General features: G+C 44.8%; 10 protein-coding genes and 1 pseudogene across 11 annotated transcripts; 6 read left to right on the top strand and 5 right to left on the bottom strand.

Annotated features, from left to right (window-relative positions):
• Positions 1-6,144: 6,144 nt before the first annotated feature.
• On the bottom strand, positions 6,145-10,381 carry LOC131262751 (programmed cell death protein 10). Of its 2 annotated transcripts, none has more exons than XM_058264819.1 (5): positions 9,903-10,381; positions 8,947-9,124; positions 8,735-8,867; positions 7,000-7,164; positions 6,145-6,893 (listed from the first exon to the last, which is right to left on the bottom strand). In XM_058264819.1, exons 1-5 carry the CDS (start codon positions 9,975-9,977, stop codon positions 6,809-6,811), a joined length of 636 nt encoding a protein of 211 aa, XP_058120802.1. In that variant the 5' UTR covers positions 9,978-10,381; the 3' UTR covers positions 6,145-6,808. The 2 variants fall into 2 exon arrangements, with proteins under 2 accessions (XP_058120802.1, XP_058120803.1); XM_058264820.1 differs by having other exon boundaries at positions 8,947-9,133; positions 9,912-10,381.
• A 1,543-nt stretch (positions 10,382-11,924) lies between these two features.
• Positions 11,925-12,527, bottom strand: LOC131264289 (tubulin beta-1 chain-like; annotated as a pseudogene).
• A 378-nt stretch (positions 12,528-12,905) lies between these two features.
• On the top strand, positions 12,906-15,027 carry LOC131262725 (WD repeat-containing protein 55 homolog). The gene is made up of 3 exons (XM_058264788.1): positions 12,906-13,068; positions 13,196-14,233; positions 14,297-15,027. Coding segments are annotated over exons 1-3 (1,536 nt in total). The 5' UTR covers positions 12,906-13,066; the 3' UTR covers positions 14,793-15,027.
• Positions 15,028-15,185: 158 nt separating this feature from the next.
• On the top strand, positions 15,186-17,942 carry LOC131262680 (beta-1,4-galactosyltransferase 2). The gene has a single exon (XM_058264735.1). The coding sequence runs from the start codon at positions 15,832-15,834 to the stop codon at positions 16,783-16,785; it is 954 nt and encodes a 317-aa protein (XP_058120718.1). The 5' UTR covers positions 15,186-15,831; the 3' UTR covers positions 16,786-17,942.
• Positions 17,943-30,187: 12,245 nt separating this feature from the next.
• LOC131263429 (37 kDa salivary gland allergen Aed a 2-like) lies at positions 30,188-30,924 on the top strand. Its single transcript, XM_058265629.1, has 3 exons — positions 30,188-30,254; positions 30,327-30,500; positions 30,569-30,924. Exons 1-3 carry the CDS (start codon positions 30,204-30,206, stop codon positions 30,845-30,847), a joined length of 504 nt encoding a protein of 167 aa, XP_058121612.1. The 5' UTR covers positions 30,188-30,203; the 3' UTR covers positions 30,848-30,924.
• A 599-nt stretch (positions 30,925-31,523) lies between these two features.
• Positions 31,524-32,193, top strand: LOC131263963 (37 kDa salivary gland allergen Aed a 2-like). The gene is made up of 3 exons (XM_058266252.1): positions 31,524-31,592; positions 31,670-31,834; positions 31,909-32,193. The coding sequence occupies exons 1-3, from the start codon at positions 31,533-31,535 to the stop codon at positions 32,185-32,187; spliced, it is 504 nt and encodes a 167-aa protein (XP_058122235.1). The 5' UTR covers positions 31,524-31,532; the 3' UTR covers positions 32,188-32,193.
• A 735-nt stretch (positions 32,194-32,928) lies between these two features.
• Positions 32,929-33,699, top strand: LOC131263196 (uncharacterized). The gene is made up of 3 exons (XM_058265363.1): positions 32,929-33,028; positions 33,096-33,266; positions 33,346-33,699. Exons 1-3 carry the CDS (start codon positions 32,969-32,971, stop codon positions 33,625-33,627), a joined length of 513 nt encoding a protein of 170 aa, XP_058121346.1. The 5' UTR covers positions 32,929-32,968; the 3' UTR covers positions 33,628-33,699.
• A 272-nt stretch (positions 33,700-33,971) lies between these two features.
• LOC131264288 (uncharacterized) lies at positions 33,972-34,583 on the top strand. The gene is made up of 2 exons (XM_058266571.1): positions 33,972-34,221; positions 34,299-34,583. Exons 1-2 carry the CDS (start codon positions 33,979-33,981, stop codon positions 34,581-34,583), a joined length of 528 nt encoding a protein of 175 aa, XP_058122554.1. The 5' UTR covers positions 33,972-33,978.
• Positions 34,584-36,366: 1,783 nt separating this feature from the next.
• On the bottom strand, positions 36,367-37,618 carry LOC131264287 (37 kDa salivary gland allergen Aed a 2-like). Its single transcript, XM_058266570.1, has 4 exons — positions 37,280-37,618; positions 36,995-37,219; positions 36,749-36,937; positions 36,367-36,693 (listed from the first exon to the last, which is right to left on the bottom strand). Exons 1-4 carry the CDS (start codon positions 37,616-37,618, stop codon positions 36,367-36,369), a joined length of 1,080 nt encoding a protein of 359 aa, XP_058122553.1.
• A 9,638-nt stretch (positions 37,619-47,256) lies between these two features.
• LOC131262914 (37 kDa salivary gland allergen Aed a 2-like) lies at positions 47,257-48,535 on the bottom strand. The gene is made up of 4 exons (XM_058265011.1): positions 48,431-48,535; positions 48,161-48,376; positions 47,698-48,105; positions 47,257-47,617 (listed from the first exon to the last, which is right to left on the bottom strand). The coding sequence occupies exons 1-4, from the start codon at positions 48,479-48,481 to the stop codon at positions 47,351-47,353; spliced, it is 942 nt and encodes a 313-aa protein (XP_058120994.1). The 5' UTR covers positions 48,482-48,535; the 3' UTR covers positions 47,257-47,350.
• Positions 48,536-50,025: 1,490 nt separating this feature from the next.
• Positions 50,026-51,329, bottom strand: LOC131263907 (37 kDa salivary gland allergen Aed a 2-like). Its single transcript, XM_058266187.1, has 4 exons — positions 51,205-51,329; positions 50,922-51,137; positions 50,449-50,856; positions 50,026-50,381 (listed from the first exon to the last, which is right to left on the bottom strand). The coding sequence occupies exons 1-4, from the start codon at positions 51,259-51,261 to the stop codon at positions 50,115-50,117; spliced, it is 948 nt and encodes a 315-aa protein (XP_058122170.1). The 5' UTR covers positions 51,262-51,329; the 3' UTR covers positions 50,026-50,114.
• Positions 51,330-59,667: the final 8,338 nt, after the last annotated feature.

Below are 59,667 nucleotides of genomic sequence, written 5' to 3'. Positions count from 1 at the left end.
TATTCTCCGACCGTCGCCTTTGTGTTATAGCTGTTTGCGTCCTGCTACCCTTACTCCGCTGGCCGATGACGTTAGAACCGTTTGTGTTCACTACTTTTCACTAAGCACAAGCGACGGCAGTCTATTGCGCCCTATCTATTTTCCCAAGGGAAAGGAAAACTGGCCGACCAAGGGGGAGGAGGACGGTCGCTGCGTCCACGCACTGGTGCACGTTTTGTTTGCCGTCGAGACTTGATAAGGTTTCACCGTTGCCGTCGGATGATCGATTGTGAGCGCGTTCGAACGTAACCGTCGTCGTCGGAACGACTAACTGTGGAACTGCTAGTGTACACTCCTCCGTGGACATACAGACACACACAGTGTGCAACGTGATTCCACACCACCTCCACTGTCACCTCGCACTTCTCGTTGACCCCGTTGAGTGATTTGATCTAACCGATCTTTTCGCTCGCTTCCACGACTATCTCGTGGTGGACGTAGTGGATTTGATAATCCCACTTTGTTTTTTTTTTCTTATTGTGTGTTAGTAGCTGCACGAGATGCCGTCGGCGTAAAGCGATTCATTAGAACTGCACCGCACGCATATGCATATAACGATGCGCTCAAGGTGAAATGCACCGCACAAACACAATCACTTGCATCTACGATGGTTGAGGGGAGCTCTGCTACTACGACGCACTTCAAATGCACTTTCGTATTAAACTATTTGCCTCGGTTGCCAGCGCACACAACACTTGCTGAGCCCGGTTCGCCGAAGGGCGTGTATCGTTATTGCACTTTCCGTGTATAAATTGAAACAGCATTTTTCAAACGGGTTTATCCCCCGGATTAACGTTCACTTGAAAATTATCTTTATATTATTAAATCTCAAAATCACCCCTAGAACACTGTTCTCAAACAAGCCTTAACCTTGCCGTGTGTTTCTGCTTCCGCTTCGGACGACGTGCGATGCGCAACTGACGGCCTAGTGAAGCAACCGGATACGGCAAACAAGTCAACTGCTGGAGTGCTGGAGAAATTCTACACGCAACCGTCAGCGATGGTCGGTTGAAATTGAATGACGACCGTTCGGGTACGGGATCCCGAACGGTTCGAGCGTTTCCGGCCGGAGGATAATGTACACGGAACCAAGGATTGTGTGCGAGAGAGTGCGACAGCTTATGGAAAACCAAGCAACACTAGAGGCGCGCGGGCATCCGCCAGCCAGCCAGCCAGCCGGAAGCCTAACCAAAGGTTTGAGCGAGAGAGCGCCATACAGGACGCAATAGGAATAATCCGGTGGCCTATTTACGTATCGCCCTAGAGAGTTCTTGATCGGTTAAACAATATGTTTTAATGAGAAAATATGAAATATTTTAAAAAATAATTCCATAAACCAATTTTACAGAAGGATTTGTTTTTACAATCTTTATATTGCAGTTAAATATCATATTCACTGAAAAGTATTCTACCGCCACGGAGACAACAATTAACATTAGGACATTTTGGAAACTATCCTTTAATAATTTCTTCCGGTTTAGGTTAATGCTGTGCCTGTCTCATCGTTACTTATAAAAAGTAACAAGAACTGATAAATTCAAAATAAATAACTTACTAAAAAAATTACTACGATATTTACGACTGACATTGTTATTAAAAATACCTTTTTTTGATTTTAAGCGCCTTCGTGTATGAAAGTACACTCATTAAAATAATAAAAATATGTTTTACTCAAACTGTTGGTTACGTAAAAAAACATTTCAAATGTGAAAACCGAAAGAGTGGGGTAAGAAGCTCAGAGCTTTAGCTATTCCGAAATTCTTTACCAACACTCATTACTTTCTTTCTTCATCCGCTCATTTGTGCATCGTAATGTTTGCATAATTTGGACAATCCGTAATGTTTTATTCAGTCGTCGGACTGCGGTTTAAAATTCCAGTACCTTCGATACTTGGTCTGGAGATCAACTTTATTCTACTACTATTAGCAAATGCAAATACAGGCACAATGGGATTGCTACCGTTTTGAGCCTCGTATCCTACGATGGCAGAGGACAGTAACGGCACCAACCCGCAAGCCGTATGGCCAGCATCCGATGTACGATGTACATAACCCGATGCGTATACAAAACATAACGCCCAACACACCGAACACGGTCCGCACCAATACCGCCCCAACGCCGGCCTGTGTTCGAATGAAGCACGTGGGCCGGCAACGTGCGATCGGGCAAGTTCATGTTTCTGATCGCCATACCCCAACCGCGTCTGCCCCCTTGCCAACCGGTTCCTACGACTCGAGCGATACGAAACCCGAGCCGAAGATTGTATACATGGGCGTAAAGTTGGCTGGGAAACTTACCCACTGTCATTGTACACAGCCAGAGTGGGTGGCGGGTGTTGCTGGGATCCTGGCGGGTGGTTGCCGCCAGTAGGCTCCATCACGCACACACATTTGCACGTGCGGGCCGAGCCAAAAGAAAATGAAAACAACCTGAGCGACGGCAACTTTTAGACCGCAACCGGGAAAAACCATGCTGCCATGGCACATGGCAGTGACAACAGCAGAGCTTCAGGAACGACCGACCGACGGGCGAGACGGAACCCAGTGCAACACCCCTCCCTGTTGCAACACGGACCGTATCTTGCGGAGTAACGCCCAAGATAACAATCCCTCCCCAGACATTTCCCGGCAACGTGGGACACGTTTCTCCAAAGTAATCCTGTAAATGTAAACATCTCGAGCGAGGTCTATCCCAACTCGCACGACGGGGCGCTGAAGGAGTTCCGTTGGCTTCACCGCATGGCATCAACCCCACACGGGAGGGATGGGTTACATCACCGTAAGGAACTTCCGAAACAGACACTGCCGGCGGTCACCGCGGTCCTGTTACGTGGAAAACCACTTCTCCGACGACCACGCGTAAACTTGTCACACGTAGTCGTTTTTACACTTTTTAACTTCTGGAATATAATGAAAACAAACAATTAAATAAAGTAACCAAGGGGAGGGTCGATGGAAAATTGTTGCCTTAAAAAAAACGTGGTGCGCACGTTTCTGCCAAAGGTCGGTTAAACTTTGCGCAAGCTTGGAAAGTCCGTATTTAGTCCTGAAGTAAAATTATCAACTAACCACGTGTTCAACGGGACCTGTTTGATCCATGAAAGTTCCTCAGCACGATGCGGCCATGAGTTGGTAAATTAAGAGGTCGAATATAGTTTTACCAGCTTTCAAAGGATCCACACGAAGCATGGAAAAACTCCCTCACGACATGCGATACTGAGAAGAATCCGTTGGGGCGCAGGGAAACAACAATCTTGGAGAGTTGACAGTGAAGATGTCGAAACAGTATCAGCATTTGTGGAAAATGAAATGCAAGCGTTAGCATGAACAAACCGATTCTGTTAGATTGTTTACAGAAATATTTCGAGGAGAAAAGAACCGGAAAAAAACCCGCCATTCAGTCAACATCTGCATACCGAACGGAGACGGCCCTCAGGAGTCCTGTCTGCGATAGACACACATCGGATGGGGCCGGATGTTTGTTCGCACATTTGTTTGTTCGTGGAACCCATCGTAATCATAACAAATCGGTTTCGAGAGGGATCAATCCCGGGGTCGGTGCGCACCAATAGCCAATTCTCAGTTCGTTCGGAAAAGATATCGGCAATCGGAGACGAATGGCATAATCGAATCTCGGCACTGTGGGTCAACAATAAGAACAATAGAACAGGGAAAAAAAAAACAAATTGAAGAACATACTCCTCGTGGAAACCGTGGTTGTTGTTGGAAGCGATTTTAATCCCTCACCCAAACAGTTCGGTTTGCAAAGAGCGGTAATGGAAAAAAGGAAAATTCAAACAAGTTTTCCATTTTCATACACCTCCGCGATGCCGATAAAAGGTCAACATGGTAGGACAACTCTGATGGGGATGGGGTTTGTGCGATGTTTGATTTCAAAAGAGCGCGAGAACCGATTTTCTAAAGATTGATTCAGCGGAAATTGTATTTACGGACTATTTGTGGGACGTGATATTGAACCCTTGAACCCTGTCCGAGGCGAAGCTGGAAGTTGAGTTGTATCTTATGAATCTTTCGACTAGATACATGCAAAGAGATTGACAATAAAACCAGATACCGCCTCTATTTTGTGCACCATTTTTTTGCAATATTTAAATCCTCCATCTCATGTTCGACTGTTATGACTTTTAAGACTAAATTTTATAAATCAATCAACGAAAAGAAGTATGAAAATGTTTAAAAAAGTTTATCGATAAAATTTCTAATATTTTATTTATTGATTATTTTTATGTAATTTTACTATTAAGAAAGATGATACTCCATTCAAAAAGGTAATACTTTTAAAATATTAAATGATCGTTTATCTGGCCCGCGCTTTCGGATTCCTTTTAATAATTTGACCCTTGTTTAGGACATGTATGCCGACCCCTGCTCTTCTGCGTTAAATCATATTCATAAGTGAGTAAACAATTGGTGTCATGCCGTTTTTTTTATCAAAAACTGCCTTACGGACAGCACTTTGTGGGCAGGTGCGCTGTCGTGGTGGAAGAACCAGTCCCCTATGCGCCACAGATCCGTCGTTTTCGTCCGGAAATTTTTCCTTAACATCTTCAAATCTCCCGGGTACAAGTTGCAGTTCACCGTCCATCCTGGAAGAACAAACTCTGAACAAGATTGTTGGCGCCCAGGACGAGGTTGGTCTTCAATGGCACTCGCTCATGTAACTTTTTCTCCGATTCGGAAAAAATCGTTACACTGAAAAAATTCTCGTGGTCGAGCGGATGCACTCACAGCGACAAAACTTTCAATACTGATCAAGGAAAGGCTAGGGTTCAAAAATCAAAAATTAAACCCGAACCCATATTCCGCCTCCCCTCTCTGCTACCCAATTCCCGTTACTTTTGGGTCTCTCCTCGTATGCGAATTAACCATGCTGATGAGGGTTAAAAAGAATTTACGAAACTCTGGGACATATGAAAAACTGAATCAAACAGAAAATTAAATGGTATTTGTTGTGGTTGTTTCGGAATTCATTGTAATTTGATTGTCTTCCTATTTCAACGTTTTCACAAACATTCGACAAAGGGATAAGCAGCATAAAACATTTCATTGCTGAAAAATACCGCCTCCCCATTCGATCCATCGTTCATGTGCGCCCACTGCGCTTGGATACTGTTCGATTCGCGTGCTCGTGCGCGATTCCTGCTGCGATATCCAATCAGCGATTTACTTGCACTTGAGCTCTTCTCGTCAAGCATCGGTGCACCAAACTCCCATCGCACGGCATCCCACGCTAGACCTTACTTTAGTTTACTTGAACTCAACGAACGACAAAAAGTTCATTAATACAATTTCATGGCGAGGGCGCGTCTGCTAGTTGAACGGTAGGAATGATTGGATTTTTGCAAAATAATATAAAGCAAAGTCCCGACAACCGTTGCCAACTGCTACCATCCCAAAACGGAGGTAGAATCAGTGAACGGAAACTGCAGGGAGTAGTGTGGGATTCTTTGGAACGATTTTCTGCAGGAATTTTCACGTACGTGGGGGATGTCAGTGTTTATTCTTTTCTGGAGAAATATTGGAAAACACCGATAACGATTGGCGCTGCGTGGGAGCTGTTCGGGAAACTGCTGGAAAGAAATTAGAACGTAATTTACACTTCGCTTCCCCCACGAAGATTAATTCCCCTAAGGCGTTATCATGCGAAGAAATGTACCTTTTTCCTATTAATCTATGTACTAACGGTGAGCTTTTCCGATTTAGTAAAATCTTCCATATAGTCTCCAACCGATCGTAGTGAGTGACCGAAAAAAAGAGGGAAAAAGGAAAACCATTTCTTGAAACCCCATAATTAATGACCATTAGACCTCAACCAGCGCTCAGTTGGCGAGAGCGACTCATTGGATAGCTTTCCCAAATTGGTCACATCGAAGGGCTGAAGATTCATTAAAAAACTGCCAACCCGATTCGTCGAAGGAAATCATTCGATTCGTTTCACGCGAAGCACACTTCATCAACTTCTTCCGCCCGAGAGTAGAACAATATCGAGTGCAATAAAATTTAATTACTAGAACGTCGACACAATAATTACGGCCGTCATCCGGGACAAGCAATCATCAAGAGGCTCAAGAGTGAATGTAAAACTACAGTGTTGTTCTTTTTTTATTCAGTTTTGTTCGTCGTATCTTGTTCAGTTAGGTTGCAAGGTAGAAAGAAATAATAACTTTATAGTTTTACACGTGTGACTTTCTCTATCAGATGCCAACATTGAATGTATATATATATATATAGACGTTTTCCGTTTCTATTTCTCTATGCTCGATACTAATACATGATTTCTTTCTCACTCCTTCCATGCTGTATTCCATCACGTTTTCTTTTGCGATCTCTCTTTAGAGAAGTAATAATAATTATATAATAGTAATCGTAATAGTATCAATAATTCTATCGTTTTTCTAAAGTCTCTCTTGAAATTGCTCCATTTAACTTTTCGCATCTGTCGAATGTCTTGGAATCTATTGCAATGTAAATATTCATATCCCTTTATAGCGAAACCCTCCGAACAGAAACACGCGTCTCGGGCACATTCATGCGCGTGTGCTCTTCCTACTCTCTGTAACCAAGCAAGTTTAAGCAAGTCTGTAACCAACCAAGTTTAAAAGGGTAGAACAGAAAAATAGAGTTTTTTATGCGAAAATTAAAGAAGAAAAATAGGAAAACAAAATAACAAAAAAAACTACGCTTAAATACTCATACAGTTTTCAGCGTCACCTTCAACAACTGGCAACCGGGAACGCCTATCCGGCTCCTATTCGCATTTGTTCTTTACCGTGATCATGATCTGGTTCGTTTGGTGGATCAGGTACAGGGCACTTACGAAAACGGCATTAGCCCTACTCGCGATGCAGATGGGAAGAAAAGAGAGGAAAATAGTTGTTTTCAAACAATATGGTACACATTAAGATGCACAATTTTTCAACTCGGTTGTGATATACTTACTCGCCTTCCTTGAAGTATTCCTTCAAGGTGGTACTGAACTTTTTGGAATACTTCACAAACTCCTTCTTTCGCTGCTCAACCGCCTGCTTCCCGGACGATCCGGGTATGAAGCCGACCACCTCATTGACCGCATCGAGCAGCTTTTTAATGGCACTAGCTATTTCTCTGTTTGTAAGAAAAAAAATTGACGGAAAAAGGGTGTATGTTATCAAGTTCCATTCGCTCCCAACTGCCAGGATTTATATCATAACATTTTGATCAAGAATGACTACCTAGTGTAGATGTTTTATGCCATCTGTTTGGGAAACGTTTGTTGAATTGTTACTGAATACGAGATACTAATCGCCGGGAAAGAGATTTATGAAATAGAAAACATAATTCATCTTGGGCATGTGAATGAACTTTTTGGATATCCATCTTAAGTTTAAATTTTCACTCATCTCAATCAAATATAGGGCGCCGGATGACAGATTTTACATTAAATTTGAAGCAGATTGTTTCTCTTTTTTGCTTACCAAAGTTAGGATAAATAACTAACCAGTTAATTGTGTAAGGTATCAGAAAAAAAAGCATTTCTAGATGCGACGATGTTGAACTAAGAGAGCAAGCGGATGGAGTGTTTTGCAGTTCGGTATTTTTTATGAAGAGTTGAAAAGCAATTCGACACCCTTGAACTTAAAAAAAACAGGTCTTTATCCACATTATCGGTACAGTTACAACCATCAGGGCATTGTAAACTTTGAATTGAATTTAATATTGATACCGAATTGAAAACTATGGTTGGGTATCTTTAAACATCATTAGAAAAATGGTTGGACAGGAGGACAGTTTGTTTCGTTTTTTGATACGTAATCTGCATCTATGAAAATCAAAGTAAACTGGATTCTGTATAGTTCTTATAATTTGCTTATAACATTCAAAATGCCCTATCAGAATTTATAGATTTTGCAAAGAGGTTTAACAATGCCCTGATGGATTTAACAGTGACCTAATCAGGCTACAAGGATACACTCAATTTGCTTAAGCTTCAATTGAAAAATCCTGCAAACTACTAGCCGAGTGCTCGCTTAGCACTTAGCGCTTAGCTCAATATCGTTGCATTTAGTAAAACCTGGGTATGTTTTTCCGATACTTAATACAATAAACTTTCCAGTGCTATCACGTTTAATATGAATATTGTGACACAAAGATAGGAAAAAACTTAATAATTTTGCGGCAAAAATTCTTCACGCCCTCTATATAAAAAAAATAGAAAATAATATGTCGCACACATTTCATTTCCGGTAATTTTCAAATTACATATCTGTATGGTTTAACAGCAAAAACCGAAATCGACATTACGTTTATATATTCACAATTGTTACCGTCCCTTTCGAGCAGTTATTCTAGTTTTAGATTCAACTTTTGTTCATATTTAAGAAAATTTGCAGAGAAATTTTACATTTCATGAGCCACGTTTGATTAATTGGCATTGTAAAACAATAATTTTTGCATACTTTACTGCTCTTTGATCGTCCAAAAAGGGCATTTTAAAAATATTTGTGTTTGTTTGATTCGAAATGCTTTCGCAATATGATCGTGCGCCGCTGATAAATATTTTATAAGTCAACAAACCACCTTCATAATGAAAACACGCAACACAATTAGCAGCGCGCAGTGTTTGCGGTTTAATTAATCGGCAGCTCGGACACCCCTCGATACCGAGAGGTGACGCTTCCTTTCACTTATTACTCACTTTATTGTTTCCAGGAATGTTTTCCGATCCGCTATCTCGTCCGGAATTCGGCTCAGGATTCGTTTGAGAGCCGCGGACTTTTTGTTCAGCTCCTGGAATGCATCTTCCGTCCGGTTCAGTCGATATTCGATTACTGTTGGGGGGACGGGACATTGAGGGAATTATACTCAGTATAGTTTGCTTTTTTACTTTTCCACTACACATTGCCTTACAATCCGTATCTGTGGCCGCACCCTGCAGTCTGAGGATGCTCTCGTTCATGTTGACATTGATGTCGCCCTTCTTGATGATGCCCATGACCAGATCGTACGTCAAACCCGGATGGCTCTGTTCTGCTTTGGTCAGGGCGGCCCGCAACGTCTGCGAAGCGACAACATCGCGCCGTTCCAGCTGAAAAAGGTAAAATCCAACAATCAAACAGAGAAACCATTATGCAACGGTTGTGACCGCTTGTGGCCATCAAACGAACGGTTACAGGCGGATGAATCCGCGATCGTTCCATCCACATCCAGCCATTTAACAGCCCATAAACTATCTACAAATAGGGGTCCATTAGTGTCGCAAACCAACCGGTAGCGGTCCGGTCGAAATGATTCGTTCGTACGGACGGAAATCGATAAAACGTACTGGATTTCAAATGCCCCCCATGCAACAGTGCATTTTATCTCGCCGAGTGTTGGGACAAGCTTTCATCAACACAGCGCACCTCAAGCTTCCTCCTGCTTCGCCAATCGATTAGCGATGAAAAGTGAATCGTAAACACTACCACATCCTGGTAATGGGGCTCCATGCCAAGCTTCCGAGCCGCAATAGGAAACCTGTTCCGACCTGCAGTCGGTCGCGCGCTTCGGAAGGAAAGCAGGAAGGAAAAAAGTGGTTTATGCAAAATGTACATCGAGCGCGATCGATGGCGATCGCGGACGCCGAGGCGACGACTTTGGCGTTAGAGGCTCTAAAACAAGAAAGACGGCTTTCCCTGCGTCGTGGTTTCCCCTTTTCTGCTTGATCAGTACCGTGGCCAATCGCGCAGCGCGTCCGCTTCCAATGCGCGAGACCACGGCACCCTGGAGGAAGTAACCTGGTGGGAAATGTGTTACGATCGTGTTGACATTTCAGTGTACCGTCCCGTTTTTTTCCCCCTTCCGCACTCCCGCAGCCCAGCGCTTACCTGCGACAGTATTGGCCGTATCAGAATCGGAAGCACCAGGGATGTTACGACTGGCGCATCATCTCCCATTGTCATTGCTTGTGGTTTTACACGATGCTGAAATTCGGTCGATCGGTTTGACGGGTGAATATCGGATCTCGTGCGTGGAAGATACCCACGTCGCTCTGCCGGACACTATGAATCACCACCAACCCCTTTTGCCCGGAACCGTGAGGAACACACAATTTTCCACACTGCCTTGACGAGGCCAAACTGCACACAAGAAAAACTAAAATGATGTTTCACTTATCGCAACATACGATGGCAGCCTACGGTTGGGCATTTAGGAAATATAGCGCAAATTCGGCACATTTAACACAGATAACCACATCCACGCCACTTCCCACATGCACAGCGCTTGCACGGACTTCACACGATCTTTGTTTTACACACCAATTTTTCACTGTAAAATGTTTTCTGTTTCTCGAAACCTGCACGTAAATATATTAGGAATATCTGACACATCGACAACAAAGAGACCTCTCGTAGAGGTGGTTTCCGTTTTTGTTTTGACAACCCACCTTACTGTCAATCCCGATAAAGTGTCAAAATTTCAAACTTGTTTGAAAATTGTTATGCTCAAACTTTTTTGAAAATTGTTCAGCCACAGCCGTTCGATCGAATGAAGGTTGATAAATGTTTTTTAGGTTTACAAATTTATTGCCATTTATAGGAATATTGTATTTGTATGTATAACATAAAATACATCGGACAGCGGGTTTTGATTCATTTTCGAATATCAAGATAAACACAAGAAGCTGTGATGATCCAACCTCTTGAAGCAATCTCTGTAATCTTGGGTTTAACGGGCAAGCAAATATCGTCAATATTCTTTGACTACAAAAGCGTGTGATTTCTTGCGATTTGACCATAAGCTGTTAGCAGGTGAACAAATCAAGACGAAACTGTTACCACTTGATTCCATAGAACAGGTGTTTAGGAATCGTTTCTCATACATGACCCCTTGTTACATGTGAACACGTGTTGAATCTTGAACTATAAATCACATCGTGAATAAGAATCGTTTGTGCAAGTACACCATAGCGACACAATGGTTGATGAAACAGTCGAGTTTCTTTCGGTGTTTCTTGAAGAGATGAAACGCTGGGAGTGCTTGTGGGTTCCAGAAGAATTCTATACAGCCGAAGAACACCGGGACGCATGGAATGCCATGATTGGAGTTTATGAAAAGTTTGATGTAGATGCGACAGAAGAAATGGTGCTGGAGAAAGTAGAATGTATAAAACAGTTGTACTGGCATGAACGCCAAAAAGTGCTTAAATCAGAACAATTTGGTGATGGCAAAATTTACAAACCCAGCTTGTGGTATTACAACCAATTAAAGGTTTTTGAAAAAGAAATAGATCTTCCTATGATAGATTTCACTGAATCGATGGATACGGAGTGAACGAAACGATGGATGGTATATAGCCTAAAGAGACCAGGTATGGCCTTATAATATGAACTATGGCGTATTAGCCATTTGTTGAAGTGATATTAAAAATGAATACTACGAAACAATCCATTTTTTGTTTATCCAGGGATGTATGTGTAACATTATGTGTATTAACAGTTTCCAACATAAAATATAAGCTATAAAACTTGAACTATGAATATGTTTTAATAAAACAATAAATTGTTTCTGCAACTGTGTATAACGCTTTTTTATATTCTGCACGGATTAAATGTAAATTGATGCTTTATTTAAATTAGTTTACTGGATGAAATTGAACAAAACTCCGTAACACTTTCGTTAGAGAATAAAACAAACTAGCAATTGAATATTACCTTTTTACAGATACGTAATTTATTGATTTTATCGATAAAATTACGAACAGATAAATGAATGAAAAATGGTTAAGTTAAGAATAGACACAATAGTTACAAATATCTATATCCTCTGCCGCTTCTTTGTCCTCCTCGAACTTCCCTTCTTCTGGAAACAAGATCGTTCATGGTACTTTCAGCCTCCGTATACTCCATTTAGTCTATTCCGCTGGCCACGGAAATGGCCAGATGGTTCAAATCAACGTACGTTGGTATGATCAGCTGCAGAACTCTGAACGCAGATATCGTAGAGGACCTCGATATCGATGCAGAAGGTTTCATCCGTATATTCGTATTTTTTATCCGTATCCGACAGTATCGGAAACCTTCGTGTGTAAAATGTATTCATTGTAAGGTCCGGATATTCGGAATTAGCTGGAAACCTTGCGAACAATTGCAACCTTCGGCCCCCTTGCAAACGATATCCAACACGGAGTCGACCAGCTCGGCATATCCTTTAGCTAAGTTGTTACCGGCACCGGACTAACCGAACGCAAAGTTCTCCGGACCGAATACTTGCCCATATGGACTAGCACGTATGGAATCCTTCGTGCCCGGCTCGAGATGAACCAGTATGGCGCACGGAAATTGTTTTCCGGACGACGATTCGTTATATTTAATTCCCTCCAACTGCATGTCCGTATTTCCAATAGATAGTGAGCATGGATCAATGCCGTGCTAGTTGGAAATCACCTTCCAAAACATGGCCTCATCCTGGTTGCCACATTGTCCGGCCTGAAGGTGAACTATTTCGTACATCTTTCCAAACTACATGCATAGAAATCAAAATTGCATTCTCTGTTTAATCTCACTTCATCGCTTTTGAAGCTAAAACTTATCTACTTACCAAGTTCTTTCCACCTGGAAAAGAGAGCAGATAAAGAAAAAAAATGTGAATGTGACCAATTTGCTGATTTATTTCAAGATTATATGAAAGACGGTATAACCTTACTGTACCTTTTATAAATTCAACTTTCCGCGAACCACCGAAACCAGCGAACAAGATCAGGGGTTTTTCAATCGATTTGTAACGATTGCATTCTTGACAAATCATGTTGAACAATTCCAAAAACGTGCAACGCAGCGGCGAAGAAATCAACCCAGTGTTATATATTGTTAGTTCAGTTGTCACAACAAAGCACCCGAGAAAGGCGAACGATAATCGCACATTTCGGCTTGAAGAATAGAAAATGCGTTGTTGTTTTCCCATCGTAGGTGTTTAAGCGTAAAAGTTTTATTGTTATCCGAGTATAAGTTCACTTGATTTAGAATCGATACTCTTCCCTGCTCGCAGTGGCATGTAAGTGTGATGGGAAAAGTCAACGTTGCCCAAATCAAAACATAACCTTAAATCATGCAGAATGTTGACCTCTGAAGCGCAAATGTGTGTTCTACAAATTGTTCCTACACGGTTCCTTCGATTTTAGGAGGAATTTCCGTTCGCCTCAGTTCCGCGACTCTATCAGCGATAGCGAAGAGGAAGATCTTGGCCTGCTGGCGGAGCCGTACGTGGAAACGGATCCCGACATAGTGGAGCTATTCGACGGAGATATACAGTTGGTCATAGGAAACGTGTACGACATGGCAAACGACGCTTATACCTCCGATTCCGAGCCGCAAGCTCCGCATTACTCGCCCGACATGAGCGAAAGTGATAACGACAGTAGCGATATCGTCAGCGATAGTCAATTCGTACAAAGCACACCTTCCAGTTCGGACGACGAAGATGAAGACGACGATGACGACGACGATGATGATGACGACGATGATGGTAGAGGTGGTGCGGGTGGGATGGCGGGTGAGTCGAGTAGACCAAAAACACGATCTACAGATGAAACGAAAGGTGCTGGTACATCAGAAGAGCAACCTCTCCGTCGAGCAATAGACGATTACGATGAAGAGATGGAGGAGGATGAAGTGGTGAAAGCTATCATTGCCGAAATCAAGAAACCACGGTCCAAACCACCGGACATAAAGACGGACGACTATGTGGTAGATCTTTCGTTCCATCCGCTCGAAGATATACTGGCCATCGGAACGTCGGTAGGTGATGTACTGATATACAAGTATACGAACGAGGAAAACACACTAGCCGCTACGCACGAGCTGCACACGAAAGCGATTCGTGGGGTAGAATTTACCCGCGATGGCAGTGGCCTCATCTCAACCGGCCGGGAACGTTCGATCCTGCTGTCGGATATTGAAACGGGCAAGCTGAAGTGGTTCGTCGATGATGCTCATGAAGAACCCGTCTATTCAATGTGCATTACCGGGGAGCATACGTTTGCAACCGGTGATGAAGATGGCTCGCTAAAGCTGTGGGATGTGCGCCAAAAGGATGCCGTATTTTTGGTGAGACCGGTCGAAGATTTCATTTCTTCCATCCTAACGAGTCAACAGCAACAGAAGTACCTGCTGTTGACAAGCGGGGACGGTTATCTCACAACGCTCAACATTGCGCAGAGGTTAGCCATGGTGGATGGAATTGCTATGTGAACATTTGGTGATTTTATGTTACTTCATTTTAGGAAGCTGTACGTCCAATCGGAACCGTATGAAGAAGAGATGAACTGCATGGCTACGTTTAAGCGCGATACTAAGCTAGTGGTCGGCACCTCAAAAGGCAACTTCTACACGTACAATTGGGGTCAGTTTGCGTACCACTGTGACGCTTTCGTTGGTCCACTGGCATGTGCCAATCGGATGGTGCCCGTTACGGAACAGATTGCCGTTACGGCCGGTGAGGATGGTATCATTCGCGCGATGCATGTCGTTCCCGGGCGAGTGCTCGGCATTGTCGGCCAGCACTCAATGGCCATCGAGACGCTGGACATTAGCGGATCCGGAGAGTTGATCGCCACCAGCTCGCATGACAACGACGTGCGATTTTGGAACATCAAATACTTTGAAGACTTCGACGATATCAAGTACAACAGCAAGCCGGACAAGCGGGCACTCAAACACAATCTGCCATCGTCGCAGCGTACCAATGCGAAGGATTTCTTCGCGGATCTAGATGCGTAAACTGTGTGGTGCCCTTAAGTCAGAGCCAATATGGTAATTCTTTTAAAAAGGCCGACATAAGCTAAAAGTTTAGCTGCGGCAACCGCACTACTTCTTCTCTCCAGGGCTGGAAGTTACTCGTTATGTTTATGTAAAATATTGCGATTATTTAAAGTGTAATAAACTTAAACATATTGTCATTAAGAATATTATTTTAGATAATTTCGTTGTCGGTTAATAAACTACAATAATTTAAAACTACAGCACAATCAAGGTCGATACAAAGAGCCGATGTGACATTCTTTTTCTAAAAACCTTGAACCTGGTGGACGTCAAAAAAAGCACCTGCATTCTCGTGTTTATTTTGACGTCGGCATCCATTGTATGTCCCAAACAGCAAGGAAAAAGGACGAATAACAACAAGAACCACACCGCAAATAGCAATAACAACACCTATCCTTCCGTTCTCCAACTAAAGCGTATCCTCAACCACATCCAAATTGCGACAGTGAAGTTTTGTTCGGTCGACTCTTTCGCGCTTCCGGTGAGAAAAAATCTTGCAACTCGGCACAAGCAGGACAACCGGTGACGCTCGCGGCTGTGCGGATGTAGTGTGAATTATCGTCTGCCGAAAGAAAACCGATGCCTGCTGCGTTGAAATATGCAAAAGTGCACCTGCACTCGCGTGCCGAACGCGTGCAATCCAGACCAACGCATCTAGTATCCTTCTTCTGCCGCAGCGGTTCGATGTAGTGTGGACGACTGCTGCTCTGTCTCTGCGCACTACACCCGCTTTCCACACGCTCCTGGTCCTGGTTTATTTTTCCTGCAATATTTTGTTTTCCCATTGGCACCGGTTGTGTCGTCGTTGCACTCTGGAGTGTGGAAAACAGTCCAGGGTGTCCATTGTTCCTTATAGCAATCCGTTCCCTTCTGCCGGTCAAATTCTCTTCTCCATTTCCTTTCCCCACTAGACTGTCCAGTGAAAGTGGCCTTTAATCAAAGGGTGGTGAGCGGTGGAAAAAGTTTTTCTTTTAAAGCAAGGAAGAAAACTAGCACTATGATAACTTTCCGCCTGTCTAGCAGCGTGTACGCGTATGCGGCGTACCTGGCGCTAATGGTGTGGTTCCTGTGGCCCGGTCGGTTTGCCAGCCTGTACGAGTACATCGAGGGCGAAAATATCTACGATCAGCTGATACGGAAGACGACCAAAAACATCTCCCTAATGCGTAATGGCCTCCGGTGTGATTACAGTGAGGTGATTGAGGAAAATCTCGCCCTCTTCCGGCCACCGTTTACGGAGGATATCATCAACAATAACGTGCGGATCGGGGGCGAGTACTATCCGGAAGATTGCCTTCCGAGTTTTAGCACGGCCATCATCGTACCCTACCGGCAGCGCGAGCGGCAGCTGAATCAGTTTCTGATCTACATGCACAACTACTTGCGCCGGCAGCGGATCCACTATCGCATATTTATCATCGAGCAGTACGACCCTAAACCGTTCAACCGGGCCAAACTGTTCAACATCGGTGCCCTAATCGCAATGGGTATGGACTACCCGTGCCTGGTACTGCACGACGTCGACCTTATGCCGATGAGTCTCGGCAATATGTACGCCTGCTCGCGTAAACCGCGCCACATGAGCTCGAGCCTCGACGAGTTCCGGTACAATCTACCCTACCGTGGACTGTTCGGCGGTGCGGTGGCCATTGAGTCCAGCGTGTTCCTGAACGTGAACGGCATGTCGAATATGTTCAGTGGCTGGGGCGGTGAGGACGACGATCTGTACGCGCGGCTGCAGAACAAGCAGATTGAAATTTGCCGTTTCAGCCCGGCGTACAGTCAGTACACGATGCTGCCGCACCGCAAGGAAACACCGAACAAGGACCGGGTGGTATTCCTAAAGAATGGCAAGCTGCGCTACCATACCGATGGACTCAACTCGCTGGTCTACAAACAGGTCGGGTTTAAACTGCACAACCTTTTCACACACGTGTTGGTTGAGACATAAGGTTGAACAATTCAATCCGATCTCCCGGGGATGGAAGGATGAGGATCATTGAAGATCTTTTTTTTATCTATTTAGCTTCGTTGTTTGTATTGATACCCTTTCTAAGCGGTCACTATCGAGGGTTTGTTTCAACGCAGCAAAGGTGCTTTTCTTCATAAGCTATTTAGAGTACATTTATTCCGTCAAACTTATTACGTAAGCATTTAATATTTAAACTTGTTAAATCAAAGTTGAAATTTTCATCTAGGAAAAAATAACACGCGTTTCCTTATGCAAGCCATATGCTTTTTATTACGTTGCAATCTTTTTTTTGTACGAGCTAAGGTTAAGGTATACGTTGAATGCTGCTGGTGATCGATTCGTCCCAAGTCAGGGTTTTATGAAGTAAATAAGTAAATATTGCCTTAAAAGATAAAAGAGACATTAACAAAAGCAACAACAACAACAACAACAACAACACAATGTTACATCGCAAACTTTACGATTAAACTCACTTTGCCGATAGATAGATAAAGCGTCATATGTGTGCGTGTGTATTTGCAGAGGGAAAAGTACGTAAAACAATACCAAAAAAGGAACATCGCATTAGGTGCGCTGCATAAGTCATCCGTTTTAAGTGCATGCATGTTGCCGCAAGTATAATGTTATGTTATTAATTTTTTAACCTTCCATTTCTACGCGAGCATTGCAACACATACCGTTTACTATTTATTCCCACTAGGGGTAGACGATCCAACGGGCGGTGCGAAAGATAGAAGCTAGTTGAAGACTCCTTCAAGAATAGATTTTAAGTAGGTACTATTACAATTCCAGCTAGATGCCTGTGGTGAAGAGAAGGGCGGGTTCGCATTGGTCCAGAGCGAGTGGGAGCGTGGGGGAGCAATTTTGGGAAGTGTGAATCATCCGGCCGATTAAGAATCTTCCCGGGCTGTGGGAGCGAGTGAATAAGAAGTACACATACAAAATTATTTGCGTGATAATACAATATGACGGCGGGGTGGGGTGAATATGAGCAATTTTAGAACGAAATTAGGCTACATTTCCGAATTACAAATAACCTTCAATACAAGGAGAGCGTGCCGAGCGAACTTGTGCATGTGATTTGCAATAAAATTTAGCATTGTACTTAGTGAATTTAATAAATCAAATTTAATCTATTCAAATTAATCTATGCGTTTAAACGTCTATTGTTAAACCGTATTGTTAAACGGCCAGCTGTTGAAAGAATAACGTATTTTCGCTTTTGTAACATTTAAGTCTTAAATCACAAATATTGCATGGAAAATAAGCGACGGTTTTATACTCGGAAATTAGTTTTACTACTTCTTTTCCACAACCCCTGGATTAACATGAAGTTAAAATTGTCTTCTGGTACGGGATACTTATTTATTGAGTTTTGCTGAGAGTCAAAACAACAAACTTAACTGTGTGTAACACCAACAAGCTAAAACGAGTTGCAAAAATATTGCTAAAAATATAAGAAAATGAATTTTATAAGCTTTAAGGAACCGAAGTAGGTTTTTAAAAATCAAAATTAGCCTAATATTCTTTCAGTTCATCAAACCGGATACGGTACTTTTTTTGGTTTTCGTTTAATCACAAATTTGTTGGCTAGCAGTTTTTAGCTAAAATGTTGTATTTACAAGATTTATTACCGAACTTTGATCGACGGAAACAGCACCACGTCGTGCCGGTCCTCAGTGGATAAACGTCGTGATAAAGTGTAAAATTCTAAACATAGTCACTCTTACAACCCGTTCACCTCCGTCGTTTCGATATTCTTTATCGCCTAGTGTCGTGGCATGCAGCGGTCCATTCACGAAATGATGTAGTGACGAACTATCGGAACCACGTCCCCCAACCCGATTCCTATAAATCACACCACCCGTGTCCTAGGTGTCAACGAAGACTATCACGTGCTTTTCTGCGCGCGCGCGCGCAAGTAGCTGGTGGTGTACCTTGGACCGGGATGAGTTTTCTCTCGTGCTTTTTTCCGGCTTCACGGCGAAAGGCGAGAGATTTTCCATAATTCACTCCGTTTCGGCATCGGCCGGCGAAGGGAGAGATGCCACTTAACGATGCAGCGACGATGCACGTCGCTGCCAGAAGAAGTCGTCCGTGCGCAATCGACGCGCCAAGACACGTTCCGGTTGGCGCACGACGCGTGAGTGCATGTTAAGGGTGCACGAAACGGTTTGTTGAGGATACGCGATAGAAACACACAAGGCGGTGTGACCGTGTCCTGGATGTGTTTGGAAGAATCAAGGAACTCCGGCGTGAATTATCGCACCAGGGTAATTAATTTTTATTAATCGCTTTCCAGTTAGTGGCGTGATTTATGAATCGTGCCGTCGTGGTCGACCAGCGAGAGTAGCCCATTCGGGACGGTTCCTTCCCCCCTTGGACTCCGGGACTGCGTGTGCGCTACTGCACGGTTTCCTTCCGACGATCGTCGGACTCATTTAGAACGATGACTGATGAGGAGGTATTTGCTTTGATGCTCGGTGTAACACCTTTGCCACGTGTGAGATCGTGAGAACGTTATCCGCTCAACGCTCATTTGGGGCTTTTCCGGAAGATGAGGATCACTTTAACGGTGCATCAATTTGTTAATCCTTACAAAGGTAATTAAATGTTTTACCCGCATAAATGCGATACCTCTGGCGCGTGTTCATTAGTCGGAGTTGGCCATGGAACGTTGCGTGTAACGTATCAATCTCTGTCCGTGCCGATCGGAATCGGAATGATTTGTTCGCAGTTTTATTGCCGTATTACACGGTAAGGTGCATTCCAGGGAACCGGTGCCCGAAGAGAGCGAGAATTGAATACAAACCCAGTCCTCCAATGATGTGGCCAGCCTCGGTTGCACGCGTTATCCGGTGAATTATGAGCTTATGATTGATGCGGTTCGGCGTGGTCATGGTTGTCCCGGTGGGGCCAAAACCAACCTTCCCTTCTCCCTGGACTCCTGGTCCTGTGGTGCCTTATTGGATGAAATAAATGGACCAGTTTGCTGTGGCAAAACATACGATAATGTACCGGGCGCTGCAGGGGATTATGTTCTTTGTGCAGTCATTTGAAAATTTTATGGCAATCAGATTACGATTCACCAACACTCTCGCGCGGGTTCACCGCGCCATCCAATTGGGAGACCAATAATTTTTCTGTTTTGCCACCCTCAAGCCAACGAACCATTTGTAATCTTGGAGTACGCACCACCCCGCCTCATAAGTGAGATACTTCAACGCAGCGATCGAGTAGACAACTTTATTACCCGCCGGGGATTACGATGAGGAATAGGTCGTCTGCGTGGCCTCTGGTGGTACATTCCTTACGCTGAGACATAGAGCTATCAAAATTTTACCAAACGTTACCCCGCTGCCCCGATCCATCCCGCGGGTGTCTGGATTCCCTCTCCGAGAAGAAAGGGAATATGTTAAAGTCCCCAAACCCCGTGCACCAGTGGAGGATAAAGAACATGCATTACCATAACTAAAGGCATCAAACAGACGCAAACAACGGTCGGGAGGGGAAAAGGCAATGCACACAGCGGTGAGCGGCGACCAACGAGCATGTTCGCGTCTGGCGTATGGTGGTCAAGATTTTGAAGGGCATCCATCCCGGAGCGCCATTTTAACCGATTGTGCACCCACGCGCCATCGCAATGTCTGGATGTCCACGCTGTGTGTGTCATGGTTCGCCACCATTCCGCCACCATTTCTCCTCGTAAATATGGTGTCCGGGACGTCGGTTCCAGATATCCCGGTCCTCGAGAAAGTCACCGCGCCCGGAGGTGGAGGGTAAAATTGAATCATCGACCAGTTCTACGGGAACCGGGTGTGTTGTTGCGGTGGTTTCCAGATTAAAGTCGCCATTGTGGAAACGGGAAACTGGAAGCGTGTCCCGCGCAAAGAGCCCAGGACCTCAGGGCCAGACAACAATGAATAGAGGGAAGCAGATAGGACACGTCCAAAGCCTGCTAGACCAGCGAAACCGGTCGGCAGGGGCTTATGACTAGTGTACCGTGTTATTGTTACGGTTACGATCTTGTTTATTTGTTAATTTATTTATGAAGAAATCGCTCTCCTACGGTGGACGAGCCGCCGAAGGGGCGATCGTCGGCGCGCTGGTTAGTTTCCCGCTGGCCAAGCGTATCGGTACGGGATGGGTTCTTGATTGTGGTTTGTGCTACCGCAGCTCCCGTCGATCACGTCGAGTGTTTGCTGCGGTAGTAAAATCCATATTTTAGTAGCAGTATGATAATCGCGAGCCGGGGAGGGGGAGCGACTCCTCGCGAACGGGCCGACGACATTCGATCGACGGTTCGATGTTCCAACCATTCGGACATGCTGCCACCGGATATTACACCGGGTGAACCTCTCCTCCGCACATTTCCTCTTCTCTCTACAGACCGTAGGAAACGTGATTGGAATACATCGGATTTAAATCTGTTTCTAGTTACAAGCGAACCCAAGGGGTGGAAGCTGTGCTACGATCATAAATTAGTAGGGTAGCCAACGTCGTCGTTTGCATACGTTACTACTCATTGACAAATCATTCGATCGTATGCAGTATAGGGTAAAGGAGGGAAGGGCGGAGTGTTGTGACTCGACAGACGGTTTACATATACGAGTTTCATTCAAGGATGTGCTCAGGATGGAGTTTGTATTGCACAAGTACTGGTCTAGAGTTTTCATCAAGTGTACTTCGCTATATGAAATGGATGAGGACGCTGTTAAGGCCTGTAGGAGTATTGAGACAAATCAGAAGACATTTTAGTTTTCAATATGACAAACTTTAACGGGTTAATCTAGCAAAGCTTACTGCTCTACATTAAAAACACTAAACTAGTTAAAAATAAAAGTCAAATTTACAATATGTATTGAAAATTAAGAAATATCGACCTACTTTAAAAAAATAAATCAGGATTTAAGTGTGTTGGGAGATCAAATTACAGTAAAACTCTTCTGCATTATGTAAGAGCTCCTTGGATTTGATCGAAAAACTCAATCTTTGATAATTTTGAATACATTTTCCTGAAAGTTCCAAATTTCTTATTTTCGTTCAATTTATTATTTTAAGTAATTTTGGTGTTAAGCTTCAATAAAAATGAAAAATCGTGTTAGGACCTCGGATGGGTAATTTAAGCAATATTAGACGTCGGCTTAAAACTGCTTTGCGGGGTATTTCTGATGGAAATTCCCGTTCGAAGACGGTATTTAGCACTAACCAACCTACCAACAGGTTGATGCAATGAAATTCGTAACCTTTTGGCTGGCTTTTTGCAAGGTTTCGACGGTCCTGTCATTAGCCCAGTCCCCAATCTCTACCCTAGGGTCGGACACCGCTGAACCAATAAACAGGCGTTGATAATTTATAATTGATCAATTGATCGTACAAAGTGTCGAAAACGGTGCCATAGGGCTGGAATCGAAGCTGTGACGGTGCCGTATAGACAATGGCACGGCAAAATGTCGGATCGCATTAATTTCGTCATCGATTTGCCGCTACACCCTCCCTCCGTTTGAAGTGCATTCGATCCCCGCTGCTTGAGATGAAATGGAATTTCATTATCACACGGCAGCCAGCAAAACCCGTGGCCGAAGGTTATGGGCTGTGTTGACTTTGTCCCCCTTCGGTTGGCGCTCGTGCAGTTGAGAGGTTGCAGGGTTTACTCAGGCGGCGCCAATGGCACTCGGAGGCCCGCGAACCTTCCCAACCCGGCCGGGAGATGCGTAGGTGTTTCGGAACGGATCGAATCGTTTTATGTTTTTATTTAGCGATCGGTCGCCGTAGCGAAGTGTTTTTTTTATTCTGTCTTCCCCACTCTGCAGAGTAATATTTTTTGCAACGATCACCGCAGAACCGGAGTTACTGGTTTACTACGATGTCAAAACCACGGGCCGGGTGAATAATAACTACTAAAACACCTCCAGAACAATGGTCCATCTGTCAAAGTGTTTTGTTGCACTCCAAGCGCCACGGCGCACCTTTCCAGTTGCAGTTGCGACTCACCTGTTGGGAGTTTGCCTATCTTTTTTTTATTCCTTCCCTCCAACCGGCTTCAACATCTCTGTTCCGGGCATGGGAATGTTTCCTTTTTTAATGTCCCAGACAGGCCAGCGTACCGACCAAACCTGGTGTTTACGGCAATCGATCGTCTATCGATCGACGGATGGGAGGAATTGTTAAGCGCGGCTCAGGTTGAAGTTGGACACAAAGTTAATAATAAACCGAAACGCCGAAACGCGCATCGAGGAAGGTTGAAACCTGAGAACACCTCGTGTGTTGTCACACGGCAGGGAGTCTGCAGACGACTCCTCGTCAATGTTTCTGGTACCTAAGTGTTGAGGACTGGCCGATTCTCGAACCAACGCACCACGGGGTAGGTGCGCACTGCGTTGGCTTTAATGTGTACTACAAAGTGCGGCTTACGTACATGACTCAGCGTTCAGCCCTGGTATAACCCCGTGGACGAGTGCTCAAGAAAACGCTGGTGTGGAATTGACGGGCTCCAGAATTCTAATCGACAATCGAGGCGACGGCATCGCGGCGACGGCTGTCATACAGTCTGCGCACCGTGAGTCGAATCTCTGCGCCAAAACGTGTCACTGTCAGCGAAAAACCGCAACCCTGGCTCCCATTAGCAGCCGGGAGCGGATCAACCTTTCTGCGCTCCATTGACAATTATTCAAATTCAAACCGTAATTGAAAAATAATTGTCTCGTCTCGATCGACCCCGCGATCGATCGCTTTTTATGAGTCACCCCCGGGAGGGGTTGCTTGCGAGGACCTGTCAGATGGTGAGAGTTTTTGGAGGACCCCGTGAACCGATCGTCCGGAGTCTTCTACGATCCCCTCGGGTGCACTCGCTTCGCTTTGATTTATGCTCTAATTAAAACGCGTACGCATCATTAATTCGAGCACGCCTTGTTGATCGGTCCGCGGGGTTTCAGTTCCCGGCAGGAAGATCCCAGCCAGCGATGCTCTTTCCCGCTCCTCGTCGTCTGGTAACGTTTAGTGCGGGTGACGTTTTTAAACGAACGACTCGACGGAGTGATCTATGGTTCGCCGGTGTCGACGCGCGCAACACGCACTGTCGTTCCCCGCCGTTTGGCCCCGGAATAAATGAATCGAAAATAAAAGTGATGGAAGTTTGCCACCCGCTCCGCCATGGTGCGTTCCCTTTTTGGGCAACTGCAACTTCTACGGCACGGTGGTCCGTCCGTGAGCCTGACGTCGGTGTGTCGGCTTGGTCGGCCGCCCAAGACTGTGGGGCTAAGGAAATAGACAACAAAATACTTATTTGTCGGCACCACCCGCTGCGTTTGCAGTTAAGTTGTCGACCGATGTGCGTCCCCGGCAGAAACACCGTTGCCTTCCTGTTCGAAACCAAATTAAATCAATTAGCAAATGGCTCTGAAGATGATGAATTTTAATAAACGAATGGTTCTTTTCGATTGCTTGCGCTTTTATCGATTGTTGGAGGAATATTAGAACGCCCATTAGATAAATATATAAATAAATGGAAATCCTCCCATTTGTGCATTATAAAAATCAATTTTTCGATTTGGAGGCACATTTAAAATATTGGATCCAATATAGACAACATTTTCAAAGCGATTTCTGTTGAGCCGAAGCCTTTCAAAATGAATAAAAAACCCATTACACCATATAAACCTAATTCCAAGATAAGGCGCCCGTTGGGAAAACTAACTAGCAGAAAAAAACGAACCAACAAATAAAACAAAATGTGATACTAATTTCGCAACACTCCACGTTTGGCGCTGCACGAATCAACCCCCCTCCCGCCTGCACCACCCTACGATCGGGCTCACCAATTAACATAATGAAAATAATGGTCGCGATTATTAGTCATAATAAATCGGCCTTAAAGACCTAATGCGCGCGCACCCAAGAGCGATTTTTATTCGTCGTCGCGATTTCGTCGCGTTGAGCTGTTAACGATTTTTGCATCGCACCCCGGCAAAACAGCCATCGCACAAACAAACAAACAAACCGGCCCCGAACAACGGACGGGCGCAGAAAATCAGATTTATGAAAATCTGTCCCGTCGCCAAATTGACGAGACACCTTGCCCCAAAACTGCGCCTTTGGAGCGCTTAGCGGTAGTGGAAGGCGACTCGCGATCGCCAGCGCGCTGCCTTTTTGCGCCATTTGCTAAGCGCATGAAATATGAATGAATATTCTTGTGCACGCGTGTGTGTGTGTGTGGGGATGGATGGTTGGGGAGGGCTTTGGAGTCAAATGGAACGGGACGTGTCCCGGTACGGACGGCGTAAACCCGTACGGCACGGCCTCCCATCCTCGTTAGCTGATCGGCGGGACCATAATAATAATTTAGAGGCGATTTGGAGGCGAAATTAAACGGAAAGAAATCAATGTCAGCGGGTGCGAAGGGTAAGCGGAGTGCAAAGCACAAAGACGAGGGAGAAGAAAAAATAATAATAGATAGACCCCGTTAAGAAAACGTCCATTCAGTCCACGCGCGCGTCGCACCGACGATCTGTCAGCAACCTGTTAATGTTTTCGGACAGTCGCGCATTTGGCGCCACTTGACTGCTGCGATGGCAGACCGTTTTGATCAGGTTTGACATATGCGCCGGTCCATGCACACCGGGCCTGGCACGAGTCATTCATTTTTTTCCCCCTACCCCACCAGATCCCTTACCATCGACCACGAAAGACCAAGACGTTGTTCAGCGCGAGGCACATGTATCCATTGGTCGGTTGGGCCGATTGTTTCATTCGTTCGGTACGGCCGGTAGTCGCCCGGAGGTCATAGCGTGGGCGTAGCTGCATTCAGTCTATGTACATGGTTCTTGCCCGCCCCGCTAAGACCAACGCTGGACCCGTTTGATGTTGCGTATTTCGACACGTACTGGACTGGATAAACGGGAGGCGTATTTTTGCGTCCAATTTTTACTAAATCTGTCTTCTTTTGTTGTAGAGTATCTCAAACCTGTCATCGCTAGACAGCGCAGGGCCTAGGAGCGTCTTTCGTAGAAGAATCACACCTTGTCGGGTGAATTCAAGTGAGTCTGGGATTTAAGGAATATTTTTCGACGAGTTACCTCCACATGGCATATTTGAATTCCAAATAAGACGTTCGGAATAATGGATCTAGTTGACCAGAGGAGGGCGAATGGGCCTTTTGCATTACTATTTCCGGTGTTCCAGAATGTACAGCTGGTAACGTCTCTGTATACATCTGCGAGTTTGACTTCCTGCTCGTGAACAAGTAATCTTGAATTATTCATCAATTTAAAGTTCTTCACCGATTTCATTTGTGAAGGACGTGCGGATTTGTTGGAGAACAGGGATAATTTATTTCTTTATATTCTCTTCATGTGTTTGGCATATAATAAAATTCCAAAATACCAAAGACACACTAGCTTCGTGACCTCCGACCGAAGTAATCCCAAAATAGGATCTTACTCTCAAAGCCTTGCAAATCCCAACGAACCTGTCACGATGGGAACCAGTCTTCGCAGGAAATGACGCAACACGCCATATAGGCTCGTAATCTTTATTAGATTCACCATGTAACTGCACCGGTTGGTGGTCGTAAAACCAATGGCCATCAACCTTATCGCACGTACACGCGTTTTGATGTACTTCCAGCTCCGGACCAGGACTCGCGTTCGATCTGCGTGAGCTCGTCCTTCGTCAAAAACCTGTCCCAAAGCCAATGTGATCAGTTGCCACCTTGCAGGCCCACACGGGCGATGGCACGGATACCTTCACCGAGGGGCACATTGGAGCCTCCGCAGCTCCGGGTTCGGTGAGTGTGTGAACATGTTTACAACCTTTGGGGAACCGGAGGGTAAAAAATCTCACATTCCCAGCTGACTGAGCAAACTGAACGATCGCGTCGTAAAACGATCGCATCACCGACGCATTAAATGGCCTCTCGTTCACCGTGTTTCATTGATCATTACTGAGGTATCGGGAGGCGGCAGGCGTGCGCACGCGCGCGCCCGTGTTGCAGAACAAGGTTTAAGAAGCGGGCAAATAAAAGCACGCTGAAGCGACGGCCCCAAACCGCGTGATTCGCGTGGCCCATCGACGCCGGTGGTCCCCATTCGGTGGACCATTTGGCGGGGCCATTTGTTTCGGTTTTACGAGTTATTATATTTCGTACAACTATTAGCGTTATGGCCGTTACACCCAGCCGAGCCAGCGAACTGGCACTCCTCGCTTCGTCGGTGCCGAAGGTCATCATCACTTGACGCCTTCCCGATCATTCCTCGAAATCCCCAGCCCATCTTTCGACTCTCCCCATTCCACCCCTTTCCATTTCCTTGACTCGTTGGTCAATTCGGAAATCACGCACGCCTCTCGGAAGATGCGTTCGTGGGCCAACCCGCTTGCGGTGGTTAGGTGGGGTCTTTTACTTTGCGCTCTTCCCATCCCTCTCGATTGACTCCGAATTCAGCTTCGAGTGCCAAGCACGGTAGCATAATGACGGCATCCCATTTTTCTGGCGGGCGTGTGTTTGGGTTTTGGTGTGAAGCGGCCTGGCGAACGGCGAACGCACTTGAGCCCACGTTCGAGGAGGGCCTCTTCAGGTGGCACCTTCAGGATGATGCCAGCAGCTACCGAGTGGTTCGATCGGATTCGAGTGTCACCGTGACGATCATGTTTCAATTTTGATACAACAGTCGTATGTGTTGTTTTTTTACTTCATGTGCCTTTTCATAAGTCAATTAATATGTGTCGAAACGGTGGATCGAATGATCGATCGTTGTCGGAATGTATGCATTTAGGTCGCAAAGGGAATTAAGTTATCCTCTCCCATTGGGCATATCATTTATGGGTGGTGTTGCTTTTTAATTGTGGCGCAATTGATTTTCACTTTCAAAGGCTTGTTTTTCTCTTTAAAATAATTAGTTATAAAGCTCGTTGCATTTTGTTAAACACAAAAACATTTTATTATCATTTCTTTAGTTTCCACTTATTTCTCTTCACTTTGTTCAGACCAATGAACTTTGAGTTTTTTGTCAGCATCTTCCCCAAAACCCACAAACACATGTTTTTCGCATTATATACATCCTTAATAAACTCATTTATTACAACACTTCCCGTGGTTCGGTGCAAAGAGTCCCCACTGCTTGTAGCAAGTGTATAAAAATCCGTGTCTTCACGGCACGAAAACAATTCATTTGCTGCAGACAACACTGTAAAAACACCTCCATCGTTCCGCGCGGCACGAGGCGGAACCGCAAGATGGCTGACAAAATAAAAAACGAAGTAAACAAATTAAAAACAAATAAGAAAATCAATCCAGCAAGGTAAAAGATAACGATAAACCGCCAGAAATGTGGTTGAAAATCGGAAAGAAAAGATCCCTCAAGCTCAACTACCAAATTGGTCGCGCTTAATGATGACATAAATAAGCGACACCATTTGCCCATAAGCGACCGATACGAAAGCGGGCCTGCCCGATTAGTATGCACCCCCGAGCGGACAATGGCGGTCCCGAAAGGTTATTTAGGCAAACAGATGTCATGATAAATCTTCCGGACAGTGCTTCCAAATGGGTGCCGTGGAGTATCAGGCAGGTCGCTTGTTTTGGAAGTGTTGGTGTTTTGGCTTTGGGGCGAACGTTCGGCAGAAATTTGGCAGTAACAAGTGACTTCATCAGATGACAAGTGTCGTCGTCGTCTTTGGACCTTTCCGATGCAGCATTTGCATATTCCCACCTGCAACGACGCGCCCGCATGGGAAACGGCGTGACCGGGCGACACATGTATTCATCGTCATTCGTCTGCCTGTTTGGACATCGATCTGTAGCGTCGGACTGCGGAGACTGGGAAATACCTGCTGCAACTCAAGACCTATCAATAACTCATCCGGGGCGACCAGTGTTTTCTTGGACAACCCGCTACGAGCGGAATGGACGCGTGGGCGCTTCTGGCGACGTACGACTTATTGTGGATCGCGCTCGACGAGTCGACGATCGAAACCTGTTGCCACGACCGCTCACGGAGAATTTGTTCTAGTGGACCTGCCCAAGGTAACCGTAGAGTCTGTGGAAGATACGGGACAGGAAGCTCCCATTTCAACACACCACCAACAGTCGTTCTAATGTCGTGTCCAGGCCATGTTTTGCGTGAAAGTCACGACCACCGTCGGATGACTCGTCGAACGAGCGCTCGACATAAAAATCGCTAATTTATCGAGACGGAATAAATAATGAGTGTAGATTTGAAATTAAATAATATTTTATTTCACTTTAATTGATACTATAAATGAATTTACGATACCACCGGATTGTGCTGCGTGGAATAAATTAGTTGTTCCATTTCTCAAGGGTCTGTTACATTGTGGGCGCCGTAGGACCTTGTAGGTAGAGAATCGACGTGGATCACTTTCATTTACCATTAATGATGCAAACGATTTCCTTCACGATGCTGTTTCCCGATCACGGCGCAAGGTTGTTGATGCGTTTTACACTTGTCGTAAATTCGTTTTCCACGGAACGCTCCTTCGCAGTCGTTCGTTCACCTGACCATCCGGTGGTGGGTGGCTCCGGTCAAGTGCAGTCCTGGGCGACAAATTTCCTTCCATTAAGACCACTATCACGGTTCCCGGACCGGCGGGAAACGAGCTGCATGAGATCACCAACGTGCGCACGCCATGGCACCTTGGCATTTCGGGGTCTGCCGCCTGCCGCCGGTCGGGAATGTAACCTAATCTCCGCCTCGGCCACGGGCCGGGTTGTTAATGCGTGCCTTCGGGGGGCTCCCACAAGGCTCGTCGATTTCGGGCTCGATCGTTTTGGGCTGGGCCGGTGCCTGATTTTATTACGCCCGCAGTAAGCGTCCGATCGGTGGTCGATTGGTGTTGGTTGGTTTTTTTTTCCGTGGGTTCCACCCGCTTATGAGTTTTATGTGCCCCACTCGTCAATTTACAGCTCATCGTCACCCTCGCGCGCTAATGGCGTTGTCCGGTCGGGCCGGATCGAGTTGCGATCTAATGGGACGCGATAAGATGGAAGAACGCGCGTTTTAATTAAGCTTGTTCGGAGGTCGTACTGCCTTTGACTGAAGCGCTTAATTTTGTCTAGGAGGGAAAACCTACTGGTGAGGGAATAATAGAGCACGGCACAGGCCCGGAACAACAGCAGCAAGTTGCAAATTACCTGACCGATGCAAAGGAAAACCATTTTCTTACTGACCTAATGGTGAAGAGTTTCGATACTTCGACAGCTACGTTACAAGATGAGTCAACAGAACGGGCCATGTTTGGTCAGTAGAATCAAACATTGCACAAATGAAGCACTCAACGATTTAAGATCAAACAACTCGTACGAACATCTTTTCCCGAGGCAGTATATAAACGCACGCGATGCCTGTTTCGAATCAGTTCAGATCGAACACCTGATAAAGAAAATGATCAGCAAAGTTGTCATATCTTTCTTCGCGATAATCGCCTTAGTGCAGGTAATTGAAAGTCTACTGAAGGCGCGGAAAACCGCATCAAACATTAATTGAAAACTTCTTTTCTTAAAAAAGCTGGCTGAGGCCGCGAAGACGGTCGCTGAATGCGAAAAGCAGATGCCATCATCGTTGAAAGGGCGGCTGTGTGAACTTCGTCAGTACAAAATCATCGATGGCCAGGATATGGATAAGCACATGGACTGCGTCATGAAAACCATAGGATTTGTCGACAAGGATGGTCGCGGAGATGTACGTGGTCTACGCAAAGTCCGTTCCGCAAAGGATATTATGTTTCGAATTCTCCCCTTATTTTTCAGTACCACAAGCTGATCAAGCCTCTAAATGCCATCGAGAAGCATAAGAAGCACGACTTCAACCTGGAGACTTGTATGGGAAAAACGTTTCGACTACCGAACGCAGGCAGCCGAGCGAACGCATTCTACAAGTGCATGCTGCAGTCCGATTCGGCGGAGTCGTTCAAGAAGGTGTTCGATCTGACCGAGCTGATCCTGGCGGGCAAACTTTCGGCAGGTGCTCAGTACGACAACAAAGCGGCCAACATGATGAAGAAAATTGATGCGAAAATTTGCAAGTAATTTAGAGCAGCAATGTTTGATGGAAGTCAGTCGTCAGACTAATAAATTGCATAATGGTGGTGGATACTAAAAATGGATGTGATGGTTTGAAATGATTTTTTGAAAGAATTTAAGATACAAACACATCATAGATAGAAAAAGAAGAATTCGAAGCATGTTAACGTTTAACAGTTTTGCTCTAAGGAGTTGAGAAGGTTTCTTATTTGAACCTTAAATGACATAGGATGAAATCATTTGCTTTGGTTTTTCATGTGGTATTTTTCCCACGCCCAAGTGTTTTTGTTTCATATCAAGGTGATAATGTATTTTTTTATATGTGTTTCTCCAGTTTTTGTATTTATTCATTATTCATAAAATGCACATTTGAATTGGACAATTAACAAAAGTACAGGTTTAAATGTATCAATTGATACATCTTACTATTTTTGCTTTAAAATAGCTTAAAGATATTTCTATTGATGAGAATTGATTTATAGTAGTTGACTTTTATTTGCTTTGAAATGTAGATAAAGGTTTGATAAAATATTTGTTCAGCTTTCTCTCGGGATGAATACCATCTGCTAAATACCTTGCGTCAGTGTATTCATTCAACACAAGCTGTACAAACAACAATTACAGTTTTATTTATACAAAAAGCTATAAAAACCTGTCTTCTTTCCAACAAGTAGCCAGTATAACTACAACCATGTTTCATAAGGTTTTTTTCATCTTTCTGTTAGCGTTTTGCTGTATTATTATTGCTGAGGTAGTTTATAGTGTTACGATTAATAGTCTTTTATATGATGATTACAAAAAACTTTTCAATTCTATTCCAATTTATAGTCTGCAAGAACAGTGAAACAATGCGAGAAACAGATGCCAGCTTCTTTGAAAGGACGGTTATGTGAAATTCGTCAGTATAAAATCTTCGATGGTTTGGATATGGAAAAACACATTGAGTGTGTGATGAACGCATTAGGATTTCTTGATGAAGAAGGTTTCGGAGACGTACGGTTTGATCATTTCAGTTAGTTTTCAGATTGTCTCTTATTTTGATTATTTCTATCATACTTTTTCTTCAGTATCACTCGTTGTATGAGCCTCTGAACGCGATCAAAGAGGACGCTCGACATGGATTTAACCTGGAGAACTGCGTAGCATCAACGCTTGAGCTATCGAACACGGCAAAACGGGCGCATGGTTTCTACAAGTGCATGCTGACATCAACATCCTCGGATGGGTTTAAGAAGGTGTTTGATTTGACTGAACTTATAAAAGCTGGGAAGCTGCCCCAGGGTTCTAAGTACAGCAAGAAAGTAGACACAATGATGAAAAATATCGATAAGAAAGTATGTCAATAATGTCAATGTACATAGAAAATAATAAACATCTTGAATTCAAATCTGGGCCTTATCTTATCTGAATTAATAAAAAATATGATATCCAAAAAATATAATACTTGCAATTGCATTCAACTCAAGCGATTTTTCAACGGTGGGCAAAAAATTTGGAGATCACCATACGTGTTCATACATGTTTCATATCGTTCTAGCCGATGATTTTCTAGGTTTTTTTTTTCCTTGAAAGATAAGAATACGCAAATATCAAATGTCTGGTTTTGACCCTTTAGTATAAACAACCTGGAAAAACCAATAGTTACCTCCATTTCCCGTGAAATTTGCAAAATGTTTGAGGTTGCTTTCAAAAAAAGACTGTTTGGCATGATATGGAAAATGGTCGGTTTGCTGACTTTCATGGACAAACAGAAAAAAGCCCATCGATCAATAGTTATCTAGCTAATGTTGGAATTGACCATTTTGAATTTATTATATGCGATATGCATGAGTCATACTTTTTTTATTGTTGTTTATTAAACATTACAGCTTATTGTAGCAACACCACGATCACCACGAATATCACGAAAAGAACAACGGACATAACTGCACTAGAGATACTTCAAGTTCAAGTCTAATTGTGTTATGAAAACTTGAATAAATAAATAATATCCTTGTAGCAGCTAGCTAAATATTTTTGCAACGCTACAAGACCAGTTGGTTTTGTTATCGATGATGCATATAAAACACCTTCGCGTAACGTTCGATGGCATAAGGTGAAACATCTTGAAGGTGAAGTGAAATCAAAATGATGAAAAATATCTTCATAGCGTTCGGTCTAGTCTGGTGCATGGTTTTACTAGTACAGGTAATTTTTTATAAATCTTTCACAACGATATAGCAAAAAACTTATCAACTCCTGCTACCGTCCGTAGGCGGGAAAGCCCAAAACTGTAGAAGAATGTGAGAAAAATATTCCGGCTTCGTTGAAGAATCGCATCTGCGAGCTGCGCCAGTATCAGACGGACAGCTCGCCGGACATGGACAAGCATATGCAGTGCGTCCTGGAGGTGGTTGGTTTCGTGGACGAAATGGGCAATGTTGAGGTTTGTAGTTCTTCCTTGAAGTCAGCCTGGAACAACTGGCCGCGATCATAACCATTGAATTGTGGTTTCTTCCTCCCAGTTCCAAGAGCTTCTGGGTGTACTGAAAGTAGTCGATTCCTCCGGTGATCACGCTGCCAACATCAAGAAGTGCGTCGCAGAGGCTTCCAGCGTCCTGACGTCCAGTCAGAAGGCGAACGCTTTCTATACGTGCTTTTTGGGAACCAGCTCGGCGTCAGGATTCAAGAAAGCGGTCGACTACGTGGAGCTTCTGCGCGCTGGAAAGCTGAAGGCAGGTTCTCCCTTCAACTTTGGCATCGTGCAGGGTTTGATCAAGGAAATTGACGATGGATTGTGCAAGTAGAAGTGTGAAGAACGCAATAATGGCACGCCTTGGCTAAATAAAAATTGACGACGAATCTCATAATCATATGATACGCAAAAAGACGTGTTTCAGTTCATTCGTCTCCCATGGTTACGGTCTCTCGTTGGTTTATAGGGCATTTACTTTGACATTTATTTGTCAAATCCATGTGACCGTCACTACTGCATCTAAATCAACAAGACCTCATTGATAGTTTACGTTTGATCTATGATTAGAACATCAGTTGTTCTATTTACAGAACGTAAGCTGTTGTGTGGTGTGTTGTCCACAATCTCGCTCGAGACTTCAGTCGTTTCCCGTAGGTGCACGAAGTTGGACATACCCTTGAGAATGGGGAGTTTTAGTCGGAACATCACAGTTGCAGTTCTTAGCCTGGTGCAGTTGTTCCACTTGGCCCCGATTTGCAACGCACAAACGGTGACGGATTGTCTCCGGCGGGTTCCGGAGTCGTCGCGTGGAAAAATTTGCGACATCCGGCAGTATCACGTTACGGCGAGAGGAGATGATGCCGATCGGTACCTTAGCTGTGCCTTGGCAGCAATCCGATTCGTCGGAGAGGATGGTTCGGTTCAGGTAAGAGGTAGCAACAAACAAAAATAGGAGACAGGTTTGTTATGTCGAGCAACCCGTTTTCCGTTACCCATCCGCAGAGAAATGTTCTCCTATCGGCACTGGATGAGGTCGAAACGCACGATGGCGTGTATACGGACAGCGTTGACGCTTGTCTATCGAAAACGCGGAAGTTAACCGGGACCGAGCGTCCGGGTGCGTTTTTCGCCTGCATGCTTGCGACGGAGTCGGCACAGAACTTCAAAGATGCGCTGGAACTGCAGGAACTGAAGGTTGGTGGGCAGTGGACCGAAGGGGAAGCGTTTGATGGGGCCAGGGTGCACCAGTTGGTGCAGGAAGTGAACAGAAAGCTGCAGTGTAAATAAAATTGTCAATTGGTTGTGAGGTGTGGACCTTGAATATGAGTATCTAGAGCTTATCTTTAATGATTAAAGTTTTTGGCATTCATTAATTTCATTCTTATTCAAATCTACATCACTCCGATTTCTCATCTCGAGCGGCATCTTGACATTAATTCCAAAATAGTATCGTTTAAAATTCGATTAATCCTGCCACTCCCGAGACCATTTTATTGGCCGACCACTCCTTTCCGATAGGAAAATCTTTTCTTCAGCCGTGATCTCGCGGCGCGTTATAATCCGCCTTACGTCTCGGACCAGCACCAGCAGGTGTCATCTTAGGACGTAATGGTCTTAACGACGCTACAGCGCGAAGATACACAACCCCCGTCTGAGGGTGAGGCATCACCCAGGGCATGCAGATGGACCATTTTTATTGGCTCAATTAAATGTCACTTCGGGCGGTGTATGCCTTTTGCGCAAAAATACGATCCCGAGTGGCACGGCGTCCCCTTTCGATCCTTTCCACCGTTTGGCGCAATCTGGAGGAGAAGAATTCGAGTGTGAATGCAACGCAATCGTGTACTATCATGCGCTAGAAGCCCGAAGCGACTGGGAAGCGCAATTGCTGGCGTTAATCTACTGCCCTTCCCGTACGTGCTTTCCCCGACCTGCAGGCTGCCATCGAGTTGGGAAATAAATATATAAATAATCTATTTTCGTAGGTGTTACCATTGCCCCTCGTTTTTCGCGACGATGGCGACGCGCCTACGCGCCCTGTCGGGAAGTGTTGGGAGCTTTTCTTTATTTTAATTGAAAAATACTACGATGGTCCACGGCTCGCTAGTAGCTTGCTTCGGGCTTTTTATCGCTACTCCTGCCGCTCCACAACGTAAGGGAGTTGGTATCCCGCTGCAATCATCCTATGCTATGCGTTCCCTCCACGCACCCTTCCCGCGAGCTCCCGCCGAGCCGTTCGCCTAGGAGGCGCCAATTTAAATTTCATGAAAATAAATGACTCGCTATCCACTATCTCAATCCGGGGCGCTGCAATTGTGCAGTTGCAGTCCAGTGTGCACTCAGGTGCACTCACTGGAGTGGCGATATACAAGTGGCCTTGCTCCTTCAACCGACCAACCGGACCATTGTTTGTATCCCGGCATTGCGTGGACAGATGGAGTAGGAAAAGCAAAAGCTTGTCCCTGCACTTACCAGCCTCGCCTTCGCCAACCCTGCCCGCTTAATCGTGTGTCATAAAAATCAATTCTTCGCACTTAATTACCGTGCACTGCTCGGGCGTTGTGCTGTTCTGGAACCACCTGAACGTCTAGGTTGAATTTATCTATTTATTTTTTAATTGAAAACTGAGTTTTATAGTTTATTTTAGCCCTCGAGAGTTCTCCGCTCGTAGCTTCCGCGCCAATGCCCCTGAGATGAACCACCTGAGTTTGCGGAAGGTTTGTCGGCAAACAGCGGCGTCGTCGGGGGTTGCAATGGTTCGATAATAAAATTCCAACCTGTGTCGCGAAAAGTGTGCGAGTGCTGGACAGTTTAAGAGTGCGCATTAAATCCGCCCACTTTTATTTTGAGAAAAAAAACTGCGAATGAAATACACCATCGTCATAAATGTCAGATTGCGAACGCACAGGGCTGTCACCGTCCAAGGTTGTGCTGATCGCAAGTCGAAGATGTTGGGAGAGAGATATGGAAAATAATAAATTATTTAAAGTAAAGTAAGCTAATGGAAAGAAAATAAAAATAGTTTTATTACACTTGTCGACCGGATAACTTCAGGCGAGGTACGAGGTTGCTAATATCGTAGTATTCGACCGGTAGGGCGTTGTTGATCGTCGCACCGTTCCTTATCCAGGGCCAAAATCTGATGCTTAACCTGATCACGATTGTAGGGCAGATTTTGCAACAGGTAGGACAGGTTGCCGGAACGAACTTCCCGAAAATCGAACGCTTCCTTAAACAGTTCTTTACTACCGCTATGCAGCAGGCAAGCGTACATTCGAAGGGCTCGTTTGTTGACGACCTGTTCTTGGAGTAAATCGTTGACACATTCCATGATGTGAGCCTCAGAGGTATCGGTCGAAACTGCAGCCTTTGCAAAGTCTTGGATGATCTCGACCTCCTAAAACAGATGGAGTTAATCAAGGGTTGGTCAAATGGTGCAAATTGGAGCTTACGTTGATTAACCCCTCAGCAGTAAGGTAGCGAAAGCCTCGAAAAACACAACTGATGTGAGCTTCCATGGCGTCCGTTTGGTTGCTTATTTCATAGGCTCGTATGTGGCAGATATCGTTCCACAGATCTTCGCCCATTTGTAGCTCGCAAAACTCGATCACCGTCTGATTGGGTTTACGAACCGCAAACTCCTACAAGAAACACTTGAGTTGGGAAAATATTCGACAACGAATTTAGTTTTGAAGTACCTTTTGATCGTAGAGGTTCTGCAACACGGATGGATCTCGTAGAAAGAGTTGAAAGTAGGCGTTCGAGTGATTGGAAAAGAGTGTTTCGAACGCCTCATAAACTTCGTCGGAGGAGTTGTTCACTAGGTCGCTACTCTGCGTCTCGTTAACGAACAGTTGCACTGATTCTTCATCCAGAGACATCCATTTTCTATACTCTTTGAACTGTTCTTCTAAGACTCGCGGCTGCAAAACGCGCGTCACTGTTATGAGTTTTTGATTTTATTTTTCAAAACACATTCTTACCATAAATGTTCCCTCCCTCGGATCGTAAAACCCCACTTTCTCCAGGACACACTTGACAAAGTCCGGTGCTCGGTCCGTCCGGTGGAGGTAACGCTGGCTAGTGCCCAACCAGTCGGTCACATCTTGTTCACGATCACCGCTCTGTTTGCTCGCAAACCGTTCGAAGCAGCGCAAGTGCGCAAACAGTGTATCATCCGGTGATAATGCAACGGATCCGCCGTCGGTGCCCGCCGAGTGCACGTTGTGCTCGTTTTGCGTCTCCAACTGATGATCACCGTGGACGGAGCTTATCAGTAGAAGAAGAAATAGCACTGGTTCCAGTTGCACTACGCGCTGCATCACTGAACTGTACCAAATGGAACTGCATCGAATACTGGCTAGAGTGTAGGCTTTGACGAAGCATTCAAGTGTTGGATATCTCGCATCGTGCATGATGGATTGATAAAAAATACATTTCATACTGTATTTGTTTCAGAATGTTTATATGTAATTAATATAGAATGAAATATGTATAACTGGCAGTTCTATCTTTATGATAGTAAACGGTTATTTTGAACTAGGGTATTGGTGCCATCAGTGGCTAGTTTAGTCATGTAACTAACATGATGATGTAATTTATATGTAGCAAACAATAAAATTATAATTTTACTTATTCTTATAAATTATCTAAACACTATTATTCTTCTGAAATATTTTATTTCTTTCTAGCCAGTTGTTCCTATAATGGTGGTATGGTTCCCATAGTTGTGATATCGAATACGAATAGTGGTAACAATACAAAAAAAAATGGAAATGATTGATTATACTCCGACTGCAATTAGCATTAATTCCTTATAGAAATCATGAAATTCCTCATTAATTCCTAAAGAATTGACCATTTCAAAACAATTTTATTGGAAAATATTGGTTTTCAAGGCCCTTTATCACGGAGTAGGAAAATTTATCTTTTGAACACTCCGTAGAAGATCAAATAATATTTCATGTTAGGACTAATAACGGTATTGTATTTATTTCTTCGTAGAGCTAATATTTTCCCCCCATTATGGGACCGTTTACGCTACATTGATTTTAAATACGAAAATTTAACAGTTGAGCTGGGTGTCTCGCATTTATATTAGTTTGTGCATAATTTTATTAGAATTTCCCCCTTCAAGAAGCGTGCGTTCAACGGACGATAATTATTTCTAATGGGTTTTGCTGTTGTTTTCCGATTGGATAACAGCTAATGTAGTTCGGTGTGAAAACTGCACTTAATCAACTATTGCTACAGATTACGCTGCCCGGTATTGGGCTCGAGTCGTGCCGGAAGGTTCCGGTCACGCTCGAAGATATACCTAGCGGTGGTCACTCTCACGCTGTATGACGATTTGGACCCAAGAAAGTTTGCCTATGCACCACTTATGGCGCGTCTCATAGAACAGCGATGACTCGCTTTTCGACTATCGTGGAAAAGTGCGCGACCAAGGGAAGTTGGTAAAACAAAAAACAACAGCACCAACAATGGCCAAACCTGCCCTTGCAATGGCGAGAAGGCAATGGAGGAAGTTGCTTGCGATACGCGGTGTGCGATCCTTCCACGTGATATCCGTGGGAAATCGGTGCACGGCCAAAGCGCCGGCTGGTACGAAGCGTAGGAAAACCGCGATCCGCGCGCACGATGCGCGAATCGGTGTAGTGATAATTAAAAAAACAACACCTCTAGTTTGGCCACCCCGCGGGATATGATAGGGTCAAAGCCGAACCTGAACCGTTTCGGTTTTGTTTTCGGTTGGGGAAAAGATCGGTGAAAACGGTGCGACCTGGGATGGGTCTTTCGCGGTTTCGCATCACAAAGCAAGCGACCGGAGAGGCCGGTGGTGGTGGTGGGACGCGAAAGTCGTGCCGGCCCGATTAGCGGTTCTCGCGGGCTCGCGGATTTGTATAAAATTTTTCATAATTTTTTGTCTCAATCGCGTTGGGGAACCATTTTTTGTTTTCGGCAAACACGGAAGAAGGACCGGGAATCGCTCACGGAGGGCTCTACTTTCTTCGCGTGCGCCGTTGTGTTGATTGACGGGTTTTTGTTTTTCTCTCTCCTCACCACGCGCTGGGATGATTCCTCCCCTCTCCCTTTGTCGATGGGTTTAATTGGTTTTTTGTTTGTATACTTCAGGATAAATATCGTGCGATTCGATGGGCAATTCGGGATACGGTTTTCGGAAATTGAATTATCGCGATCTTTTGATTTGGATAGAGACCTGGCTCCCGGTTGTGCCTGGAGGTTTTTTTCTTTTGGGCCAAAAATGGGGTATTGTGTTGTGTCTTAATTATAGATGAAAGGAAAAATAGGAAAATTGATCGAAATTAATTACCAAGAAATGAATTTCTATTTTAAATCTCGGTTGAAACCCATCTCTTGAAAAAAAACTTAAACTCAAATTAAACAGTGATAACCAGTGATAAAAATTAGGGTATAATTATAGTTTTACCCCAGATTTATTAGTAATCGAATATGAGACAACATTAAAAGAAAATGGTTAATGATAATAGTATACTAATTAATGAGTTGAACGTAATTGTTATTGACAATTGGAATTATAAATCAATTGAAATGCTTTTAATGAATTTTATTACATGCTAAATGGTTTTCTTTTGACCGAGTTAAGGTCCAGTAGACTCTAGATGATTCGCGAGCGATTGAGGCACAGAAAATGCATAGCACGTTCAAAGGTAAAAATGCAAATGAACATTCGGTTTAGACATCCAATAGAAAATGAAATTTAGTGTCCGACTCTGAAACACGAGTTAAAGTTGCATTTCCAACAAACAAATCCAAAAAATTAAATAAACTTTTTATGATCGCGCATCCTTTAACGAACAAGGACTCCCAGACGCACTAGATTGAGTGTGGTGAGAACATGAACAAGCTGATGGGAAAAGTGTAATTCGAACTCGAACATCCTGTACCGTTGTGGACGCACGTGGACGCAAGAAGAAACAGGCCACGCCATATTGGCCGCATGTTTGTGCCTGACGCAGTATAGCGCGCCTATTGTTGTGTGTACTTTCCCACATCACACATCACGCAAACCCTCGTCGGGTGTCCGATCGTGAATGGAGACCTCGTGCGGGAGACACACGGTAGGCTGGGCGCTGGTAAACACCGGGAAGTCCTGCGCGAGACGTCGGGTGGAGTCACAGATCTAGATGAGGGTTAGGCCCGGGTGCCCGACCGTTGACCGCCGGTTGGGTCGGTGACTTACAAGTCGAATTAACCCGCAAAGGCACGGGGTGCGCGGGGAACGCTCGAGAGACGGGCGGTCACCGTCGAGGTCCCAGCATGGGGGCCCCTTGACCGGGACGATTTCGTAACACGGGTTGCACCCGGAGACGGCACGTCGGCCACATTTTATCTAAGCGGCCCTCGGACACATCAGGCCTCGCAGAACGCTGTGATGCGCGCGGTCAAACTCCACGCAGGACGGATGGTCGACACAACCGGCACCATTCATTTTCGGCTCGGCGGGGATACATGTATTTGGGATCGGTGCGGGGTGAGTGAGTGAAAAATAATCGTAAAATTAAATAAAACCACTGCACCGGTTGCCGCATTCGATGCCGTAGTGGGTTTTCTTGTCGTTTTTTTCTGGTGCCGACAGAATGCACCTCGCGATGAAGCGCAACGCAACGTATGACCTCCTGGTGTTTGTGGGGACGAGAAAAAAAATCAAACCACATAGACGCCGCACGGAATCGAGTGATGTACGATTTATTTTTTCTCCACGGGCTCTAAGTTTAGTATGATAGCTGGGTAAATATGGACGGCAAAATAAGTGCAATGCCTGCCCGCTTTCGAGCAGGATTTGTTGTGTTTGGTTTGAGCGCTCCTTATGCACCCGACAACGAAACAACTTTGGAAATGGGGCGCACCTTCTCGAGGGACATCGCCCGGACGGTGGGAAATATGCAAACCGCACATTCCGGGTGAATTTGTGTGAATATAGAAATAAACACACAATTCGCGATACACACTCCATATTATGCAATCGTATGAACTAACTTTACTCCGAACGATCAAAACCGAACCTTAATCCTTCCATTTCAATAGAAACGCCAAGAACATCATAAATAGATCCCTATTGGATTGATTAGATGATAGATTTTTTTTTCTTTGCCTCCATCTTCAATCAAAGACAGATCAATCAAAGTCGCGTGCGCCGCGTGGCTTAGGTCATTCATCATCGTACTGACCACTTGGTATCGTCCGAAACCGATAAACCTTCCAAACATTAAATTTATCAAACTCGCCAACCTAGGTTTATCACTTCGGAGAAAAGAAGCGGTAGGAAGCATCACCTACCATTCCTAGCTATCGTCTTTCCTTTCCTCGTTCTACGAATGTAAATGTGAAGCAGTTTGTTGGTGTGTACCTAAGAAATGTTGTTTTTTTCGCGTGCAAATACACAAAACTTAGCGCACGATGATAAGAACGGTTCGGTGTACGATACTTATCGAGTGTAAACGTTGCCAGCTAGACAGCGTAGCGTCTTAGAATCGCCGCAAACACCACCGTGAAAGATAGAGGCCACCACGATGGGGACGTTTAAAGGGATTCCCAGACGACGGCCGTAGTCACCGTGGCGTTAAGCTGATAAAGCATAAGCGATATGAAACACTCATGCTGAATACTACGTAGTTTGTTATATCAGTTGAGTTATGTATAATAATTTTTATGATAACCTAATTGTCTAAATTGTTTAAAAGTCAATTTTTATTATTTTTCGAATAGAATATTTCGTTTCATAATAAATTTAAAGGATGAAGCAACTGCTGTGCAAAGTAACTAGCTGAAAGTTTTGGTAACATTACCCAAAAAATACAAAGAATAAGAGAAATCCAGTTATTTTATAGGCCTGATAATGTTTACCATTATTGTTCAGTTAGCTGTGAGTGAAAGTTTAACAATTTTTACAATTTGAATTGATGCTGCAATGTGTTTTATGTAATGCCTTCATTTAGAGGTTTCCATCTCATCTATCAATTTTTGAATGTCTTAAATCTCTGACAACTAAACAGACTGTAAAATGTTACTGATTTAGGAAATTTAAAAACTATTCAAAATAAGATGAATGAATGATAAATATTGCATGTTATCTCATCACTTCTGGTAATCGGTAGTAATAAAAAGGACAATATTCTCTATCACAACCGCTCAGAATTCACTTGCTCCCGTTTCGGCCGGGAAGTGCTCTTGAATGGAGGCGATAATCTTTTCCCGCTAGCTTCTCGCACTATCACCCAAAACCATCTCCACCCTTCGCGCGTTGAAAAGAAAAACTGAACCCGTTTGCAAACGGGTCAATTTTAATTCGTTTTCATCCCGATCTCAAGCGCGCCCCGTCTCGAGACGTGTAGACCGGTAAGTAAGCTAATAAATTGAAACCGTATCTTCCCGGCAAGGGGTCACGTTTCGCGCGTGGACAAAAAAAAAATAACCGGGGCGCAACTGGTGCGCAGCCACCCCGCATGGGGGCGCGGTTCAGCTCGGGGCGCGCACACTGGCACTGCCCGCTCGGCACCAGGGGTCCATTAATCAGTTCGGTTTTGATAATTTTGTTTACACATTTTCTGCATACATCCGCAGATTCCCAACCTGGACGGGGAAGGAGGCGGCTGGACCAAAGTGTCGCAGAACGTTATTTAATGCCTCCCAGCGGCCAGGGTTGGTCCCGCTGGCCGATGCAGGGGATGACGATGACAACGTCTGCAAATGATCGCTCTCGGTGAACTGCGAGTGAGATAGTGAGGAAATGTGGGGAAAAGGGGGCTCGAGCGCGGGATTCCTCGAGGTATGAAGAAGGTGTAATGGAGCTGATAGGAGTGCGCAGTTGTCCCTGGCTCGGAGAGTGGTCCGGTGAGGCGTCGTCCAATTCTGTCCCCAGAGGCCGATGCAATATGATCTCGCACGCCGCAACCGACCGAAAGCTCAGTGCCCACCATCACTTGACATCAAAATGCTTTTAATTAATTAGCGTTTAGGGGAAGCCGGGCGGCACTAGCCGGGCTGTATGCGCCTATGCTCGCCCTTATGTGTACTCACACACACACTCACGCCCGGTGCACCGGCACCAAAGTGCACCCAGAGTGCACCCGGACGAGAATCGGCCAGAAGCGGCAGTTGCAGCTGCGCAAAAAGAAAACGACGGCCTACAGACCTTGGTCGTCCGACTCCGGGAAGGAAACTGGATCGACCAGTTGGGGCGTCACCGGCGGACCTTATGGGCCGGCAGCGTCCCGGCGGTGCCGCGTTGCCAGTCGCGTAATCCATTTATCACGTCCCGGTTCACGTTTGCCAGAATCGCTGCCCCGAAGTGGGAGGAAAAAATGGAAAGAGCTTCTGATAGTGCCGGAAGGGAAGCTCTTGCCACTTGGACCCTATCCCTCTTATCGGCTAAAACCGGTTCGACAAAGGGACCGTTGAGTGAGATCCGACGGCAGGGTTCGAGATAAGTGGGTACCTCGAGGGCAAGTGTTGGAAGACGCACATGCTCGGTGGATGAAGTTGTGGGAGACTATCTAGAATTCTATTCTCCAAAATTTTAGACTATGTAGTGCTTTCTAGACAAGCAAATTCCTAAGCACTTCAAAGTATTTGAAGTCCCGGTTGGCATCAACCTTTCTCACGGCTAATTGATCAATTAGGGGGCCGACGTTTCCCACCGAGAGCTGCTCCCCAACCCGGCGGGAGTAGCGGACACTGATCCCATCGTCGTTCGATCGTTGACACTGATCCCCGACACAACATTCCACTTGTTCAATCGGATGTTTGACTACCTCCAAAAAAATGCGTTCCCCTCTGGGCAGCAAATGGAGCCTCTGGATCTCACAGAGCTTTTGGGAAGGCAAATGTGAGTCATCGAGCGCACGGCGACTGCGAACTGGTTTAACGGTGATTGAGGGATTAGCAAAAACACCTTCCGTGGCGAATGGGACGTCGCTCCCGGTCGGGAAATTGGCACAAAATGAACGTTTTGCTAATCCAATTTTAGCACGTTTGTTTTGCGAAACCGTTATTCCACAGTCCAAACCAACTTGATTTTCAAGAGAACTATTTTTCGAGGATCTTGTTCTTTACTGCCAACCATTCTTTCAGTTCAACTCCGTATTTCCAGAATATCTTACAGTTACATGTGTATGTTGAAATTGGCATCATAAGAGACTCGTTTTGAGATATTTGCTACTAGCTCTACTCTAATAAACTTCTTTCTTCACACGGGCATAAGAAGTTTAGTAACTCTAAACATTTGTACATGTAATTTCCCTCAAGACACCCAATCGGGAGCGTGTGACGACGGCCGGATCAATATAATTAAGATCGTGACCTGTCATCGAGCAATATTACAATCACATTCCTTTCTTCGTCTCACCGAGATTCGCCTTGGCATCTCGGGTATCCAACGCCACCATTCGCTCTCCTCCCCAAAAACCCGGAATCCTTCTCCCCAAATATTTTAACCACGGAGTGTTGCACGGAGGTGCAACCGATCTCCATAAAACTTTCCCAGGACCCTGTGCCGACTCGCGGGACGCTCATCGATCTTGCGCATCGATTAATCTCGGTGTGAACAAACTTCACCACGCGAGGCGAGACAAAGAGAGATGTAGCATGTTAAAAGCAGCAGAAAGAAACAGGCCGCTACGATATCGTCGCATGCGAGACCTCCCAGCGGGGAAAGGCTCGATTCGATTACGTCCTAGACGGGCCCGCCGGGATCAACCTGATGAACGTTTGGTTTCGGAGGTTCCCAGCCGACGCCACCGCCGTGATCATGAAAGTGATCTACTTTTCGTGCTTTTTCGAGCGGAGAGCGGGTGGAAGGGCAGGTCGGTAGGGCGATTATGATGATCAATTATGCAAAACGCAACCGATCGCGTTGAGAAAGCATGAGCGAGTGGGGCGGGCTGCAGTAAGCGGACTATCTTGTCCACATCGTTGGGGTAGATAAATTCGTGGATCGCGAGTCAGCCAAGCTTGAGCACGAGCATTCTCCGAAAGCTCAGCAACGCACTGCCCCCGAAGATTAGTGTCAAGCGTGTCGGTTGGTTTTTTGGAGGCTTCGATCGGAGGAGGAGCGAGTTCGGACATCGATCGTCAGGAGTTCGAGTTTGTTTACTGGGAGCACCATCATCTGATGAAATTGACTTGGTGATACACACGTCGAACGTGTTGTCGTCGGTGCCGGCGTCATGTTGTCAGTTTCGGTTAGCCACAGCGGCAAAGCCTTGGGAGCGCTGAAATGTGGACAGACCTGTGGGAAATACGAAAGTATTGTCGTTTAGGCTGCGACTTGCTTGGTAATAAACAGTTTGGAATGAAAGTGATATGTTTAAGACTGTTTAAGAGGATCAGAAGATCGTACCGATTGGTTCTCAATGGGAATTTCTTTTTTCAAGTAGGTGCACGCTGTAGACTTAACGTGCATATCTATGATTCCGTAAATTAGGTTCATGTTTACATCGCAGTTCACAATGGAATCAGTCCGTGCTCCACTTGTGACCAATTCATCACGTTGATTGTGTGAAATAATTTACCTAACTCAGCAAATCATATTTATTCATTTGCGGACACAAACTCACCTAGCCTTCGAGGCCGCTTCCTGCCTAGAATGAAACCCTGTTACCCTGAGCCAGAAGAACATTAACACGGAGCCTTTCGGTAGACCGCCAATTTAGCTTCGCGTGGAGGCAACGTCAACCACTACGGCGCGGGACGGCGGTGCAAACGCGATCATAAATCAAACTCACCCGGCGACATAATCTACGCCAGGGCCTGTGGTCGCGTGCGCTGCTCGCGCTAGCCATATATTTGTTTACTAATTAAATAGACCTACTAAGCAACTGTAAATCAAGCAAGTGAGGCAAAAACGCACGGCCTACCCAGACCGTCCAGTGTGCGCCTATCGCGATCCGATTAGTCGATGTTTGAGTGGAAGATAGGACGTAGAAAAAAAGTAAATCGTTAAAGAAATGTGCCGCAAATCGGAACGATATCACAGCTAATCAATTGACATATTTAAAAACGGTGCCGAATCCAAGTCCGCCGCAGAAGGGTTGGGCATCGCGGCGCCGCCTCGGGGTGCGTCGTCTCGGAAGTGCACGGTTTGAAGTGCGCGAGCAGATAACTAATTTATAATTTATATTTATCATTGCCAGGCACGCAATTACATCGTTCGTGTAGATGTAAGCGGACAGATAGAAGGTATGCAAATATCATAAACCGCCCCAAACTTCGACCGCTTGGCCACTGGGCTTCGATATCGCGCAAGATAATGCGGCCTACCGCTGCTAGTTCTGTACAGAAGGCACAAATCATTCGACGGACAGCGATCGGGTGGTCGATTTATTGACCACCCCGAATCGGTGATTTCTTCGTAGTAGGAACGACGACTCGCGACCACTCCTTGCCAAACGGACTAGCTTGTTATCGTGGCAGGCCAATGAACCTTCCAGTGGGAAAGCAGCTGTCCCTTCAAGATGGGCTCGGCCGTCCCATTTGTGAACGTCTTCCAAAGCGGCACGCGTTTGGGTGATAATTAAATCGACTTATATTTCACTCCTGCGACACGTGGCACCAAGGTACAAAGTGTTTTCCGGGTAAGGATGAGTAGCATAGGAATAGAAGCCTAGTGGTGGAGCGTTTGTTTGGAAGCGCTGACTCACTTGCACCCCAGAAGGTAGGGTCTGGACAAGCGGGCGCCATAAAGTACTTCCGCATATCGTTACGTTCACCCTGGTTGATTTTGATCATGGTGGTTCTAGATAGCGAATTTCTTTTAACATACTCACCAAGCATAGATGGGAGAAGGGTGGGCGTGCTTAACGTTCTCCACTTTGTGTCTCCCAAATAATGTAGCAATGGTTTAAATAGAGAATCTAGTTCAAAGTTCATTTCTTCATTTGCATCATTTTTATGCGAGAACTAAAACAAGAACACAGGGTTGAGTTGCAACAAACTTCATTCTCTGTTATATTGATCCAAAAAGCAAGTAATCCGATGGGTTTTCAATATGCCGCAAGGTCTCCAGCATCTATTTAGCAAACTGTGGCATCAGCTTTGGCCACCTCTGCCGCTACCGAAGCTGGATCATATACCTTGCCTTGTACCAGGTAAGCATAGTTGGCGGAACGAACCTCGCGGAAGTCGAAAGCTTTCTTGAAATCTTCCTTCATTTCGCTGTTAACCAGACACGTGTAGTAATCATAGGCCCTGCCACCTCTACATTTTAAAAGGGTCAATTTAACATTCCCCTCGAGGTCGCCTTTGTTGACGAGTTTGAAGTCCCGAACGATTTCATCAACCTGGATTAATAAATTGAGATTACTTTTCAGCGTAAGCAAGAAAGATTTAAAAGTTTCCCAAAACGAGCTCATCAACTTACATTTATACCATTTTCGTTCATGTAGCGAAGTCCTCGGAAAATGCAATCGATGGAGTCCTTCAACTGTGCGCTTCCGGTGAGTTCGTACTGCCGAGCCTTGCACAGGTCGTCCTTGTTGCTGTCCCCATAAACGCGCTTCTCGCAGTACGCAAAGTAGGACTCTCCTTTTTTCTTTATGCTTGGATCTGCGGCGTAAATCTTTGCCACTCCTTCGACGGTGCCATGGTAAAGCTGTCGTATTACACCAACAAAACGGTTGTGAACTGGCAAGTAGGCGTTGTACACATCAGCACAACTACCACTGCCGGCGTTGAGTTCAGAAACTGCCTGCTTGAACTGCGCCACTTCATCATCGTTGGCTCCGATGATCGATCTATAGGCTTCATGTTGGGTGATGATTCTGTTGGACTGATGATATAATATTACTCACAAGAAGTTCATCAAAATTAGATAGAAATCGTACCCTAAACTCTTTATCCTTGCCATCGTACACTCCTAAACCTTCGAGGGCGCACTTGGTGTAGCACTGGGTTATCGCATCGTTGGGTTCCAGCTTAAACTGGTGCCAATTGGTGATGTATTCAGCTCGGCTAGGTCCGGATGGAAGGTTATCCTCCTGACATCTGGTATAGATAAAAAGGGCTTGCTCGGGATTTAACGCCTTCCACTGGCCTTGAGCCTGTAAACAAACGTAGTGTGACACAGTTGAAAATATTATGATCTATCAACTTACATTTGCTCCGTGGGCAATAAAAAGCGCACACAAAATCACAATTCCGATCATTGTTGAATCTACGAGATGCTAGCAAAGCAACCCACTGGTGATTGCAACCGACAGTATACCGGTTTTATACTCAACCGTGTCCTGCTCAACGATTGAGAGCGTACACCTGTTGCACGTTAGTAACAATGATTAATTAGATGTTGAACTTCCCTTCTGCTTGCTCTGAGAGTAGACTTGAAGTGACAAGAATAAATATAACGAACAATACGGGCTGTACATGTTTGGATTCTAACATCAGTTTTGCAACTTTGTTTGCTGGTCTACTTTATGTATCTTGATGTAGATCGAATGAGAGTTGCTTCAGTTCTTGTAAAGATGATTGAATCTGATATATCTAAACTGACTAAGTATTAATTGAGTTAGTTTTTTCATCAATCCTGTAGAGCGGATGTATTGTCTAACTCCGTTCTTCTTCTTCTTGGCGTAACGACCTCTTGGTCATGCCTGCCCTTTAAGGGGTTACGAGACTTGTTTCCCTGTTGTACGTGGATAGTCAGTCCTCTCGTATAGGGGAGGGTCCGGTCTCGGTTGGGATTCGAACCCACGCCGTCGAGGTGGTGAGCCTCGGCGCTCATGGACCGATTTTCTAACCGGCGCTTCCGCTCGGCTGTCGCGGACCCCCATCTGGACATTATCTGGAGAATAATTTAAAATAATACTATAGTTAAAGGACGCTTTGATTTCTTTAACAATTTCCGACTGACTTAAGATTCCGATTTATTTTCCGATTATTTCAATAAATCCATTGCCTATATGATGCGAAAGGTAATTCGCATTTCCTTTTCCATTATTTGCATGATTTAGTAAATGAACTCTTCAGAAATTCAAACAAATTAGCTAATCAATCTAAAACAGTTAAAAAATATCGCTTCTTTTTGTTCATTATGGAATCTAAGTCCTAAACGGCGTGTGCATTGGATACTAGTTTTTAAAAATAGTTTTCTTCGCTAAATTCTTTTTTCTTGGAATAAATTCAAATCTACTCTATGGTTAAAAGAGATGGTCACATAATGCATTTAAAATCATTCTAATTATTCAATCCTTCAATTAATTTGGATTGGATGCGATTAGGAAAACAATTTACACGGGTATCAATGCACTATTTTACCGGTGGTTCGTGAATCAAAAGCACTTTGAAAAAACGAACGATCAAACGAAAACATATTCTAACGAAGCTTTAAATTTGAATATTAACAATGATGGACAATATCAGTATAACAAAAAAATTAAAGAAAAATCAAAGAATACCAAAATGAGTACCGTACCAAAATGAGTACCGTACCAAAATGAGTACGAGTATAATACCGGTCTTTACATTTGGTCTTAGGTTTTCACCCTAGGGTTCCCTTAAGCTCGGGGCCCACGTGACTACTCAGTCCGCTCATACGTCGATCTGCCACTGGAGATGCCTCAGCGCATATTAGCCGTGTTTTAACAGGTGTCCGCACTTCAATCCTTTTTGTCAAATTGAACTGTTTTGAAAATCTTTGAATGAAATATTGTTTAACGTTTTTCAGTTTGGTAATTTACTAAACATGATAATGTATTTTCAAATTCAAATTTTTATTTGCCTTTTCTACTTTTTATTATTGCTTTGCTGCACGGATAACATAACATTACCATTTTCAACTAATTAGCAAACCTTAGCGTCAGCTTTAGCCATTTCTTCCTTCACCTTGGCGTGATCGTAGACGTTTCCTACCACTAAATAGGAATAATCTACCGAGCGGATCTCTCGAAAATCGAACGCATTTTTGAACTCTTCCTTGACATCGCTCCGCAGAAGGCAGGAATAAAAATCGTACGCTGTATCACCTGAACATTTCGAGAGTACCGATCGCACTTGAGACTCGAGGTTGGCTTTGTTAACCAGTTTGAAGTCGCGAACAATTTCATCAGGCTGTAATAAAAGGCATGGAATAAGCAAGGGATAGGAAAATGTTCAAATATTTCTCAAAAGCACTTACATTAAATCCATTCTCATTGATGTATCTAAATCCTCGGAAGATGCAATCGATTGCCTGCTTCAATTCGTTGCTTCCGGTCAGCTCGTACTTCCGAGCTTTACACTCATCTTTCTTATTTTTGCCTTTCCAGGCCCGCTTCGCACAGTACTCCATAAACGATTCGCCTTTCCGCTTTACATTCGGATCCGCTTCATAGATCTTGGCAGCTACGGCCGAAACACTCAGGTAGACTAGTTGACTGACATCGTGGAACTGTTTGAGCACCGGCAAGTACGTGTTGAACACATCAGTGCAACTACCACTGCCGACTTTAAGAGAAGCAACCGCCGCTTTGTACCTGGCCACTTCATCATCCTTGGCTCCAGTGAACGCCTTGAACGCTTCATGTTGTATGGTGATTCTTTTGGACTGTTATGGAAAGTGTGAAGATCTATAATGGTCTGGGAAATAGTGGCGACCTCCAACTAGCATACCCGGAACTTTTTGGCCAGTGGATCGTAAAGCTGAATACCCTCCAGTACACACTTAGCAAAGCAGTGGGTCGTTTCGTCATTGGGCTCCAGCTGCCACTGTATCCAATTCTTCACATAGGCTGCTCTTTTAGGTCCGGCGGGCAGATTATCCTCGAAGCAACGCGAATAGACGAACCGCATTTGCTCCGGATCCAGCGCATTCCAGGCGGCAGCAGTCTAAAACAAATTCCTATGTTCGTAATTCAACAACTTTGATAGAATAGGATAAGAGGGTTACTCTTACATGAGCTGCGAGATTTAAACTCGAAAGTGCAAGTAGGATTGTTCCTGATGTAATCATTGTTACAGACTGTTCACTCAAAGCTTGCAAGGGAGAGTTTATATTGGTTCGCGATCATCTGTTGTACGATATTCCAGAGCCACTGATCAAACCTATACGTTCCTGCATTTCAATCCACTTTGTTTGAACAATCAGTCGCAGATGGACAAAGCAAATATAGCATTCCTTTCTCTTATATCGTTTACCTCTGGTGACGGGTTGTTTGTTCGTTCGCCACGTTTCCTCTAGTGAAGGTCATTTGTCTCTGCTATAGACATTTTGCAAAATGATCAACTCCCCAGCACGTTCGGTTTTCGCAAAACCCTCACGGGGACTGATAACGAAAACAGGTGATTTCCTGCCACGCCTCTCTCGTAACAACGGTCAGGTGGGAAATCGATTGATCTTCCTGCGATCCGCCCCCGGGGCCAATCACTTCGTTAGCATTAATTAGCAATAAATTTGTCAAAGAAGCGGCTCTCGCAGTCCGTGAGAGTGGCTTTTCTCCGGTGCGGCGTAAACAGTAGCGATCGATAAGAAACCGCTTTCCGCGTGAAGTCGGGTATGTGTGACGCCATGACGCCGTGGGAGGGGATGCTGAGAAAACCTGGAGACGACAGCGATTTATGATTATTAATTTCCCTCCGAGTTGCCCTCCGGCAGCGAAAGGGACGGTCTTCCAAAAAGGAGAAATAATAAAATGTGGGACGGCAGAAACAGCTGTAAAAGAGTAACACTAGCGTCGGTAACCATCTTCCATCTGGTGCGGAGTGATTGTTGTCCATGTTTTCCCACTCGACCGTTGAACGACCGTTACCGTTTCGCATGCAAAAATCTGTGCCGAATCTTCGGTGCCACGCTTCGCATAAATTGCCACCCGGCTTCCGCCTCGGGCCAGGAGGAAGCAACAATGGGCACAATCGGAAACACGGACACGGAACTAATCCCCAGGAAACGGTTGGCGCGTAATCCTTTCCGAGCGTGCCGGCTCAAGGCCACCTTGCCGCGCGGGAAAAACAGGTTCCGAGTGCTCGAATCACATCCACTTTGCACCAAAGCTAATTAAATATTGCTCGTCAACCAGTGGCCACCGCCTGCCGGGAGGGTGGAAAAGCGTCCTCCCATCCGGGGGTGAAGGGCGAATTTTTGCACCGACCTGATACGAGGGAACGAAGCAAAAAGGGGAAGGATCGAATGCACCAGCGTTCGCACACTCACCGTAGTGCGCGTTCCGGTAATCAACCCCTAAATTGGACGGAAGCTGTTTCTGAAAGGTGGCAAACGGTCAGGCGTATGGTTTGCTTATGTAAACGGCCACGATTGAACAAAAAAAAAGGATAAAAGGGGAAAGAAACAGCAGCGTTAGAACATATTGAATTCCTGCTAACCTCCAGTCAACCAACCGTCGAACAACCGCGGTTCAGGTCGACACTCTTATCCCGATGATTCACAAACCAACCATCCCGACATGGCGGTGACGTTCGGTTCGAACGTTGGTGATCATCCCTTTTGCCTGCTTGCGGGGTGAGCCCTCTCATCCCCTTACGGAAGGGTGTGTGCCGAGGGATAACGCTTGTAACGCGGGATGGACCGAAAAAAAATAATAAAACCATGATGCGTGCATGCGTCTGCGAAATGCAAACACTTGGACGCGCCCGGCATCATCCTGGCATCGCTGGGAAAAGACCATTTTAATGGCATCCGAATAAAGCAAAAAAAAAAAAAATAGGGAGGAAAACCATCAATCCCCGCGTGGAACACGGAGCGGGGCGAAAGAACCGTTAAAAGTTTATCCCATCGCACGCGTTCCACGCTTCCGGATGACGCTCAATGCAGCGGAAGCGGCGAAATGTGAGAAAAGTACACCAACACCGGCTGCGCCTTAAATAGAGCCATAAACGGTTGAGGAGTTAAAGCGAGCGTTCGGGTGGGAAGCGTACGGTGGAAAACTCCCAGGGACCGGGGAATTTATTCCACCGAAGAGGGGAAAGGACGTCGACTATTTGTCGTCGGGTTTGGTGCCGAGGAACCTGCAGTACACAGCCGTCGACGAGGTGGACGTTTTTTCGGCGTTCGAGATGCGCGGGATCCGATTTGAGGCCGCGCGTCGTTTAATGGGGTGAAAACATAGTGCTTCTCCGGGTGATGGTGATTGTGGTGGGAAGAGGAATTGATTCCGGTAGCGGCTGCTCGATTAGGGGCCCTTCGTTAGCGCTGGTTGAAGGGCATATGTTGATTTTCGACAATACGGTCCGTTAAAAGGTCGTTGTTTGGTGTACTTAAAGTTAAAATGAAATGGTGTCGCGGCGAGGGCCGATTGGGTGAGAAAGAATCCAAAGTTTATGATGATTTGCGTTGGTTGATGGACAGCCAATAATAGGAAAGGCATTAATTGCTATGTTTCATAATTACTACTCGTACTAAATAGAGTAGTACATAATTTAGTACCGTCGTACTAAATATAAGATGTCATACAGTTGAAATTTAAATTAATGATAATTAATCGCCGGAAGAACAAAAATGTTTGGTAATGGTTTTATAAAATGAAAAAATTAAATCATGTTGCATAACTAGTTTTACTTGAGTAAATGCGTTCGCAAATTAATTAATCATTAGTTATAGGATAATGGAACCAATAGTTGCGCATTTAGTCGTGTAACTAAGAATATAATGCAATTTATAAATGTCAAGAACACAATATTTTATGTATTTATACTAATTATAATCGAATCTACATTATTCTTTTGAAAAGCATCTATTTTCACCGCTTACCATAAAAAATACATGAAAAAATCGGGTTTCAGATTCGGGTACCAGATTTAACGTTCCTATCATCAGTAGAGACTCCATTTAGTTATCCGCCAAATTTGATCCTCATTTACGTATTTCATCCATGAGAAAATATTTCTTTTTGAAAAGACCTTGTCAAATTTAATTAGTCCTTCTTTGAATTTACCCTTAAGGTTACCATTTGCTTGAATTTCGATAAGTTCAAATTGTAATTCGTTGGAACTGCTTCAAATGGGTTTTGAAAAATTCTTATTTCAACTGTTAACTAAGAACTGTGGCTTTGATTGTTGTTAAATTTATTTTCTGTAGCTATTCTAAAAATTTCGAATAATTACGGAATAAGACACTAAGGACGGAATTAAGATTCTCCCGTCCTTGAAGCTTAAGATTTAGTAAATTTAAGTGGTTTGTTATGTCTGCCACAAATGTCAATTTTCAAAGCCAGTTTTGATCACGTAGCAACCTTTGTACCTAAAAGTTCTATAACATCCTTTCTTATTTCGGGCATTCCGGTCAACTGCTTTCCACAACTTAACCATCTCACTGTCGTGTAATATTGATCGAATATCGATCGAAATCTCAATAGAAATCGATGCTTTAGCTTTGCGGGTCGAACGGGAGAGTCTCGCGGATCACCGGGAGGGTCTCGCGCATCGTATTTGTCTCATAAATCAACCTTGACACCTTGATTGAACAAATATGAATTTTTCTAGCCTTTATTCATTACGGGGTTGAAAGGTTTATCTTTGTGTTCAACTTCATAGAAGATCAAAGAACATTTCATACTTGAACAAATATCGATATTGTATTTATTTCGTCGTAGAACTAGGATTTTATTGCACTATAACCAGTATGAGAGAACTTTCCCGAAATTCGAATAGATATTTACTGCAGGTTCTCACAAGGGATCAACACGGCCAGAAACCTTCTCCTCAGCACAATCGCAACCGATGTGCGAAACAAATTCGTGCCTTACCGAAAGTGGTTCAACGTGTTGCCTGTACAGTTGTAAATAGAATTCATTTGGCGCCAATCGGGACAAGTCGTGGCGTATTGGTTGGCTTCTTTCCTCCTTCTCCAAAAACCCTCTTCCATAGACCTCTTACCACGGACTAAAAACAATACATTGGTGAATCCTCCCGCGTGACAAATTAGTGGTTAATACATCTGGTTCCTTTTAAAATCACGAATCTGGTGTTGGTTCGTTTGTGATTTTCTGGTGAACCAGCAAACCGAGAACCACCACAGAACGGACGAACGTTCCAACTCCTCTCGGTAGGATGATCGTGCCCGGTAACAGATGTGGTCTCATCTTGAAACAAATTACTTCCCCGAACATTCTCCCACAGCACTTGCAACAAACAGCGTGAACGTGGAGCCAGTTGCATTTTCCGAAAGGCCCGATCGCTTCCCTAATCGGAGCACCACCGGAGAAAAGATGGGAACACAATCGTAGCACAATCGCAAAACGGTGCCACCATCGCGGGGGAGTCGGAATCGGTGATCATGCTGATGTCTCTATATTATTATGTCACGATCTGGTGCAGCGATTCGACCGTGGGGTAAAAGTTGTTGGGAATCGTATCGATATCGATTGGGTCATCCCGTGGCAAAGAATGCGATTCGATCGATCGCTGAGAACTTTTTCCTAAAACTTAAACATCCCGAGTGCTTTCAAATGTGTGTGTGTGTGTGATCTGAAACCGCGCACGGAGGGTAGATCCGTTGCTAGAGGGTACTCCCGTTGCGCCTTTCCTGGCTGTGTTGTGAGTTGTTGGCTGTTGCAAAATAACTTAATTACCGACCATTTCTCAGGCAGGCCCGGGAAAACGTGTCGATGGGCGCGGGTTAGGACTGGTGGCTAATGGCCAACAAGGAACACCGAAAGAAACATGAAAGTAATGCGAGGATTAGTAGCCAGAGTCAGTCTTCTCGTGCCCGGCTGGACGTTCCGCACCCAGACTGACCCAGTGCATCAGTCCCCTCGTCAGAGTTCACGGGACTTTGGAAGGAATCGAAATCAATCCGTCGACATCGTCGGTTTTCGCAATTGTTCACAACAGCAACAAACAGAGGGGAAAAAAAGGAAAACCCTTACAACACACAACACAAAACACAGCCGAAAGAACATGGCATTATTGACCGATTAACGCTAATATAGATTTTACGATTTCGATTGTATCCCCGGCCCGGTGACGGAGGCCGACAAGGTGGGCCTTGTTTTATGGCGTATCTATGTTTCCATGTTTCCGTTAACCAGCTCGGGTTTCGATTGAACCCCAAGGTGTCCCAGGGGTGACTAAATATCGCGCTCGCTCCACGGTCTTTGATCCTTTGCTCCCCATCGGACTCCGTTTCGGAAGAGCCCAGCTGGTGGCTCGTTGACCGACAGTGAAAAAACTGGCCAACAAATACAAAAAAGCAAACAATCTAAAGTGAACCGATGCAACGATAGCGGAACCTACCGAAAGAGTTGGCGATTTTATCTCTACAAGCGCACAATTAGAATCTATTAGCGATTAATATTGTGACCGTCTGCGTACGTCTTTGGCCCGCAGCTGGTGGAAAGTGGAGGTTTTGGACTGGGATCTCAAAACAACAATACCGAGGCGCCATTCAGGAGGAGGAAAAAGGCACGTTCCAGCAGTTAGGTTGGAGTTCAGGGATAAGATAAATCTCCTTCGTGCGTAGACCCATTCGAGTTGAGGTGTTGAAAGATCGTAAGCAAACACACCGAAGCAGTTGGACGGCATACTATCGTGGTATAAATAAATGAATCGAGCGGTAATCGAGAGAACTATTTCAAAAAATCATTCACATATATTCAACCCGGCTTATTAAAGTTTAATGAGGCCCATAAGGCCCCGACCGAACTGGAGCTATAAACACTACGCTCACCAGCGACTGCTTTGTAAAGTCAAGGGAAACAAATTCATGCTGATATAAAACGCTCCGAGACTCGTGGTGCAGCGCCTATGCTTGGGATCAGAAATAAATCCGTACAGCTCGGTTCATTATATGAATCACTTTTAGTGGCTGCTAAAGACCCTCCGTTCCACCGGTGGAACACCGCAATATCTACGCCTCGATCGATTTCCATCGCGATCGACGAAACAGGTCCACAAATCCCCCAACCCGAAAGATAGATGCGATTCGTGGTAGCGATAAAAGGGGACCCCATATGAGCTATTCATTGCCTATCGATACACCCCAACCTGTTCTGGAGTCATTAGGGCTCGCCCCCCTGTAAGGTGCGCAAGCTACATGTGTGTGCTCGGGCGAGATTTTGAACATGGGAAATTTGCTTTTCCTTCGCTGTCGATCAGGGACTGCCACCCAGCTGAAGGAGGCTTGCATCAGGCTTTGGTCGATCAAAACGAGCCGAAAAGAAACAAAGAGTCAACCGCCTTTTGGTTGCCGATTTGCATGCATGGAAAAACGAGAACATACACCACCACCAGCTGGTGCCGTACTTTATGGTTAATTTTATCTTAATTTGATTTCGAAGATAAAAATAAATAAAACCGTTGGCAAATGGAGCAAAGCTACGGGCTGGCGCCTGGCCACCCTTTCGCGAGCTCGCGCAAACGTCATCTGGTTCCCTGCGGGTTTTTTTTCGGGGATCGGTCCCGCCGAAACGCGGGGCAACAGGTCCCGGTACACGCGAGCGAATAATTTTCGTACTCGTAGCCAACATTTTGACAGCGTCCGACCCGCCGCCAAGCGTCGGTCACGTCGATGGACCCTGCCGGGTTTGATGCTCGGTAGTCACGGCACCAACTCTGTGGGGGTTTTCGTTTGTTTTTTTTTGCCATCGGGTGCGCAACGGCAAATTGTTGAAACAAGTTATCAAAACACCGCGTTCCGCCGCTGCTCGATCGATTGAATCGCCTGCGATCGCCCAGTATGGAGAAGGGGATGCTGGTTGATGTAGATGTTAATGTGACAACCGCGCAGACCGGGGCGGCATTTCCAGGCAGCATAATGGCGTAGAGCAAGCCCCACCATCTTGCGCTTTGCCCGAGACCCTGATGAGGAGTTTATTTTTTACTTTTTTCGGAAGCAGCATTACCCTCCAGTACAACGAGCTCCGTTAGACATGAAAGGCGGCGGTTGACTGGAGCTCGGCTAATAATCATAAACCTTTCCTACCCAACCCGCCGTCCTATGGTGGTTCATTTCTTACCCGATGACGATTATGCCACAGATCGCCTATGGAAAACTGTGTTTATTTTATTCTACTTTGACACAAGTAACCCCAACCGGAGGGTTGCAAAGGGAGGTTTTGGAGGTGAAACGAAGGGACATTATTAAACAACAATAAAAGGTACAAACGGTTTGGCCGCAGAGAAAATGTCTAGCGTGGTCTCGTGGTGGAGCGAACCCAGTAGAACAGGGGTCGGCACATAGTTCCTAAAAAGGACCAGATGAAAATAATAACCTGACATAATAACATAAGTACGGGCCAAATACTTTAAACGATTATGAAACGTATTAAAAACAATAATCACTAAACCCATTTGCATAGAGTATTAATATTCTAAATAGTAAAGTTACATAGAATAAGATAAAATCTTTGAAATTTTATAGTTAAACTTTTTTTGAAACACTTTTGTTGAATTTTGAACATTTTCAACATATGAATTTTGGTTTCTTGTATCCTGTTAATTTATTTAATTGCAATTGAAATCAATTCTCGACTCAAATTAAAGTATATTCTTTTGGTTTAGTAACCCAGCTAGTTTTAGTAATTAACCCAGCTTCGAGAAGTTTTCAATATTGTGTATGTATATCAAGCTGTTTTAGATGCAAAGTAAACGAGATATTGCCGTTGGATTTTTCTTAGCGAGACTAGGAAATTTGAGAACAATCAATAATCCAAATACGATAGAAAGAAGTCTAGCAAAAAGTGTATAAGGAACGTAATGAACAACTCGTACAACGATTTCAATCTTCATTTTTGGGAAAAAATAAGAGTGACATCGTGAAACACTTCGATAAGAATTGAGATGAGTTTTTCGTATTCGTATTTCTAAAATTTTCTTACGGGCTAGATAAAATCGATTGGTGGGCCGAACTTTGCCGACCCCTGCTTTAGAATATAATCCGATGACCAGCTTGTGGTGATGAAGAAAACGGTTTAAAAACTGATCCATTTTCCTTCGAGGCACCACGAGGAGATCGCTTCTATTTCCTTTGCGAAAAAGGTTTCCGGGTGAGGCCGTTGGTGTCCTGTTGCGTCTTTGGTGTAATTAGGTAACTTCATCCACGTCTGACACGGTCGGCAACATGGGAGGCTTCTGCGGCGGGTGGAAAATCGATTTGTAAACGCCAACCGACGGGCCCAAGGGAAGCCGGCTCACTCACTCGGGACGCCGAACCGGGGGCCACTTGTCAGTCACAATTTCGCCGGATGACGGGCGTGGATGACGGTTTGTTTGCATTGGGAGCGGGGAACTTTGACTGAATTGAAGAAAAAGGGATCTCCGAGGGCGAAACGTTTGCTCCAGCTCAGTTCTCCAACCGAGATGATGACTCATTTTAGGGTTTCACCTTTTTTTGACTTTCTTTCCATGTTTGACATTCGGTAGTACTTCATCGAATCGGTCAGTCCTTCCGTTTGCGGATGGTTTTCGT

The sequence above is a fragment of the Anopheles coustani genome, chromosome 2, assembly GCF_943734705.1.
Source record: "Anopheles coustani chromosome 2, idAnoCousDA_361_x.2, whole genome shotgun sequence".
Classification (NCBI taxonomy): Eukaryota; Metazoa; Arthropoda; class Insecta; order Diptera; family Culicidae; genus Anopheles; species Anopheles coustani.
This window is presented reverse-complemented; position numbering and strand designations above follow the sequence as displayed.

Bases quoted from the DNA above. Each gene is read 5' to 3' on its own strand.
- LOC131262751 (XM_058264819.1), bottom strand. From the start codon at position 9,977: ATGACAATGGGAGATGATGCGCCAGTCGTAACATCCCTGGTGCTTCCG. The intron at 9,125-9,902 runs GTAAGCGCTGGG...TACCTTTTTCAG, and splicing joins TACGGCCAATACTGTCGCAG to CTGGAACGGCGCGATGTTGT. The intron at 6,894-6,999 runs GTAAGTATATCA...CATCGCGAGTAG, and splicing joins GAATACTTCAAGGAAGGCGA to GGCTAATGCCGTTTTCGTAA.
- LOC131262725 (XM_058264788.1), top strand. The intron at 14,234-14,296 runs GTTAGCCATGGT...ACTTCATTTTAG, and splicing joins ACGCTCAACATTGCGCAGAG to GAAGCTGTACGTCCAATCGG.
- LOC131262680 (XM_058264735.1), top strand. From the start codon at position 15,832: ATGATAACTTTCCGCCTGTCTAGCAGCGTGTACGCGTATGCGGCGTAC.
- LOC131263429 (XM_058265629.1), top strand. From the start codon at position 30,204: ATGATCAGCAAAGTTGTCATATCTTTCTTCGCGATAATCGCCTTAGTG. The intron at 30,255-30,326 runs GTAATTGAAAGT...TTCTTAAAAAAG, and splicing joins CGATAATCGCCTTAGTGCAG to CTGGCTGAGGCCGCGAAGAC. The intron at 30,501-30,568 runs GTACGTGGTCTA...CTTATTTTTCAG, and splicing joins ACAAGGATGGTCGCGGAGAT to TACCACAAGCTGATCAAGCC.
- LOC131263963 (XM_058266252.1), top strand. From the start codon at position 31,533: ATGTTTCATAAGGTTTTTTTCATCTTTCTGTTAGCGTTTTGCTGTATT. The intron at 31,593-31,669 runs GTAGTTTATAGT...TCCAATTTATAG, and splicing joins GCTGTATTATTATTGCTGAG to TCTGCAAGAACAGTGAAACA. The intron at 31,835-31,908 runs GTACGGTTTGAT...CTTTTTCTTCAG, and splicing joins ATGAAGAAGGTTTCGGAGAC to TATCACTCGTTGTATGAGCC.
- LOC131263196 (XM_058265363.1), top strand. From the start codon at position 32,969: ATGATGAAAAATATCTTCATAGCGTTCGGTCTAGTCTGGTGCATGGTT. The intron at 33,029-33,095 runs GTAATTTTTTAT...TACCGTCCGTAG, and splicing joins GCATGGTTTTACTAGTACAG to GCGGGAAAGCCCAAAACTGT. The intron at 33,267-33,345 runs GTTTGTAGTTCT...TCTTCCTCCCAG, and splicing joins ACGAAATGGGCAATGTTGAG to TTCCAAGAGCTTCTGGGTGT.
- LOC131264288 (XM_058266571.1), top strand. From the start codon at position 33,979: ATGGGGAGTTTTAGTCGGAACATCACAGTTGCAGTTCTTAGCCTGGTG. The intron at 34,222-34,298 runs GTAAGAGGTAGC...ACCCATCCGCAG, and splicing joins GAGAGGATGGTTCGGTTCAG to AGAAATGTTCTCCTATCGGC.
- LOC131264287 (XM_058266570.1), bottom strand. From the start codon at position 37,618: ATGCAGCGCGTAGTGCAACTGGAACCAGTGCTATTTCTTCTTCTACTG. The intron at 36,938-36,994 runs GTACTTCAAAAC...TGTTTCTTGTAG, and splicing joins AGAACCTCTACGATCAAAAG to GAGTTTGCGGTTCGTAAACC. The intron at 36,694-36,748 runs GTAAGCTCCAAT...CATCTGTTTTAG, and splicing joins CTGCTGAGGGGTTAATCAAC to GAGGTCGAGATCATCCAAGA.
- LOC131262914 (XM_058265011.1), bottom strand. From the start codon at position 48,481: ATGATCGGAATTGTGATTTTGTGTGCGCTTTTTATTGCCCACGGAGCA. The intron at 48,377-48,430 runs GTAAGTTGATAG...GTTTGTTTACAG, and splicing joins TTATTGCCCACGGAGCAAAT to GCTCAAGGCCAGTGGAAGGC. The intron at 47,618-47,697 runs GTAAGTTGATGA...TTATTAATCCAG, and splicing joins TGAACGAAAATGGTATAAAT to GTTGATGAAATCGTTCGGGA.
- LOC131263907 (XM_058266187.1), bottom strand. From the start codon at position 51,261: ATGATTACATCAGGAACAATCCTACTTGCACTTTCGAGTTTAAATCTC. The intron at 51,138-51,204 runs GTAAGAGTAACC...AATTTGTTTTAG, and splicing joins GTTTAAATCTCGCAGCTCAT to ACTGCTGCCGCCTGGAATGC. The intron at 50,382-50,448 runs GTAAGTGCTTTT...CTTTTATTACAG, and splicing joins TCAATGAGAATGGATTTAAT to CCTGATGAAATTGTTCGCGA.